General features: G+C 45.5%; 2 protein-coding genes and 2 long non-coding RNA genes across 15 annotated transcripts in view; 2 read left to right on the forward strand and 2 right to left on the reverse strand.

Moving 5' to 3' along the window:
• LOC147651128 (uncharacterized) overlaps positions 1-6,787 on the reverse strand; it is an 8,897-nt gene extending 2,110 nt beyond the window's left edge. Inside the window, exons 1-2 of the long non-coding RNA XR_015275097.1 lie at positions 4,998-6,787; positions 4,178-4,466 (exon numbers count right to left, since the gene is read on the reverse strand). This is a non-coding gene — a long non-coding RNA (uncharacterized LOC147651128). The remainder of the gene's footprint in view (positions 1-4,177; positions 4,467-4,997) is intronic.
• Positions 6,788-20,294: 13,507 nt separating this feature from the next.
• On the forward strand, positions 20,295-28,356 carry LOC147651129 (uncharacterized). The gene is made up of 9 exons (XM_086846601.1): positions 20,295-21,433; positions 22,944-23,015; positions 23,103-23,204; positions 23,619-23,726; positions 24,189-24,363; positions 25,242-25,343; positions 25,642-25,706; positions 26,036-26,610; positions 27,342-28,356. Exons 1-7 carry the CDS (start codon positions 21,394-21,396, stop codon positions 25,667-25,669), a joined length of 627 nt encoding a protein of 208 aa, XP_086702727.1. The 5' UTR covers positions 20,295-21,393; the 3' UTR covers positions 25,670-25,706; positions 26,036-26,610; positions 27,342-28,356.
• LOC111922312 (uncharacterized) lies at positions 25,517-41,494 on the reverse strand. 12 transcript variants are annotated; one of them, XR_015275089.1, is made up of 17 exons: positions 41,224-41,445; positions 40,795-40,866; positions 40,635-40,706; positions 40,482-40,547; positions 39,931-40,038; positions 38,845-39,161; positions 38,108-38,155; positions 37,343-37,414; positions 37,186-37,263; positions 37,000-37,098; positions 36,440-36,547; positions 35,390-35,470; positions 35,116-35,201; positions 34,194-34,359; positions 31,542-31,723; positions 27,541-28,781; positions 25,517-26,127 (listed from the first exon to the last, which is right to left on the reverse strand). XR_015275089.1 is itself a non-coding variant. In XM_086846592.1 (14 exons), exons 9-14 carry the CDS (start codon positions 37,034-37,036, stop codon positions 33,469-33,471), a joined length of 666 nt encoding a protein of 221 aa, XP_086702718.1. In that variant the 5' UTR covers positions 37,037-37,098; positions 37,186-37,263; positions 37,343-37,414; positions 38,108-38,155; positions 38,845-39,161; positions 39,931-40,038; positions 40,635-40,706; positions 40,795-40,866; positions 41,224-41,449; the 3' UTR covers positions 33,395-33,468. The 12 variants fall into 12 exon arrangements, 3 of the variants coding, with proteins under 3 accessions (XP_086702718.1, XP_086702717.1, XP_086702716.1); XR_015275091.1 differs by having other exon boundaries at positions 38,845-39,137; positions 41,224-41,443; XR_015275088.1 differs by having other exon boundaries at positions 28,637-28,781; positions 41,224-41,443.
• A 6,210-nt stretch (positions 41,495-47,704) lies between these two features.
• On the forward strand, positions 47,705-51,851 carry LOC147651130 (uncharacterized). The gene is made up of 2 exons (XR_015274970.1): positions 47,705-47,892; positions 49,389-51,851. It is a non-coding gene; the product is annotated as an uncharacterized LOC147651130 (long non-coding RNA).
• The last annotated feature ends 18,292 nt before the right edge of the window (positions 51,852-70,143 follow it).

Below are 70,143 nucleotides of genomic sequence, written 5' to 3' on the forward strand. Positions count from 1 at the left end.
CTTGTTGAATTTTCCATTCTTCAAAGCAGTAAATTGACAAATTCAAGCAGAAGCACTTGAAATAAGCTCCATTTGTCTCATTTTTTTCCTGGGTTATCTGCTCAGCATAAGAGATAACTTGTTTCCCATTCATGAAGCAACAATTCCATACCAAATACTAACCTGAAATGTTCTCTTCTCTACCTGTTTTACCCTAAAGTGGCTCATTCAAGCACAGGAGGCTTTTAAGCAGATAGTGGAGCTGCAGCCATGACTAAGTGACAATAATGAGACCAGACAGCTTAAAACCTTGATATTGTTTCTGCCTCATACCCAAGCTGACACCCCACTGAGATCCTTCTACATTTGCCTCCCTTTATGATACTGCAAAAGGCACAGCTCATCATCAACAACAACATTAATGAGATTTCTATTGGGCTTGCAATACATTTTTCTATTGGGACCATTTGGACACTACTATTTGCCTAATTATTCCTCTCCTAATTAATTCTGCTGGCAGTTGCAGATCTTCAGTTATGTAAATACTCTCCTGTGTTTGTTCAATTAAGTGGAAAGATTCCTGTAACCTAATATGTTAACATTAGGATAAAAACAGCTGCATAACCTCCACCCAATACAGAAAATCCTGGAGCTCTCTGAAGGAAAAGCCTCTCAAAGCTCCTTAGACCTCTTATTTTTTTCCCCTGTAGTTTCTCGTAATTTTCAAAAGCATATTCCAAATATTTTTTTTCCATCCTTCAGAGATGGTAAAAGGTATTAGACTACCAGTGAGTAAAAAATACTATTTCTTTAGACAGCTACACGACAAAGGGTTTTACTACAACTTTACTACACCAAATGACACCACTTAAATCTTTAATGGTTTAAGGAATAAGAGTTCAGCACTCTGCTACACTATCCAGCAGCCATACACAGAGCTGGGGATGACAACAAAAGTTCTGGTGTATTTTTTCTTCCCAGCTTCCTTTCCTGTGGGGATGGAGAGAGCTTATTTATCCACTTCTTTGGAGAAGCCAGTGTCAGTCTTGACTCAGCAAATGGGGCCAAAATCCACTAATAGACACACAGAAAAGAGGATTTTTCCCAGAAGAAAAATTAATTTAATTGTGCAAGAGGACAAAATCTCTACAAGTGCCCACGTGGCCCACATCAGTGTTCCCTGACTGTTCCACCTCCTGTGCTGACTTCCCATCCCAAGTTTTCCTACCCAGACCAGCCCTCCCACCTCCAACTTCAAGGTGCCTCAGACTTGCACCTTTTTAACAATTACCAGTAATATAGAAGAACATCTTCAGTGATCCCATGTCAGTGGTTTCCATGCTTTCCGCTGTGTGCACTACAGCCTGTTTGCTTTGGTTGATGATGAGTGATTTTCATGGAAAATTGTCTTTCAAGGCATGAATGACATGCCAGCAGGTAAACACTTAGCGCTACAGGTAGAATTAGCTATTAGGAAATGACAATCTCAAAATTAGGGACGTATTTAGGACAGCCAGAGTTACACAGACCGTCTCAGGAGGCCAGCTGGTGACTGTAATTCAGTTATACTATGGATTTAGTATCTAAATGTTCTTATCAAGAAAATCTGCCATTTCAACAAGGTAAAAGTAGAACAAGTGTTTTAATTCCAGTGGATTTTGACAGTTCTCATGATTACTGCACTTCTACTAAAACAAACACCTCAAGGCATGTGGATGGGCTGCTCATAATGTCTCCACTGCCACTCCCTTATCACAGACTTATTTAAGTTTCCAGTTGGAAGCCACCAGCTTGGAAAGAACTGCTTTAGGGGTATTTTAATGAGGTACTGACTTAGAACCCAGTTTTAATACTCAGAAGGAATAACAGCTAATAAGTACCAGCCTCCAAGGCTACATGACACACATTACTTTTTCAGACTATAAACAGGATTACTGAGTGTTACAAAACAGAATTAGACTTTTCATTCTCTGGGACTCTAAAATTATTTCACTGTGGATTAGCTCTACATTTTTCAAACGTTATCAACGTTATCAATTCTATTCAATGCAAGAACTTCCAGTAGTGTCAGTTAAGACAGCAATTAATAAAAAATCATTACAATTAACCAAAGAGCTTCACAAAATAAAGATGACACTAACTTCTTTCAAAAAGAACACATTCCAATTAATAAAAAAAATCCTGTTTAATTGTTCAGCAATAAAGTGCCTCCTGTGACTTGGCATTCCTGCTTATTTGGGCTTGTACAACAAGAACTATTTCACAGTAGGTTTGGCATGGATTTGACATTAGTAAATAATATACACTAAATATTAAATAGGGATGCAGCACATTATAGACACAACCAAAAAAATAAACCCTTGGATTTTTATCTCAATAGTTATGAAGCAGGAGAAAACTTTGACAGGAGAAGGATCAGAATCCTTACAACCAGCTGGCAGTGAAAATAGGGGGTTCGGAATGTCCTTTGTCCTTTGTCTTCACCACAAAGGTACAATCTTGGTTCCTAAATCCAGGTGTAGACATTTCTTTCCCCCACACCTAATCTAATTCCTGTATTCAGGACACCAAGAGAATTTCTCTGCCGAGTTCCTTTCCACCCCTTGTAACTTCTGCAACCACATTTTTCCTTTCAGTTCCATGTGTTTGGAACACAGCAGTTTTCCAAAGCAGTGCACAGCACAGGCCTGTTGCCCTACAAACAAACTTCAGCCTCCCTCCCAGAACACAAATCCCCTCTTGGACTATCGCATCTCACCGGAGCTTATCTGGCTCTATCACTTCAGCCTGCTCCAGGAGTGGGTCACATCCCAGGAGCAGGATGACCCGAGGTGTGACTAGAGCATTTGCTCTACAGCTTTTTGGCTGTCAGTCTGCACTCTGCAGAGACAAGGACGAGAGGGAGGTCTTTTGCATGGGATAACAGAGGATTTATTGCTCTGGGGAATCTTGGGGACAAAAGACAGAAAATGCGAGTATGCAACAGCTGAAATAGGGAGGTGGTTCAAAGGGAGGGTACAAAGCATCAGCTAATCAGAGATATCCTGGGGAGGGTAAAAGGCAGGGTTCACAAAATTATCATCCAGTGAGGGAAGTAGGGAGGGAGATTTGGGTCACATGGACTAATCAAGCGTTGAAGTTTAGGGGATTTCTGAAGAGGAATTCCAAGCATGCGGTGAGCCGAAAACAGGTTTGACAGGAGACTCAGGGTAGATTGACAAGATGGGGTGGGAGGGTCTCATTTGGACCAAACCATCAACTTTGGTAATAACAGAACACACCATTAACAAGAAACACACTGCAACATCTCCCCATTTTCTGTTTAAGAAGGAGAGTTTTGGCATTGAGGAATAGATTCTGATCGGGAGAACACATTTCTCCACCAGGACTGCTGTGTGGATACTTCTACATGATTGACTTCAACATGGTAAACATAAACTAAAAACATCTGACATATCATTGGGAAATAGAACAGTCAGGGATAATCTGACACAATCAATTAGGGGATCGGGTTTTCCAGTTCCTTGGCACCGGTGCCTCCAGAGGGAAGCCACAGTTACATCTTTGGTGGACTGGACTGATCGTGGTACGGGCTTGGGGATGTGCGGTTTGACCCACTTTTGAGGGACCCATCTCAACCCAGAGGGCGTGGATATGCAAGCATATCCCTGACCCCAAGTGATTAACCCAAATGGGCCCTGTACTTTTGCTGTCTCAGGACTCTTTATTAAAACTGGGGGGTGTTCTCTCAATTTCAGCTGTGTGTTACTGCTGAAATGCCTGACAACAGGCGGGTTCAGATGTTCAAATGAGCAGTTTAGAAAATTTATGGTAAATTTATTATTTAAATTTACTAAATTATTTAGTGCTTTACAGAGTTTAATCTGTGGTGGATCACTGGTGGTATTGCTCTGCTGCTGCTCTAGGACTCTCTTGAGTGACTGATGTGTTCGCTCAATGATGGCTTGACCTGTGGGGGAGTAAGGGATGCCTGTTTTGGTTTACTCCCCGTTTCTGCAGGAGCTCCTGGAAGGCCTTGGAGGTATATGTGGGACCATTATCTGTTTTAATCTCTTTAGGGATCCCCAACACAGAGAAGGCCTGCACTAGGTGTTTTTGTGCATCTGTGGTCTTCTCCCCTGTGTGGGCAGAAGCATAGACTGCTCCAGAGAAAGTATCCACTGAAACGTGAACATACCTCAGCCTGCCAAATTGCAGGATGTGAGTCACGTCCATCTGCCACACCTCACAGCTGTTGAGGCCTCTTGGATTTACACCAGCACTCAAGGTTGGTTCTGCATACCTTTGGCAACTGGGACATGTAGCTACAATGGCTTTGGCCTGGTCCCGCTTTAGATGGAATTGGCATACGAGGCCAGGCACATTTTGATGGAATTGTTGATGGCTCAGCTTTGCCTGCTGAAAGATGTCTGGCAGGTTGACCATCTCAGTCGGGGCAGCCAGGGCGTCTCCTCTTCTGTTTCCCTCTGCAATGAAACCTGGAAGGTCAGTGTGTGACCTGACATGCATCACATAGAAAGGTTGCTCTTGGTGGGAAACAAGATAAACTAATTTTGAGAGTAATTTAAACAGGCTAGAATTAGAGACCTCCTTTAAAACACAATTTTCTGCTCTAGATACTACTCCTGCAACATAGGCCGAATCAGTGACTAGATTAAAAGGTTCAGAAAACCTCTCAAAGGCTCTGACGACTGCATCTAACTCAATAATTTGAGGGGAGCCCTCAACTTCTTTTACATCTGTCTCCCATTTCTGAGTCTGAGGACTCTTCCAAGTTATCACTGACTTGTGGGATGCACCAGATCCATCTGTGAAAACTGTCACAGCATTGAGTGGCCTCAGACTTTGTTTTTCCTTGGGGACTAATTTAAATGCCGAATTAAATAATTTATGTCCAGGATTATGAATTGAAATTTGTCCTGGGTAGCTATCTAGAGCAAATTGAAGTGTCTCATTTTCCCTAAGTAACTGCTCCAGAAACACTTTTGTTAACTTACCTGATGTTAGGGTAAGTGGTAGATAGATGCATGCGAAGTCACACCCCGCCAGTTCTAGCATTCTTGCCCTGGCCTTCCGGATCAATTGAGCTATTAACTCTTGTGGCCTGGTGATACTTCTGGACTGCTGGTGACTGAGGAATACCCAGTCTATGATCAAGAGTGGATCCCTCTGACCTTGATCCCACTGGAAAATCAAGCCAGGGAGGTGTGGCAATCTTCCCAAAACAATAAACATAAATGGCAAGTCTGGCAGGCAGCGATGAGCTTGTTTTGTTGCCATCACCTCTTCAGCCTTCTCCAGAGCTAGCTTGGCCTCCTGGGTTAGGACGCTACGAGAACTCAACTCCTCTCCCCTTTCAATAAATAGAAAAGGGGGGCTAGGTCTTCTTCTCCCTAACCCTAACCCCTAACCCTAACCCTTAAACCCAGCCAGGGTCTTACCCAATTTAAGGACCCACATAGCTGGTGGAGATCAGCTAAAGTTTTAGGGTTGTTTCTGATCATCAGTTTTTGAGGAGTAATGGTCCTCTTGCTACTTTGGAGCCCCAGATACCTCCAAGGGGGCACCTGTTGAACTGTGTCCTTTTGGAGTTCAAATCCTGCAGCAATCAAAACATTGACAACCAGGTCAAGCGTGTGCTGTACTATATCATCATCGGGGGCACAAACCAGCACATCCTCCATATAGTGCAGGATGATAGTTTCTCTTGCTTTGGCATGCACTGGGGACAGCAATAAAGCAATGTACCACTGGCAGATACAGGGACTGTTGTTCATGCCTTGCGGCAAGGTTCGCCAATGGTAGCACTTCATTGGAGCTTCTCGATTGATGGAGGGAACTGAGAAGGCAAACCGTGGGGCATCAGCAGGGTCAAGGGGAATCTGGAAGAAACAGTCTTTCATATCAATAACGGCCAAATTCCAATTTTGGGGGAGCATCGACAGGGAGGGCATTCGTAGTTGAAGATACTCCATGTCTTCAATGACTTTGTTAATTTCTCTAAGGTCCTGGATGAGTCGCCACTTGTCCTTTCCCAGCTTTTTGATAACAAAGACCGGAGAATTCCAAGGGCTGGTGGTTGGCACAATGTTGCCTTTTGCTAACTGCTCTTCTACCGATTAATTCAATTTTTGTTTATTCAGCGACCACTGATCTACCCATACTGGGTGTTCTGTTTTCCAATTCAGCTTCTGGGCAGGGCGCTCATCAGCAGCTGCTATGAAAAATCCCGTAGAGTTTTTGGGATTTCAGTTTTCACTCCCCACTGGGACATGACATCTCTCCCCCACAGGGGAACTTTATAGTCTAAAACGAATGGGCGTAAACTGGCCCATTCTGGCCCTTCAATCTGGACGATGTTCTTAGATTGTTTGGAAAGTTGGGCACCCCCAATGCCCTGTACTTTACCTATCACGGGTTGCAATTCCCAATGTGACGGCCATCTGGTGGTTGGGATGATTGTCACATCTGCCCCTGTGTCCAACACTCCATCAAGGTGAAGGTAATCTTCACCTCGCCAGAGTCCACACCCCATCCAAGGCTTGTCTTCTCCAATGACTTCTGCCCAGTGGACACCTGGTGAAGAATCGTCCACTGGCATCTCATTTGGCATCGGAATCACCTGGGCGATGATTTGGCCCTGTGGCATAAAGAAGGGTGGGTGGACACAACGCACCATGAGAATGAGTGCCTCCGGCTCTGATGTTATGATTGCCAGAGAGATTTCCATCTCCTGGGGTGTGTGCTTGGTGTCCCCGATAATGACATACTTACAGTCCGGTCCAGCAAATAAGTCTTTGTCAAGTGGGTCAACTGACACAACCTGCCAGTTGTCTGTATTAAAGAACCTGTTTTGTGTCACAACTAGCTTAAAGGGAGTTTGTGGCTTCCAAACCTTCTCTGGGCCCCCATTCTGGCCTGCTTCATTTTTGTCTACACACGAAGCAGGCCTGCACTTCCTGTCTAGTTTTTTGGAAGCGGTTGTCCCCCTACCCCTGAGAACTTACTGGTTTATTTTGCAGAAGCTGCCTCTTTGGGCAAACCTTTGCTACGTGTCCCTCCTGACCACAGTTAAAACACAGAAAAGGCTGTTGGTGTATTTTTGGAGTAGCAGCAGCAGCTGTTTTCTCCATTCTGTCTCCTTTTCCTCGAGGCTCTGGGATGATGGCTCTCTTTGTGCAGACTTCGATGATCAAGTCGAGGGTCGGTGGTGGCTCAAAGGGCAGGCCCAGGATGATCTTCTTGCAGATGTCATTAGCATTTGCTTTGGCTACTTCCATTATTATCTGTTCCTGTAGTTGCCGACTCTCAATCTGCCTCTCCACCTTGACTCAGAGCCTTTCAGCAAAATCTGTAAAAGCCTCAAAGGGAAACTGTTTAATATTCACATAACTTTGCTTAGGTTCTTTTGTGGACATAAGGATAAAAGTCTTCTCTGCAGCTCTCTTTACCTGTTCCAACACAGGCTGTGGTATTTTTTCAGCCTTCATTCTAGCTTATAACCAATCCCCTTGACCACACAAGTGGTCCATTGAGATACTGTTGTTATCTGCATCAATGGCACAGTCAGGGCTTTGCAAGAGCTCAGGAAGGAGTTCCCGTAATAATCTCTTCCATGTTCTCTCCCACAACAAATATTCTGTTTGGGTTAGGAGACATGCAAACAAATCCCTGATATCATCAGGAACTAGTGTGTTTGAGGAAAAGGTGGCTTTTAAAAAACATTTAAAATATTCACTTTTTCTCCCAAACTCCTTCTGAGCCTTGCAAAGCTCCTTTTTATGCTGATAATCAAAAGGTTGCCACCTAGGGATTCCTCTTGCTTGGGTATAGGTATCAGGTGCAGCGAAGGGGATGATCTCCTGTTCCAGGTTCTGTTTTTTTGTCTCATGGCTTCCAGTGCCCATGCCACTGTGGGAAGTTGAAGCTGGAAGACGATGAAAGGTGCTAGAGAAGGAGGAGGGAACAGGGATGGGACAACAATTGGAATGGGAGTTGCTGTTCACAGGTGACATCATGAGAACAGCTGATGTCATGGGAATGGGAGGCAGAGCAGGTGGAAAGGAAGGGGGGGGGTCACCTGGGGAAAAGGTGGAGTTTGGGGAGAGGGGAGGAGAAGGAGGGGCATGGGTAGGGGTAGGGTCAGGGGATAGGAAGGGGTTGGAAGGAACGGGGTGAAAGGGATTGTGGGAAGAAGAAGCACAAGGTGAGGGCTGAGTCATGTGGCTTCCACCATCTTCTGTCTCTTGGGGATCATTCTGAGGGGCAGGGGAAAACTCAGGGAAAACCTGGGAATCTCCTTTAGGGGCATTCACTTGAACTGAAGGATTAACAACTGGGAAAGAGGGGTTTAGGAAAGGGTCCTTGACAGCATGGCCATCGCTCTCAAGGCGAGGGTACCGAGAGGTCTGTGGGAGGCCAGGGAGTATTTTTTTCTAATATCTGACCTAAAACTCCTCTCTCTCAGTTCGAAGCCATTTCCTCCTGTCCTGTAACTCCAAGCTCTTGTAAAAAATCTGTCTCCACCTTTCTAGTGGGTTCCCTTCAAGTACTGGAAGGCCACAGTTCAGTCATCCTGAAGCTTCTCTTCCCCAGGCTGAAGTACATTGATTTTGTTTAAAAGTGGAAAGGTTGGGGGAGGTGGATGTGAGAAGACATTGGTATGTTTCTCTAATTACATCAGCTGCTTTTTTCATTCTAAAGATATATCTCTATTTTTAGAAAATGTTGTCTCCCCAGCACATGCACTGGACATGTAGTCAGTGAATAAGTACCTGGACTTGCTTCATTCACTACTGAGGCAGAAGAGGCAAGGATCTTCCCTTGTGCTGTAAAACCTCAACCTGAAACCACAATTCAAGTACAGTTCTCCTTCCTTAAAGGGAAAAGAGGAAAAATCATTCATCTGATGATGACCTGGAAAGAGACCAGCAATCTGTGCTGGGCTAAAACTAGTAGAAAACAGTCAGATACATCCTGAATTGGAGCTCCTGCTGTCCCAATCATCAAAATGAAAACGTGCGTGTTCCCAGAAATGCAGTTCTTCTCCAGCCCCAAAAAAAGTCCTGTCCTACCCCATCTCCTCCAAAGAAAAGAGGACAATCAGTGGTTAAAACAAGCATTATTAAGAATGTAGTAGCACTGCTAGAAAACAAGCTTTAGCATGGTCTTGTGATAAATTTGCTGTAAAACAAGATGTAAGAATAGCCCTTGTCCTAAAAACACTGGAACAAGTAGATCTAAATCTTGTGCAAAGTAAAGCTGAATTAGAAAACAACATTAACCACCTGAATTTTCCACCTGCCTCTCGCCCAGGTCCTGCCACCTCCACCTCAGAGGCAACAGAAGAGCCCTATCTCATCACTCAAAGATTCATACAAGTTAGCTCAGATCTCAAATTTAAATCACAAAGCTGCTCTGCCTCACTTTTCCCAGAGCAGGATACTCACATCATCCCTGTGGATGCATTGCAACAAGCAGCAGTTACCAATGGGAGAGGATTTGGAGAAGCTGCAAGTCAGGGAAACAAACATACAATTCCAAATGAATATTTCCATAGCAACCGCTGACTCAATCAGCCCGATTTTGAGGGTTGAATTTTTATTTATTAAAGAAAAGACGTGTAAAATGTTAATTTGAGCCTGTTACAAAAGGGAAATATTCACCCTGTATCAAGAAACTGCTGGGCCAAAAATTAAGAACTAGAGCAGATTAAAGTGTTTGTTTTTGTGCATTTCTTTGGGGTTATATATTCATTCATTTCTGTGGGTAAGAAATGAAGATTGAATTTTGTGATCTGTTCAAATACCTCTGCACTAAAAAAATTTTAAAAGTTGAATTTTAACTAAAACCTGTAAGAATAATTCAAAAGTGACAGTAAATTATCTTTCAAAAAAGCCAAACCTGATCAAGTTTGCAAGCACATATTCTCACTCATTTTTCAAAGTTTGTTGTAATTCATCAGGAATGAATATGTTCCACAGAGTTTAAAAACATTGGGGGTTGGACTAGATGACTTCTAGTGGTCCCTTCCAAACATTTTCTCTATAGCTAAAGGAGAGAACTGACAGATTCCTATTTTGTCCAGCTATTTGTTAATTAAAATACATACTAATGACAACATATCAACCAACCTTCCATTGTCACATACTTCGGTATTCACCATTAAAACAAGTATCTTACACATTACATTTTAAAACACTTCTAGGTCATAGAATTTACTGGCAACCCAAGTATTACCAAACTTTACATTCCCAGAACTATAGAAGATGAGATGAGAGCAAAGCAAACTTTACAGATCAGATTCCATGCCCAGACAATCAGATGAAGGCAAGGAATCAAACTATCACAGCATGAGCAAGTCTTCAGCTGAGCTTCTGCTGTGTATATGCAGGTAAAGGAGCAAGTCAGAAAGGGCAGTGTGAAAAAAGATACAAATTAAGATTTCTGTAATTAGCTGTTAATTCAGCTGAAATGAGACACCACTAGCAACTATTAGGTGTTTAGTTTTGCTATCTTCCCTTTTATCTCTCTCTAAAATGTCCAGCTTTTTGTTGTTTTTCTTTTGCTTTGTTGCTTTGGTTTCTGCGGTTTCACTGAAGTTGCTGTTACTTGTTTCACCAGTGGTTGCCATGGCGACAGTGCTTCTGGCTGCCGTGTGTGTTTGTTTTGTTAAACCTGTCTGCACCAGGCTGGTTTTAAATCTGAGAAAAAACTTTAAAAACTGCAACTGCACAAACTCACAATCACTCAAAACACAAAATCAACTCTAAAAGGGTATATAAACACATCCCGAAAACTTAACAAACCACAACTCCGTAACAAGCTGGATACTTTCCTGGCCGTCCCCTCGGTTCTCGGAGAGAGAACGGGGGGGAGGGGGGCGAACCGCCCGGTCCGCTGCTGCCGCAGCTCCGCTCGCATCCTTCTTCACAGTTTTTACTGTTTTTTCTTCTGGGGACTTGGGCTCTGACCCTTCGCTGCTCGTAACTCGATCACAGTCAGAGCTCCACTGACTGGCCATTTCCTGTTTGCTGTGCATTTTTGCTGGGCTCCGGCCCCGCCTGCCAACCCTGTGGGCGGGCCGTTCCCTCCCTCCTGGTTCCACTCCGCCTCCACCCCGCCTCTCACTCCACCTTTCACTCCACCTTTCCCTCCGCTTTTTGCTCCCCCTCCTCTTTGCATTCCAATCTCTGTGCCTTTGTACCCATCCCCCGCGTCTTACCTCTTTCACTTCAGTTTCTTTTTCTTCTTCACATTCTTTTTCTTTCCCATCCCCCTGACCACGTTCCTCTTTCAATGCCAGTCTTTGCTCTTTGTTTTTACTTAAGATACTTTCTCGCTGTATGTCTTTTTGTTCAGCACCATTTTTAGACACCAGGGAAAATGTTTCTCTCTGGACTTTTCCCACGGCACTCCTGGCTTTTTCTGTTAACTTTTTCCAAAAGTCTCTTGCTTTCTGTTGTTTCTCCCAGAGCACACAAGAATTTCGGGACCAAGGGGACTCCCGACCCCCCTTCGGCTCTGCCGAGCTTCTTCCGTCTGGGGGCTGTAAAGCTCTGACCCTAAATTTCAGAGTAGCCAGCAAACAGTTCCTTGTTGTTCCCCAAGTTTGTTCGGCAAGGATTTTAGTACATCTGTCCCTCACCTTAGGGTGGATTAACTTTACAAGATCATTTACAACTTTAACAACCCAAAGTCTTGCAATAACAAGCAAATTAGGTTTACAACTTAATTGCAATCTGACCTTTATCAGTGATTCCATCTTCGTTCAAGATGCAGGGACGTCTCCCTCACCAGGATCACCAGCTCTCCTGGTCGCTGCTTCTGTTGGGTTTTTTTTGTTGGTTTTTTTTTTTAATTCAGGGATTCCTCACTTTCTGGGTTTTTTCCCGCTTTTTCTCCCGGGCTTCGGCACCAATTGTTGGTTTTTCAAGCAAGGCAAACACCCTAGTTCAGAAGCCAGCACGGTGGCCCCTCCTTGGCCACTCGGACCATTCTACCCACAAGACATCAGTGTGATGGATGGCGAAGCAATGGCAATTTATTGGAGGGAAACTTAACGTTTTATAGCCTGGGGTCACTGTGTTACTCCCATCTGCTTACATCACACTTAGGTGCTATTGGCTAATTGCAGGAGGTTTTACTATCCTAACAGAGAGGGGTCTACTAACTTTCCATTACATCCCGGTTTCTTCCGCATCGCCAGGCCTTAAACTACAACACACACAGAATCTAAGAAGCCTTTTGTCTCAGGTATTGTCTAATTTTTTTTTTTTTTTTTTTGTGTAAAATGCTGACACATTTGGTAGGTGTCAACAGGTTCAATAATCCAACAGGCAGCTCTCTTTTCACTACCTACCATTACCATCACAGCATTATGACTGGTTTTTGTCAAAATAAATAAGGCTATTCCATATGACATTTTCCTCAGTAACTCCAATAGCTGTAACCTGAAACAGGAAAGAAAAAAAAAATAAAGTTAATAACTGAGTTAACCCCAAAACCTTTTATTCATTTAGAATTTAAAACACTGATTGCACCACATAATCTTGGTTTTTATGCTTTGCTCTTCCTCCTCTTCTTGTCAGTACAAACCACATTCATACTTAGAACCTGGTATATTCCCAGTTAAATTGGAAAACATGGCAGCATTCAAGTATCCACAATTACCTGCACTGAGATGTACATGGATCATCACTTATCAGTCACTTTGCTTATGCAAAGTAGATATTGCAAACCACACAGATGATAAAAGGAGTGTGTGCAGAAGGTATCTAGGAGATTACAATCTATGTGGATCCAAGGCAGAAAACATGCTTTCAACCTAAAAGAAAAATCAAACTCCACAGCTGCCTTCGAGAAACTACAGCATGTCAAATTCAGCGTTGCTTTCACTTAGATCATTTCTCTTAAAAAGGCTGTAGATGTTGGGGGTTTATTTTCTTCAAATTTCAGCTTTTTCTAAAGCTGGGCTAGGAAAAAAAATAAGACTGCGAAACAGCTTCATGTGAGAAGCTTGTGAAGAAGATGTTCAAATCATGGCTTCCCTACTTCCTATGCCTTTTTTCCCCACCATGACTGCACTTCATTTACATGTATGAACAGCACAGATGAGAGCCAAGATAAGAAATTAAAAAAGCTGTGATGTTTTATGTCCCATTACCAAAGTGCCATGTGCAAACCCAAGCTAACAGCCCTCTGCTAGACAGAGGGGAACAGAAATAAGATCTGGCACACTAGATGCCAGGTAGGAGTGAACATATTTGTGAAAACTACTGTAGAACAGGTACTGTATCACAAGTGGCAAAAATTCCTTCCCAGGGAGATTCCAGCAGGGGCAAGGCTGCAGACAATTGAATTAGGTTTTCAGGTACTGTGCAGTCTGTAGCCATCTGACCCAAGGGCACAGCTCACACACACACACATATATATATATATATATATATACTTTGGAACATCTAAGCATGGGAAAGAGTACTCTGGCTTGCTAAAGAACTCAATGTTCAGCCACTTGCAGTGGGGCTGTTCTTAGGGGGCACTCAGAAATAAACCAAAATAAGGCTCTTTATGGCTTTGGGGGTTAGTGTTTCTTGGGGTTTGTTTTGTTCATTGAGGGGTGGATTTTTGAAGATGTGTAGAGAAATTCTAGGGGCAAGCACTTTACATTATTAGACCACGCTAGTTGTCTTACCACTGACCACAATGAAAAATAAATTACTTTTACCTGGAATTATTGGTGATTCAAGATGTGACAACACAAATATTGTAGCCTTACAAAAACAATGTGTATGGACATTCAGGTGAAAAAAAAAATGCACAAATATTATATTCATAAAAATGAATCAGTTCAACATTTGCACACTTGTTTGTACAAAATTAAATGGGCAACGGACTAACTTTCAACTGATACTCCACATTCTCAAACAGAAAAAGTTACCAAAGGACAAATGTAACACTGGCCATTAAACAAAGGAAAGGTTCCACCTTTCTTCAGATAAGAACTGGAAACAGCACACGGAATCAATGTCTCAGTGAGCTTATTCTTTAGAAAGGGGACTCCTCGTTCCCCAGGGGTGTCGTGGTCTGTTGTGTGCCCACAGGTCACTGTCCTCACCTGTCTCCCAGCCTGGCAGCTGAGCAACAGGGCTTCTGGCTTTGGCTAAGGCACCATTTGAGACCATTTGAGTCTCACAAATGAGACTGTAGGATTTGAAATAACATAAGGCTAAATTCAGGAACTTGTCAGACACAGCAGGTCAAGTTATTGAGCACCACAAAGGGTTCTGTGTTTAAGAACCTATCTTGAAAGAGACACCACGGGTGTCTTACCTGGAACTCAGCTGCTGGTACTGGACTCATCAAAGCAGACACTGCCTGCTACCACTCTGTCAAACAAACTTGAGGGTAGGGCTGGAGATGGAAGGAGAGGTGAACAATTAACAATTTGCCTAGAAAATGAGAATTGAATTTAAACAATTTTTTTGCCTTTTCCTCTGTTCCAAAACACAGAGTAATAGAAAGGAGAATAAGAGATTCCTTTCTTCCATCATGGTATTATCCAGTGCCCCCAGCTGTTTTAGATACCTGGAAGGTGGGGCCAGAGTTCAGGTCCTCAGCTTTTGTGACTTGCATTCACTCCTCAGCCTCTGCCCATTCCTTAGGGTGCCAGGCTGCTTGGCAGTATCCTCATTCCAAGCCCAGCATCCTCACTGACAGCAACCTTAGTTGCTTCTGATTGTGCAGACGCAGCTCAGTACCAGTTGATGCAGCTCTCCAGCTCTCCAGTCTCCCTCTACTCCAGCCTCATTAATCAAAATGGATGTTGGCAAACTGAAGTAAATGCCAATGAAATTTCTTCAGCATCTCCTAAGTTCTCTTGAAAACTGTTACACAGAAATTCAGATGTTTCACTTGGCTGCACTGCACTGCTGACACTGCAGCACACTTTTTCAGAAAAGCAAAGGAAAACAAAATACAGAACCTTCTCCTGGCACATACAGGTCGCAACTAAATGATTGAACAGAAGATGTTTGGTTTAACAAGTTCTACTGAACAAGCCAGAGTGAAAGCTTCAGGACATCACCTTTTGTGGGGGGGAGGGAAGAGCATATTAAAAATAAAGGCAGAGGAAGTGCCACAAATGCTTTCATTGCACTGAGCATCTCTGCGATTGGCCAGGGGAGCTGTTGCTCCATACACTCTGCCTGCTCCTGCCCCACGGAATAAGCCCTGCTCCCTGTTTGTTACAACAGACTGAAGCACAGCACAGCAAGCTGTCCCCAATTACTAACCCTGATGGGCATCCTCCCTCAAGAACAGTAACAAGTTTGCCCGAGATCCTAAACTCTCTCAAACTGAGCTGTGCGCAGGCAGAAAATTATAGTCCACAAACATTTCATGCTAAGCCTAGCAAACTTGTGTTCTGTAACTTCTGGTTTCCAAAGCAACAGAACACGGTCCAAATCCCTCCTTGGGTATTGTCAAATAAGAATCCCTTTCCAGTGTGTCATCATTGTAAGAAGGAAAGCAGGGAAACAAAGGTGAGACAATTTCAAAAGGTACTAAACTAAAAGCAGAAAATAAATTTAACACCCTCCTCAAAGAAAACAAGCCTTGGGTTTACAACTAAAATACAGGGGATTATTTTATATTTTTAAATTTAAAAAAACATTTTCCCTTTGTGTGGGACCCATGTATTAAAATCAGCACAGACAAAACTGTACCTGAGTGTATAAAAGTCTTGCCTGTCCCAGGAGTAACTCCGAATTGGAAATCAAAGGTGTGCCCTAGCCTGGGGGAAAGTGCTGAAAAAATACCTACTGCTTTAAGATATGAAATGGAAAAACTAACATATTCCTCTTCAGCTCCTACTCTAGTGCAAAGCAATATTAAATTTGGAACAAACGCCAGAAACTTAATAAAATTAACAACTTTAATGTCCTGACAACTGATATGCTGGAGCAAGCCCTGAAGGGCCCATGGGATTCAGTAATACACTTTGATCATAAAAAGAGGTATTAAAATGAATGATCCCAAATACTGGGCCGAGCTATTGAGAAAATTCCTTACATATAATTAAAAAGATTGAGTTAATAAGGATATTGCATTAATTTGGATTCATCAATAAAACAACTCTAACAGCTTTAGGTGTCATCTTGAAAACCAGCATTAATGTGGAAGTGTTCAGCAGAAAGTCAGACTTAAATAGCCAGCACTGAAACTCAATTTATTTGTGGGGAATAGGAAATTTCTTGTGCAATTGCAAAAAGTAGCTGGCCAAGAAGTCACAAGTCCTTCATCGCAGGAGTCACAAGTGGAAATTACAAGATATGTTTTTTGGGGGGGAATTGCAGCAATACATGAGAGCTATATAATAAATAATTGCATGTACAAACAGGTTACCAATAAAACTGAATTTTTTAGTTCTGGTTTGAAGAGTATTCTCACTCCTCAGTCTCATCACAGTTTTATTCCTATGCAAAGGCGCAGTAAAATGACTGTAGCTGCCAGGCTAGGACCAGATTTGACTGCTTCAAGTTTTAGAAGCTTTTTAGGAATCCCGGACACTTGCTCAGTTCGTGAACCCACTCCAAACTCTGTGTTTCTATTTGGGTACTGTTGTACTCAGTCCAGCTAGATTAAAGCTAACTAGAGATGCCTTCTCAACATAGCAAAGCCATAGCCTCAGGGTCCCTGGACCTGTAGGGAGCATGTCCTCACTCCCAAGCTGTACAAGCTATTTTTGGATTGCACAAAATGGATGTCAAGATGATATGAATGGGACTTACCCGAGATCCATGTTTTGCACCACCAGTTCAAAGTTGAAGGTGTTCCTTCTAACCCCTGTTCTAAGTTCTATGTTAAAAGTGTTCCTTGTAACCCCTGTTCTATTTCCGTTTCTGTCGGGTCACTGCCGGGGTTACCTGCTTCCCAACATGGTGACCAGAGTATATGCAAATCAGCTACCAAAGAACACCATCCTGGACAACAAACCCAACGCATGGAGTATCAATGCACAAAATAAAAGAATCAAGAGTGACACCCTAGAGTCGGGATCAAGAGGCACCATCCACCAGCTCCGCTCTCCTCACCGTGACAAACATGAGACTCGCCAGGAATGACACCCCTGGACCTTGGAGCCAGCGAGGACTCTGGGTATACCCACAAGGACGGAGATCCTGGTTCTGCCTACATTGCACTCCAGTGGGAAGAGCTGTATTCCTCCTCCTCTGAGTCGCTTCTGGGAAGCAGCGACAGTGTGCGCGTGACCCGTCAGGCCCCCACCCTAAGCTGATTCCAATAAAAGCATTAAGAAAGGAGAAGAAGGTCTCCTTGCCCTGTTTTTATCAAAGAGACCTGCTGTAATCAAACACTGGTTAAGAACAGAACCTGTCTTCAGCAAAGAGATGGCTCGTGATGGCTTCCACAGATGTTCCTAAAATGCTGTGCTGCTCTAATCAGTTTTTCAAAGGTCTATGCATCATGCTCTCTATGGAAGGGCAGAGTGTGCACATGCCATCAGGTGAGGAAGCAGAAGAAAATAGTATTACGTAACAGAGAGCTGGCTTTGAGTGTAGAAGCAACCGATGTCTCGTATGGCGTCTTTCTTTTGTCACCATCTTTCACACCCTCCCGCTTACACTCCAAGGTCTGCAAGCCTTGTCTGGAAGCACACGGTGCCAGCGTGACACACAGCCCAGTGCCAGTGCAAGGCTCCACATAGTGGCAGTGTGGCACACGACAGCGGTGTGACACTCAGGGCAGCACTAGGGTGACATACAAAACACTGCTGGTGTGACAGAGCTGGGACACGCAGGCAGGGTGGGAGGTCTCTGTGTGCCAGCTGAGGTGCAGAAAAACACAGCTGTCAATGTAAACACGTCAGTTCTTGATCCTGTGTGTAGGCAGACCTTGGACCCGCGCAGCTGGCTAAAAGGCAGGTACATTGCTTTACCCACAAAATGGTGTGGGCACGGTGCAGACATTTAAGACTGACTGCCTGGAATGCAGAGCTTGGGCACAGAAAATTAAAGCTCAATAAGCACAGGTCTGACGAAAAATGCCCGGAAAGGGCAGAACAAGGGGGCGATATAAAAAGCCGTGCTCGCTATGGCCACCCTGGCTTCCCCCATCCAGCCTGGGCCACGCAACAGAAACCACCATGTGCAGGAGCTGGGGCTGTCCTCAGGAAAACCCGCCATGGAGGGGGCAGGGGCTGCCGGCCCTCAGGAAAACCCGCCATGGAGGGGGCAGGGGCTGCCGGCCCTCAGGAAAACCCGCCATGGAGGGGGCAGGGTCTGCCAGCCCTCAGGGAAAGCCATCATGGGGTATGCCTGGGGCTGCCACCCCTCAAGGAAACCTGACATGGCAGCCACCTCCAGAGGCTTTGATGTACTTGTTTTTTGGTTTAGTGACCTTCAAAGATCAATTTAACATCTTTGCAAACATGCAAAGGGTACTTAAAAATTGAGTCTGATCTAATTATCAAAGATAAAGCCTGTTCCCTCTAAACTTACCTTTTCATGATTTCCAAACAACACATGAAAAAAATAGTTTTCTTATATTTGATTTAAAACATCCATAATGCAAAATTCACTCTGAAGGCAGGAGAAAACAATAAAAATAGGATGTAGGCAATCTTCAAAAGGCACAGAGAAGAAAACAAAAATTAAATAAGAGAAGCTTAGAAAAAATAGTTTTTCTCCTTCAAATAGCAAATACTAGAAGATGAACTTTTGTTGTCTTATTTATCCCTCACCAAACAAGGCACTTTACAACATTTTTTAGTCTCAGTGGTGTATTTCTCCAATCGCTGACTTGCCATTTAAGCTCCGGTTTATCAAAAATACACAACAAGGGATTCTCCATGGAGGAGGGTTGCAAAAGCCTCTGGATTCCTGACCATTCACCTGTGCCAATGCTCACAGTTATCTCCTAACACACCTGAGCTTCCTGTCTTTCTCTGAGGGAAGGATTCAGCTCAAGTCTAGGAAACGGGGCAGGGGAGACCAAAAGCTTCCCCTGAGACGCTTTCTGGAAGGCCTGCAAGGACCCTGTCTTTCTTCGGGACAGAGTGTGATCATCAGTGTCTTGCCCTAGATGCCCCCTCTGTTCCAGAAGGACTTTTGTCCACTTCATCGCTTGTCTGTCCCTCCACTTCCAGGGCCTCCAACCTGCTCTGTAAGGTACTAAATGTGTAAGTCGACTGTGAGGTTTCAGAATAAAGCAGTCAGCATGGCTCTAACTAGGTTTTTTTAGTCAGGCTTACAAATATTTTTTGAGAAGAAGGAGAGAAGGGGGAGATTCCACACCAGAATTCAGCACAGTCTGGCCAGCTTTCTCAGCTGGGTTCTTGAAGCACAATGCCCAGCGCTCGCACTGCGCCGTCTTTACCTGTGTTCTGGTGACCGGGACCATCCCATGGTCAGGCCCAGGATGATGTTGGTGCCAAAGCCCTGTTGCCTGCAAACATCACACTCTTTTTTTACCCAGCTGGAGCTGAGTTCAGCCTATTTGCTGAGTTGTCTTTATCCAAGTTTTCCTTATCTTGGCAGTTCTACCAGATATCTTTATGGCCCCTAAATCCTGCATCCTTTGTGTCCCCTGGCAGTGGGCATCCTTCTTCTCAAGCTTTGTCAGCCTCCCTCTGGGGCTGATATCTGTGAAACTGAGCCTTAAAAAGACAATTGTAGCAACAAGTCCTTTACTTTCCTAACACCTGGATATTGAGAATCCGCCAGCTATTCACCAGTCTTCACAGAAGTAAATGTGAATGCCGTTTATTTCTATTATTAACACACCTTTTACAGGGTTCTACAGGGTCCGCGGGCTAAGCAAGTTACTATTGGCTAATACAAACAGGTTTACATTCTTTCTCTTACACACAAGAATATTGTTTTGCTTTACTCTCTCTTCTGCAGGAAGGTTTCAAGGATTTTAGCCTTTAATATCACGACTTATTTCTAAGACTGGTTTGTGCAGACAGGCCTTTACTAATATATAAAATATATCAACACCTGGACATCACTTGGAGCTTGCAGACTGCTGTGTGTGTCACAGGTGAGATGTCTCTTCTTGTGGATCAGGCTTGAAAGTGTATAAAGCCCAAGCACGAAAGGCCATCCTTTCTTCAGGAAATGTGACCTAGGCCGCAGTTTGCAACAGCTCCGCGCCCGCCCCTTCCTGAGAGCCAGACCGCTGGCGGCGCCATTCCGGGGCTCAGGGCGCTCCCTGCTGGGCCAGAGCCGCCATGACAGCGCGGGCGCCGTGCGGCGGGGGCTGGAGGGCGGGAAGGGGAGGGCGGGCGCGAGGGCCGGGGCGGTTGGTGCCCAGAGCCGGGCTGGCGCTGCTCCCTCAGAGCGTTCCCGGCCCGCGCTCGGGAGCCGTGCGGCTCTTGCTCGGGCTCTGGGAGAAGCGTGCGGCCGCTGCTGGGCCCCGGCCCGCAGATCTCGCTACTGGCCGAGGCTGGCCGAGGCTGCAGTGCCAGAGCTGCCGTGCGGCGTGGCACTGCCAGGGCCTCCCGGCCGGGCCGGGCTGGAGGTGCCCACACCTGAGGGAAAGCCCGCCATGGCAGCGCCGGGGCCGCTCCTACCCCGGGGCCGCCGGCAGGAGCCACGGCTGGGACGTGCCGACAGACCGGCACTGCTTGCACGTCTTCAGTAGATGGAGACGGTGGCATCACAAGAGAGCAAACTACTAGAAACACCTGATACGAAACTCCAGAGGGAAACCATAGAATTGAAAGGAAAATGAAGGTGTGCCAAAAGATAAAGAGCAAGAGAAGGAAGACTGAAAACACGCCAAATCTTAATCTTCGTAGTAATTTTTACTATAACATGATGATGGAAAAACCTACTGAACGTTTTGACAATAAAAAAGGGCCAGTTTCATAATTTTACAAGCGTGTTAAACTCTTAAAATAAAGCAGTCACCATTCCTTTGTCTGGTCCTGCCAGTTTAATGATGCAGTTTGATACAGTTGTCCCTCAAATAGTTCAGGTAAAGTGAGCTGAGTATTTAGATTCCAAAGAATCCATGCATAGTTAGTAAAAGAAATCTGCCATTTTGTAGAAGTTCTGTAGTTACTTAGTAAAAAAAGTCATTGTTTTGCCAGTGGTGCTGATCCCTGACCATCAATGCAGGTCTCCTGGAAATGGGTTTTTTAGTAATGGACTGCTACAAAATAATGTGTTGTCTGCTGGTAAGCTGGTACAAACACATTCACTTTTATGGTAAAAACCCAAGTGACCCTAGCAGACTGCTCCTTCTTTTCCACATGTCGTAGATGTAAATTCATGCAGGTTAAAATATGACCACACCTTGGTGCTCTGTCCCCTGCAGCATGCATCTGTGTCACCCGTGTGAGTCTGAGTCAGGCACCTGCAGCGACAAATGGGAGAAATACGGGCTCTGTGCCCGAGTGCTCTGCCAGGTGAGTGGTTCCAGGCATTCCCTCCAGCATTACAATGGGCAATCCCTGCCACCTTGTCCTCATCAGCTCTTGCCCTTTTCTGCAGTATTTTGCCACTCTGCTTTTTCAGCAAGAAAATGAACATATTGGGCTCGTGGGGTTTCACTCTCTGCTGCACTTGCAGTCAAGATGTGCTGATACCTTATGCTGGATATGCACCACTGCAGGGTTCTTCCTGAAGAAAGAACTTCTGGATTCTTAGCTGCACTAGCACATGCAGTGCCTCAGTCATAAGAGCCTCAGAAATATTAGGAGCATGTTTTGTTCAGAAGGTGATCCCAAGAGTTCAGAGTTGGAGCCAGTTCTGTGGGCAGGCTGATGAATAGTCTGGGGCTCCTCTGCAGAGGCCCATTAATTCCTGGGCTGGTTTCTACTGGTTCTGCTCTACTGGCTTGAGTGAAACACATATACACTTAACAGCAGTTCAATTAATCTGGCACAAAAAGTGTGGAACAGGCAGAGCAGTGAAGGGCAGCATGGACCAATTGCTCTGGCACGCCTGACCAGCTCTGATTTAATACTAACACTGCACTCACAGAACTCTGCTCTACTCTGCTCCAATTCCACCTGTAGTAGATGACTGTTCCTCTTCACAATGTCTCTGGGCCTGAGCCCTACGGAGGCTTGAGCTGCCATCTCTGCTGCTTGGCAGTGCCTGCCCTTCAGGGATATTGCACAGTGGAAAGGGTGTTGAGAGTGACCAGGAGCAAGCCCAGAGATCCCCTGGCCTCTGCAGCTTTGGCCTTGTCCACTGACACCTGGCTCCCACGGCCTTACCCAGCCCCATTGCAGTGCGCAACTCCCTAAGGCTGAAGTTGATCCCAGCGCAACATGGAATGCTTCTGATCTCTGCTCCCTTCTAGACTGGGATCATGACATGGATTATCTGGAAGCCCTGGCACATGTCGGTTAGAGATCTATGAAGAATGCTGGAAGCAAGTTTTTAGTGTCTCTTTCTGCACAGAATAATCAGAGTCAATGTGGCAAGAGCTCAGTCTCGTGCCATTTCCCTTAAGAGTCTGAAGGTTGATGGATTGTGGAAACCTCACCCTGCTCCCTTCTGGAGCCCTGAGTGATCCCACAGCATCGCTGTCCGTGGGAAGAAGGAGCATTTTGCTGTCAATCTTCTTCCTGTGTGCAATGCCAGTGTCTCCTTCCGTGTGCTCTCTGCAGCCACGGAGAGGAGCAGAGAGGGAAGGGACCAGGCCCAGGGCTGTGCCTTGCACGGCTCCTTTCCTGGCCCCAGGGAGCCTGAGGATCTCCTACAGAACCATGGGAGCTCTTCTGTCCTGCCTTTGCAGCCAAGCCTATTCGTGAAGGTGGTCTGGCTTCCCAGCTCATGTCCAGGACTGAGCCTCTGGGAGATGCTGAGGGTAGATGAAGGCCTTTCCTCCAGGGAGAGCGGCCAGCTCAGAGCCCAAAAGTCCAGCTGGCAGAGATGACAGAAGCTTCTGTGTCTGTTGAGTTACAGGTGTGTCTGCAGGGAGGACTTTCCCAGCTCCTTTTCTGGATGCTTCACACAAGCCCAGCTCCCATCGCAAGGGTGAGTAGTGTGCCCCTGCTGATCCCCCAGGCTGAACACTGGTTTTGTAGGATCCATTCCTGGGAAATTGGAATATTTTTCTCTAAGGTCTTCAAACAGGAAAGAACACAGCTACAGGACACAAGAAACTCCATGAGCCATCCAGAATCATGCAGAAAATGCTGAAGGAAATGCAGCAGAGAGGACAAGGTGGGTCCGTGTCCCTCAGCTTTCCCCAGAGACTCAGGGCTTTCTCTGCACATCTGGACACGCCGTGCCTGGCACAACAGGAAGGGATCCATGGCAGCCTCACTGCCCTGCTGCTGCTTTCACGGCCTGCAGGGCTGTTTCCCATCCTGACCTGTCTGCAGCTTCTCCCCAGCCTCTGCAGGAAGGCATTTGGCATCAGCTGACAGGGAGCCCAAACTGCAGCACAGGCCATGCACACCCTGAGATCCCCTGCAATTTCTCAGTCGCTGGGTAGATCAGGAGGAGCTCCTCTTGGAGGGTTAGACTTCTCCTGATCTTTGTCTATGTCTTTGAAAAGTATTCCTTCCTGAAGAAGCCAACTCCCTGATGGGCAGCAGTTCCATCTGATCCAGCAGTGCTTCTTCCTTTCTCCAGAGATGGACCAAAAGTCTTTGCAGAAGGCAGAACTTCCTGCAGAATGCAATGGCTTCGTGCCAGATCCTGCTACACGAATGGAGGAGATACCTGACAGTGCCACAGAAGGTGATTGCTGTGCCAGACTCAGCCAGGCTGAGCGGTCCTGCTGGGGTCCCTCCGTGTGATACACATCCTGAAACCTGGGAGCAGCTGCAATGGGTGACCATGGTGGGGAAAGGGCAGAGAGGGAGGCCAGGGCTCCAGTGTGTCCTGACAGGGTCTGGCTCTGTCCCCTTGGGCTGGGGGAGCTGTCACAGAGCAGGGAGGGTCAGGGATGGCTGTGGCTGCTCAGGGATGGCTTTGGCCTGAGTCCCTGGAAGGAGCCACTGCCCAAGCAGGGGCGCCGTCCCTGGGCTCTGCTCCCAGCGCTCTGGGCTTTATTGGAGGGCACAGCCTGTGCCAAGGGGCAGCAAGGTGCCTGCAGGCCCCAGCTCTGGGGCAAACAGAGAACATCCTGGCCGTATCCAGCGTGCTGCCAGCTCAGCAGTGGAGCACAGCACGGGCTCACACTGCCCATTGCTTCTGTAGATGTTATCACTGAAACAGGAGTTTATGTCGAGTATGCAGTGCGCCTGCAAAGAACTGTCTGGCCCCAGGATGTCCACAGGTCCTGCATGATAGGCGCAGTAATGACAGTGTTCAATGTGCCCCTTGTCCTGATATGCTGCTGTTTTGGGATTCGGAAGCTCTATGAGATCAGACGGTAATTTGTTGATTTTTCTCCATAGTTTTCTTAAAACTCTGCTCATAGCACTGGTAGCCTGATTTGTAGTCATGCTGCTGTGCACTTGTGGGTAGTCCTTGGTTGCCCAAATAACTCTGCTGAGAGTTCTGCTGCTGCCCAGGCCTTTCTTTGGCCTCTTCACTGCGGGGCCTTGTCCTGGGGAGCCCGCTCGGGCTGCAGCCAGTGCTGGCTGCCACTGAGGCTGCCTGGCCCAGAGCAGCCCCAGGAACAGCGGGCAGAGACAAAGCAAGTTCACAATATTTGACAATCATTTCATGATAGGACAGAGGTTATTTAAGAGCTCATGTAAAGTTTCATGGTAACAGTGATGTTACTGGACAAGCAAATTTGCTACAATTCAGTGTTAAAACCAATCCAACCTGATGAAGGTTTGGCTTTGGCCTTGAGACTTTGCTCTTTGTGTGAGCCCTGCTCTGGATTAACTCCCAATCAGTCTTGGAGCCAGTTCTGGGTGAAGGCTCATCCGAGACCTGACCCTTGGCAGATTTGGGCTCCAAGGGGCAGCTGAGGCTGCACTGCACGTGACTAGGCTGCATGGCTCCAATATAAAGGGCTTTGAAAAGTGTAAATTACTATATTTTTACTACATGGCTTTTTTTATATAGAATTTAAAAGTCTAATAGAAAGACAATTAGAAGATAAAAATAAAGTAAAATATATAGATGTGGCCAGGTTTCTCTGCATTCAGCTAAGAGAGCACACTTTGCTAACAAAGGATTGTCCCTTAAAAGCAGAACCCTACTACATAGTCATAAATTCTCATACAGAATTCAGACATTCTTCTTAAGTTTTAGATGTTCTTTTGTTTAGTTTTTAACTTCCTCTCTTCTCAATAGATCAATCTTCTTGGTGCCACTGGGTTTTACCCTCTCCTATAACGGGTGCAATAAATTCCTCTCTTGGAGGGTTTGGAGGACTGCTGTCTTTATCTGGACAAGGTAATCTAAGAATGCAGGGGGGTCTCTGACTATCTTTTCAGTCTCTGGGTTATATAAACAAAAGTAGTTTGTGCTTAAATATCATGTTATAGCCTAACATATATATGTATTATACCATTATTTCTAAGTTTCATCAATAACAGAAATAAAAGAAACTATATTAATGCACAAAGTTTTCTAACCTTACACATATAACATTTATTTAATATTTGCGAAAAGCCAATAATATAATATGCACTTAGAACATGTAAGAAATTAACTCACATTTTTTAAACTTTTTTTTAAAAATCTTCTCCAGTTCTTTTTCCAGTTATTTGATACAGTGAATTACGCAGAATTATCCCATGGCAGAATTACAAGACTGTAAGTACTATAAAATGAAATAGCTTTTTACATTCTTCTGTCTTTCACAGACTGTTCAAACTTATGTTGGCTTGATGTGACCAGCAGAAGAGTTTTGCTCTGCTTTTAATTCAAAGAATGAGCAGAGCTGGAACCCGTTGAAAAGAATCTCTTCCCTTCCTAGCTTATGCAAACTGCCAGGGGTCTTTTTTTCCAGCTCTGGGCTGGAATTTAAAACTATCCCAGCAACAAACACTCCTGTAAATTAACTGATATAAATTAGGGATTTGGTGTGTGTGCTCACTAACCCCTGAGCCCCTCTGAGCTGCAGCTCCCTGTTCTCTTTGCAGACAGAGGCTGGCTATGGATGACAGTCGTGCATCTGGCCTGCTGCACAGCACATCCACACAGGAGCTAAGGGATCATCCTTGCACAGCCCATCCTGGAAGAAGAGAGTTCACTGATGAATCCGACACCGTTTTATGGCATGGCAGCAGAATAAAGGCTAGAATTGGTCCTGTTTCAAGCCCTTTACATTTTGCTGTGTGTAATGGAGACAGGAACTACAAGTTTCCTATTCATGCACAATTTGCTGTCTGAGAGCACACAGTTCTCAAGGTCACAGGGGCTTGCAGATCTGTGTCCAAGATGACTTTAATACAGAACCAACCTTTATGTGCAACACCTGTGCTTCAAAACTTTACAATACAAATCACAAGCTGATTCCAGCCGTTAAGTGGGAAAAAACCGAACCAAAGAACAAAACCAAAACTCTGATCCCACAAAAGAGACAAACAAAACAACCACCATGAAAAAAACAGAACCAACAGAAAAAGCCCCACAAATCCAGAAAAAGATAAAAATCAGGTGAAGGAGACAGAGATCCAAGACCAACAAATGGGCAGAGGAACTACAGAAAGGGCAGGTAATAAGAAGGGACAGATAAGAAGTGGCTATGGCACCAAACTAGCCAGGGCATCTGAGATACTCTTCTCACCCTTCTGAAAACAATATGACACAAAAATAAACAGAAAATTAATGATGATGTCTGTGATAATGGGGCTCTGCATGTTTAGCTGTAATCTGTCCACTGTGTGTAACTTCTGTTTCCTTGTTAAGTCACATTATGGATGCTAGCTTTGGAACAGGCTGCAGAGAGCTGCAGAGACTGCAGGCCTATGGCCTCTCAGTCCTGCCTGAGAAGCTAGCCTGGGAATTCAAAGGAGGATTTCAAAACAATCCTCAGAGACAGAAAACAACTGCCAGGTGCTGTTTGTCTGTCCTTTTGTTTACCTTGCAGGAGAGGGTCGAGGGGTAAAGTGCCCCTGACCAATGATGGTGATGTAGCACTTTGCTAGCCAATAAGAGTTTCTTCTCTGTACTTTCCACGTATCTGTCTATAAGACAGGCCTGAAGCAATAAACTAAGGAATTCTCGTGTTGTGACCCCCTTGAGGGTCCGTGTTGTTCTTTATCGCCGTTCCCAATCGGAACGACATCACATCATCTGGCAAGGCTGTTTTTCTGTCCAAAGAAAAGACACTGCACTGGAAAAGGAGGCCAGCTTGGAAAATATTAAAAGTGGGAGGTAAAAATATTATGTTGTTTGGTTGGTTTGCTGTTTGCTCACGGGTTTTTTGTCTGTCTTTGAAAGCAGCTCCTTGGATGTTAATGCAAGCAAGAAGTCCTTTGTAAAGGGCTGTCTTTGCAAAAAACCTGCCACTTCTGTGATGCAAGACAGAAACAGCTTCCCTTGGGCTACAGCTGGAAGGCTTGAAAATGTGTTCCAGAAACTCGTGATATGACAGAGTCTGATGAACACAATTTAATGTCATGAACTGCAAGATGTAAGTTACCTGATAAAATAATCCGAGTATTTCTATGGCAAGCAGCAGGAAAGGGCTGTGCATTGGAATGACAGGAAACAGCCCCAGAGCGCATGATGGACAAATTTCCCAGCCAGAGCAGACCAGAAGCACTGGAAGCACAAAGAGACACACCCAGAAGGCCCAGCAGCTCCTTGCTGAGGGCCCATTTCATGCAAGGACTGGCAGTCAGAATATTAAATCAATTAAAAATAAAAGGGTGGGGGCAGGCAGCAGTGAGGTGGCCTCAAAGGTTCAGCTCTGTACTCTGCTTTTATCACCAATATTCTCCTAGTTCCTGTGTTGGCTTTCCTAGAGCATTTGTAGCTAACAGAGCTTCCAGTCCCTTTGATCAAATCAGTCTTAAGAGCAGTTTGAGGCTGTGTCAGTCATTTAGATGTGAGCACTGACAGGGCTCCAGGCAACAAAAGAACATTAAGTGCAGGCCACCCCTACAGCTTTTCATATTAATGAGCACAAAGCCTTTATTTTTGCAAACGGAGGGATGTTGGGGGCATTTTTGCACCATCAGGTCTAGGTACAAGGCTGCGGATCTACACCGCACTGTGGTAAGGAGAGGAACACAGGTGGGGACAATCCAGGCTGTTAGCAGTGCCCCCACCCCTTTATTAGGGTCATCACAATTGCTTTTTGAGCTCCTAAAGCAGCTGGTGAACGGATCTTCTTCTTTTCTCGCCCCCTGCACACTGACAGGCAAGTTGAACAGAAAATCTGCCCCTCCCTCTATAATCTCTGAGCACCAAAGCAAAGAACTAACCAAAAAAAAAAACCAAACCAAAAAGAAAAGATCACTTTGTGCCCAGGCAGATGTTTTTAAGAGCTTTCTAAGATTGACTAAGCCAGTGCTAACACCATTAATCTCAACAAATATTTTTACTTCCAAAAGTATTGTGCTGAATGAAGTGTCACACACTGTGTGCCTTGCACAAAGCATGGGCCGGCTGCTGCCATGCACAGGTGGGTGCAGGGTCAGACCCTTTACCTTCAGAACGAGCCCTGCCTTCCTGAGGGACAGAAATTCATCTGTCAGAATCCCTTGGAGCTTCTGGAGCTGCTCTTGGCTCACCTGTGGATAATTGGGCTTCTGTGGAGAACTTTGAGCTTGGTTCCAGCACATGGGGTCTGCAGAATCTAAGCAGCATCTTTGTGGGGCTGAGAGGAATGACGCATTTGCCTTTACAAACAAGCTGTGGGTCTGCTGGTAGATGAAACTAGCATTGAGATATAAAAAAAACAGTGGAAAGGATTTTCAACTGATTATTGAATAGAGAAAAGATATTTGCCTTTACATACAAACTGTAGGTTTGCAGATTTATGAAACTGGATATTGAAAGATGAAAGAAACAATGAGAAAAACAAATAAATTCCATAAGAATTAAAAATTAGGAGGGTGGGTTATACATTAGAGTGGAATCTTAGGTATCAGGCACTCTGGGAAGTCTGTACCTCTCAAGTACCTCAGCTAATGGGGAAAGAGAGAAGTAGATGTGGCTGGGAAATTAGGATAAAAAGGAGGCTGTGCCCTCCAAAATCAAGAGACCCTAGGGAAATGGCCCTTGGCCTGTCCCTTTATTCAAATAAAGTGAAAGGTCTCCTCTGACTTTTTTTTGGACATAAACCTCTGATGTTTGTGGATTAATTTTGTTATAAATTTGTATTGTGATATTGGCTTTCACAGATGAATATTATATATTAAATACTTTTTAGCTATGTATGTACTTTTTTTCTTGCTAACAAGTCTTAAGTTTAAAAGAATTTCCTAGGTACAAGGCAAGGAAACCCCAGAGGGCAAGGACACTGGGGCCCAAGTTGTTATCAGGAGAACAATAGAGCTCAAACTGTTATCAGCAGAAGATATGAAGCCCAGCTGCCCTCGCGGGAAGGATGACGGTCCCGGATGGTTATCAGCAAGTGACCATTTGCAAAAGAAAGGAAACCAAACTTCAAATAATGCTGACCAGCAAGAATAATGATGACCAGCAGGGATAGCGCTGACCAGCAGAAAATAAAGATTGTGCAAAAGCATATTCTAGGAAGGTGGAACTAGGGAGGGGACATGTTTTTGAATATGCATAGAATCCTCACAGCAGGAGGGGATAAAGGGAGTGATCCCAAGATACCAGCTGTGTTCCCGGCAAGGCGCCAGGGCACCTGGCCGTTTTAACCCTTTGCTTTATTTCTTTTGTCTCCTAATTGTCTTTTGTTTATATTAAATTCTTTTTATAATTTATTAAGTGAATCTCGTTTTTAAGAATTTTTTCCTGAAAGGGCCAACAACAGACTGGAAAGGAAAAAAATCAGCGTCAGAAACCTGTGAGATGGAAAACTTTTGGCTGTTCAAGATAAAAAATGTCAACTAAAAATCTCTATGGCAAAGAACAACTTTTCTCACAGAATTACAGTAGAAAAAATGGTGCAGGTGTTACAATAACAGCCAGTGCCCACAGCAAAGAGAATTCCCTGTCCTGTGGGCTCCAAAAAACACACATGAATGTGGCACCCGTCCTGACTAGTCCCAAAGTATTTCTCTGTAAGAAGCACTGGAGAAGCGCATGGGGCAAAATTCTTCAAGTGCCAGGTTCTTGTGCAGCAGAAAAGTTGTAAAATCTAAAATAATTTAGCAACTACAATAAATCCATCATTTATGGCTTGTAAATATTTCAGTGAATCTCAGTTACTTCTGGCCAAAAACAAACACAAAGTGTGGTTTCATAACAAAATTCTAGTTTGTTCCTATTTGTGGCAGAAGATGAGATTACAAGCTGGCCAGCTCAAGAAGCCAAGGAGGATTGACCCTTCTCTGTCATATTTTCCTATTGTCACAGGAATTAAGACCAAGAATTTGGCTAAATGGAGGGGTAAAACCGAGGATGGATGAGGGTTTACATCCTAAGACTTCATTTGCTAGAGTACAAACAGCTTTGCTGTGCATGGACCTCCTTGCTAAACCTCTTTGCCTTCAAACTCCCTTCCTCCATGGCAGAACTGAACAAGCTCCTTATGTCAGAGCTTCAAGTTCCAAGCTGTGTACCGAGTTAATTGTAATGGATCCATTACCAGTCCATGGGGCTGCTGTCATGAGGAGCTCAGGTGGCTTCTTGAGATGAAAATCAATGTGCCGTTTGTCCCAGCTCCATGTGTCTTGCGTCAGCACTGGCTCCACAGGAACACACTGAGTGTTCCCATGCTATTTCTAAATGAAAACTGAACCTCCTAAAGAAGCCAGGCCAAATTCACCAGATAGCAGTCACAAAAAGTAATTTAGGCAGTTTGCTGAGCATTGATCTAACAGCTACCACCTTCCCAAAGTTCAAGCAACACAAAACAAGGCTCTTTCCTCTGTAAGCGGCTGTTTGCCATATTTGATACACATGGAGAAGAACAAAAAGCCACTTCCACTGTGGAAACATGAGCTGCAGCTATGAAGTAAATTGTGCTGTGCTCAGTAGCTCACCTGCTGATTTAGTTCTGAGGGGGTTTTAGAGAGAAGATACTAAAATAAAATTTCACAAGAAAACTCTCAAGTATCTAAAATATGCAGTATTATGTTATTTTCTACCTTCAATATTCCCAGCACACAGCTTAAGGAAGAAAGGAATTTATGGACCATCACAGAAGAAAAAAATTAAAATGAAAAAAGGACTTTTAAAGGTATAACAGCTATGGCCACCAGCCATTTTCCAGCTTTGCAGGATTTTAGTTCAAAGTCTGTCTAAACAAGCCAGCATATGTCTAGCAAGAAAGAAATCACAGTTCATGTGTGCTCCTAAACCCAGGCTTTGCTATATCAAAGATGGATGGTATTATTTTCCAGCTCTCAATAGATGTGTCATATTTACAAATAAATAAAATCTCATGCATAGAAATATTTCATAGATTAGTAATATAGATAGATAGGTAGGTAGGTAGATAGATAGATAGATAGATAGATAGATAGATAAAGTCAGATAGAGATATTTGAATGCACTTGCCTGTATAACTTTGTATAGAAAGAGATGAGGAAGTGAGAGGTTATACTTTCCCACAAGTGGAAAACAATCCTTTTTTCCAGTAGCATCAGCTTCCTTCTTCAATGGCCACAACACCAAACGTGGACAACATGAAAACCAAACCAAGAAGATCCTGTGATCCCATTGGCCTGTGCATGCAGCACCTTCAAGAAAGTAATGCCTGACTCTTAATACTACTGTGGTGTTAAAGAGATTTATTCCCAACTTTGGTGTCAAGATGAACAAACTGAAGCTGGTTACTGTAAAATGCCTGCACAATCCCTGTAAAATCCCTGCAAATCACAGCCAAAAGAAGGATGAGGCCAAGGCATCAACTACCAGGGCACAAGAGACCTCAGATCCTCCTTCAATCCTGGCTGCATTGCAGCCACCCAAGCACCAAGAAGAAAAGGCCCTTACTGAGAGCAAGCAAACTTAACCCTCTGCTAGGACACAAATTCAGAGGGAAAAAGAATTAAACAACCCCACAGCATTAGCCACACTTCCAGTGAGAAGGATTGGGACTTGCTGCCCCTCAACACTTCCCCAGCAGGTTCACAAAGGTAACTGGGATTGAAGCTGTGCCCTCGGAACCAAGAGAGCCAGCCTCCCTTCAGGTAAGAAACCACGGCCTCAGTTATACCCCTGGGTGCCTCCTGTGCCCCAGAGAATGGCCATAGCTGTAAATGTGTGTTTGGCTGCAGCACAGGGCCAGGCTGAAGCTTGGCAGCCTCATCAGACCTCACAGCTGCGGCCATTCCCTGCCAGGGCCCTCACCTGGCCCAGCCCGGCCTGAGCAGCCTGGACTGGCCTCAAGGGATGGGCTTTACCTGCCCACTGTGCCCACAGGCAAGGCCCAAGAGCTCGCAAGAGGATTCCTCCCAGCTTTGTAAAACCTCAGCCAAGAGTGCCCTTTGCTGTGCTGAGAAGGGTATAAAACCCTCTCAATTAAACCCTACTGCACACCTCATGTGGGAACACTGCACACCTTAGGAGAGAGTCCAAATTAGCCCTGTGTGCCTCATGAGGTGCAGGCCCAGGTGATGCTGATATGCAGATAGAAAAATTCTATAACTCGCAGAGTAGTTATGAATTTATTCAGCGTATGAGGTTCATGGGGGATATCTCCTCCAAAAAAATGCACACTTTTAAGATTTGGCTTTCTCTTTTTATCCTTTACAAACTAGGGTTGCACAATATGCCTAATACATATTCATTTCCCCTAACCCTGCTAGTCCTCGCTTCATATTAAAATTAGCTTCACGCCCCTTTGCGGCTTCATACTGCTCATTTTTTGTCAGTTCGGTGGTTGTCTGGGGGGGGTCTCTAGGATCAGGTCAGCAATTTTCTTCTGAGCTGAACTTTTCACTTTGTCTTCTCGCACATGCTCCTTTTAGTCCTTTGACCACCTTTTGGACTTCGATACCGTTCCTTTCGGCTGGGAGGTCCAAAGAATCCCCTTATCCTGTGGTGCCTTTGTCTTTGCATCGTGTTTGTGTATTCTAGCTCTGTATCTTATCTTGCAGTCTCGCTCTTTCCCTGCTCTTGTGGAGCAGGGTATGGTTTTGTGGTCAACCCCGCCATCTTCTGGTCAAGCATTTCTTTATGCTTAATTCCTAATTCTTAATTTCTCTGCTTCAATGCCACTGAAGGAAATGTGCCCTCAGCCCAGGGACGCTCAGCTTGGACTCCCCCAGCCCCTCGGGGCCCCGCTGCTGGTCACAGCAGCCCCTGCCTGGCTCCTGCCTGCCCACACCGTGGTCAGCCCCGGCAGCTCCTGGACACAGGGCTGGTGCCATGTGGGCTTTACTGGTGGTACCAGCCAGACACTGGGGTGACAGTTTCATTTCTTTATTTGAAAATAAAACATGGGCCAAGGCCTGCTCTGGTGGATAGGGGCTGCCCACCTTCAGTCCTGGCCAGGGTGCAGGGCCAAGGGGCTCAGGGGGAGAGGGTATGGCTTTGGAGGTGTGGATATTGTGATGCCCTCAAGACAGGGCTGCACCAGGACCACAGATAGGTTCAGAGGTAAAGAGCAAGAAAGACTGGTCAACTTCTCATTGACTAAAGTCTTTGGCTGGTCTTCTGAAGGTGCAGATGTGCTCCTGTTGAGAGAGGAGATGGCTGAGGCCCCCAGCTGCCACTGGCACAGAGAGACCCTCCTGCACAGCAGGGCCCAGAGCGGCCAAGGCTCCCCAGCACGGCTGCAGCTGCTGGCACAGCTTGGCCCAGCTGGAGAGCTGCCCCTCAAGGCCCCGGCGAGCAGGGGATGGCTCTGGGCAGGGTCCCTGGCCAGGAGCAGGCCCCAGAACGCCTCTGCCTTTCAAGGGCAATCTTGTCCCTGCTCTTTCCCCTGTCCACCTTGCTTTGCCTCTGCCTGCTGCTCCTGGGGCTGCTCTTGGCCAGGCAGCCTCAGTGGCAGCCAGCACTGGCTGCAGCCCGAGCAGGCTCCCAAGGACAAGGCCCAGGATTAAAAGGCCAATAAAAGGGCTGAGCAGCAGCAGAACCCTCAGCAGATTTCTTTGGGCAACCAAGGACTAGCCACAAGTCCACAGCAGCCTCACTGGGAATGTTTCCTGACTATGAGCAGACTTTCAAGAAGCTGTTTGAGGTAGAGATCAGCAAAACACTCACCCTTTTCTGTTCCAACAATACCAGATTCCAGCACAGCACATCATCAGGAAAAGGGCTCCAGCAACCAAAATGGCCATTAGCTTAATCAAACCATGTGTTCCCGGGCTGAAAATTCTTCTCATGCTTTCCCAGATATTCTGAGCATGAGTTGTGGTGCCGGCTGAATCTGTGGGAGCAATGGGCAGTGTGAGTCCATGCTGTGCTCTGCTGCTGAGCTGGCAGCACGGTGGATATGGCAGGACGTTCTCTATTTGCCCCAGAGCTCTGGCCTGCATGCACCTTGCCACCCCATTTCGCACAGGACATCTCAGTACCCAAACCCCTGAGCTTGCATGGTATAATTCCTCTGCGCTGTGCTGGTCTTCTTCAGAAAATGCTTGTCAAAGACATGGATAAAACCCAGAAAAATGCCCAGGCTTTTGGAGCTGCTCCGGGGCCCTCCTTCTTCTAAACACCCTATACACCTGATGTAGCCCGAGACCAGGAAATTTCAGGGTGTGCATGGCCCATGCTGCAGTTTGGACTCCCTGCCAGCTGATGCCAAATGCCTTCCTACAGAGGCTGGGGAGAAGCTGCAGCCAGGCCAGGCTGGGAAACAGCCCTGCAGGCCATGAAAGCAGCACTGGGGCAGCGAGGCTGCCATGGATCCCTTCCTGCTATGCCGGGCATGGCGTGTCCAGATGTGCAGAGAGAACCCCCGGCTGCTGAACCTCAGGAGATGTCTGAGGGAGATGGAACCACCATTTTGTCCATCCAGATCACTCAGGATTATTTCCAGATTTCTCCATTGCTACATTACTATGTCCTATAGGTTTGTTCTTGCTTCTCAGGGGATCTTAAGATAAAGTATTTTCATTTCCCAGGAATGCATCCCACAAAACCAGAGCTCAGCCTGTGGGGTCAGCAGGGGCACACCACTCACCCCTGCAGTGGGAGCTGGCCTTGCATGCAGCATCCATGTCAGGAGCTGGGAAAGTCCTCCCTGCAGACAGACCTGTAACTGAACAGCTACAGAAGCTTCTATCATCTCTGCTGATCTGCACAGGCAGCACTGAGCTGCAGGAGAGGTGAGGGGATCGCGCAGGCCGAGGGCACACACGTGCATGGCTCTGTTCTGGCACTTGCAGCAATGCTGCCCTGACCGAGCTCTGGGCTCTGAGCTGGCCGCTCTCCCTGGGGAAAAGGCCTGGACCTACCCTCATCAGCCTCCTCATCACCAGGCTCAGCAACTGATATGGGTTGGGAATCCAGATCATCATCATCATCATCAGGTTGATCTGCAAAGAAAGGCAGGACAGAAGAGCTCCCATGACTGTGCTGAGAATTCTCCTTCGGTCTGGAGTGGCAGGGAGTGCACCTGGGTGACTGCTGCCCTCCAAGGCACTCCCTCATCGCTGCCTTCCACTCAGGAGCAGGGGCAGGGGGACCATGTGCCTGCAGTAGCCCCACACTGGGATGGAAGGAGCCCCTTGCATGGCAGTCAGGGGAGAAAGGACACCCTGGAGCTGCCAGCAGCTCTGAACTGAGCCTCAGGCAGGGCCAGGGCTTGGTAGCAGCAGCAGGAGCAGCTCAGGCTCCCTGGGGCCAGCAAAGGAGCTGCATAAGGCACAGCCCCAGGGCACAGCCCTGGGCCTGGCTCCTTCCCTCTCTGCTCCTCTCCATGGCTGCACAGAGCACATGGAAGGAGAGACTGGCATTGCACATGACAACTGACATCTAAATTCTCCTTCCTCCCACTGACAGCGATGCTGTGGGATCACTCAGGGCTCCAGAAGGGAGCAGGGTGAGGTTTCCACAATCCATCAACCTTCAGACTCTTAAGGGAAATGGCATGTGAGTGAGCTCTTGCCACACTGACACTGATTATACTGTGCAGAAAGGAACATTGAGAACTTGCCTCCAGCCTCTGTCAAGGTCTTCAAACCACCATTTACCAGCATTTCCAGATATTCCATGTCACTATCCCAATCCAGAAGGGAGCAGAGATCAGAACCATACCATGGTGTGCTGGGATCCCCTTCTGTTTTAGGGAACTGGGCATTGCAAGGGGGTCAGGTAAGGCTGTGAGAGCCAGATGTCAGTGGACATGGCCAAAGCTGCAGAGGATCCTGGGGAGCTCTGGGCTGGTTCCTGATCACTCTCAAAACCCTTTCCATGCTCTATACAATATCCCTGAAGGGCAGGCACTGCCAAGTGTTGGCAGCTCAAGCCTCAGCAGGGCTCAGGCCCAGGGGTACAGCAATTACCTCCCGGGACTGTGCCTGGCATGGCCTCCTTTCCTGCGGTAAAGGCTGCCAATGAGCCACTGCTTCCTCCGGGAAACACCACCTTCAACAAAGCTTTTTTGTCCTTCTCTGGAAAAAGAAAATTGTACAACAGGATCAGATGGAACCATTTGCCATTGTGGAAGTGGCATCTTCAAGAGGCAATGCTTGTCAAAGTCATGGATAAGGATCAGGAGAAAGGCCAGGTTATTGGGGCTGCTCCTGGGCCCTCCCTCCCCGAAACAGCCCCTACACCTGATCTACCCAGAGATAAGGAAATTGCAGGGGATCTCAGGGTGTGCATGGCCTGTGCTGCAGTTTGGGCTCCCTGTCAGCTGATGCCAAATGCCTTCCTGCAGAGGCTGGGGAGAAGCTGCAGCCAGGTCAGGCTGGGAAACAGCCCTGCAGGCCGTGAAAGCAGCAGCAGGGCAGCGAGTCTGCCATGGATCCCTTCCTGCTGTGCCGGGCACGGCTTATCCAGAGGTGCAGAGAAAGCCCCCGGCTGCTGAGTCTCAGATGTAGGCTGAAGGACATGGACCCACCATGGCGTCTCTCCAGATCATTCAGCATCTTGTCCATGTGTTTGGATTTCTCCAAGGACTTACTATGTTCTGTAGGTTTGTTCCTCCCTCTAGGAGGACCTTAACAGAAAATATTTCCATTTCAGATGAATGCATCCCACCAAACCTGTGCTCAGCCTGTGGGGTCAGCAGGGGCACACTACTCACTCCTGTGATGGGAGCTGGGCTTGTGTGCAGCAACCAGGAAAGGAGATGGGAAATTCCTCCCAGCAGACACACCTGTAACTAAACAGCCACAGAAACTTCTGTCAACCTGCTTCTGCTGGGTTGTACAGGATTATTCCTTGTTTGTACAGTGATGTACCTGCAAAATGCTTCAGAGGCTGCAAATCTTCATGAAGCCAAACTGCTGGATAAGCCTTCCTCCTACCGTCATCTGGAAGGAAGTAAAGAACCATTCCATGGTGTGCTGGGATCCCTTCTAATCCTTCAGTTTAGGGAACTGGGCACTGCAAGGGGGTCGGGTAAGGATGTGGGAGCGAGATTTCAATGGACAAGGCAAAAGTTACAGAGGGTCCTGGGGATCTGTGGGCTGGCTCCTGATCACTCTCCACCCTCTTTCCATGCTCTGTGCAACATCCCTGGTGGGGTGACAGGACCAGCTTAAGGCATGGGGTCTCTCACTGCCACAGAGGAAACCCTCCCTAAAGCCCTGGCCAAATCTGCAGCTGGCAGTGGCAAAAATATCCCTACCTCCCTTCTGCCCTCCCTCTTTCCCTCCTTCAGCTGGGACAGCTCCTGCAGCCCAAGGGGACAGAGCCAGGCGCTCTCAGGACACAATGGAACTATACCCTCTCTCTCTGCCCTTTCCCCACCATGGGAACCCCTTGCAGCTGATAGTAAAAGGTTTTAAAATCTTAGAAAATTTGGGAACTTAGAAAGAAAGTTACGCTTGGCAAGCCTGGGAAAAGGCTTTAGCAAGCTTCTGCTTGCTAAAGATCATATGAAACTGCACCCGTGTAATCAGTATATGATAAATGACACAATTGTTAGATATGATTAGATATAATTATTGTGCAAAGAACATGAGTGTCGTGGTTTTAAACCACTAACTAAGAAAATTACTTACTTCTTGCTGTGAGATATGGATTAGAATAAGAGCAAAACAGGCATACAACTTAAAAGGGAAAAAAAAGAAAGTTTATTGACAAACCACAATAATAAGAACACCAGAATAAACTTCCAGAAAAACCTTTCCATCCCCTATCCACCCACTATTCTCTTGTTCACATGACAACAGAGACAAAAACTCTGGAACTCTGATGGTTAACACAGTCCCAATTCTTGCTAGTATGTTCACCAGTCTTTATAGAGAAACAGAAGTTTCTTCCTGTTAATTTATGGAGATTCTCACAAGAAAACTATTTTTGTTATAGTTTTCTATTGCCCTAATGTTAGCTGTCCAGAGCTGCTATTATTAGAGTTCACTCCTCCCATTCTCACATCACTCTGAAGTGTGTATGGGCCATGCGTCTAGAGATAGCATTTTTAAGGATAAGTTATTCAAAGGCAAAAAAAAGTCTTCTTCATCTGTTTCTGTGAGCTTCACCAGAAAACAGTTTTCTCATGGCCTCTCAGGGCTTCAAATCTCCCAACAGTTTTCTCATGGCCTCTCAAGGCTTTTAATCTCCCAGTACTTCACTATACTATAATTACTCTTTACTCAAATTTACACTTTGAACACTATTCCTCTCTAGATCTTATATCATGAATTAAAGGAGTTCTTTTCAGGACTTCATTGTCCATCTCCATAGTTTTAACAGGGAGATATTTCAGCTTAATTAAAACATCTTCTTAATTCTCTACCTTTCCTGAAGCTTCTTTTCTTTCCTGTCACTGGTAGTTTATAAAGTCTCTTTTCATGTTGATCTCTCTCTCTCTCTCTCTCTCTGGATAAAAAGATTAATCCGCAAGTCTCATCTGGGTAATGAAAGAGTTAACATCTTGCCCAGGCTTTTGTAGATGGTTCGAGGATCTCTGCCGAACAGGAGCTGGAGCCGTCTGTGATGGAAGGTTCCTCATGGCTGCTCTGGAGCGTGTGGTCGCTACTCCAACCCGCTGCAAGTCCAGAGCCTCTCTCTTTCTTCACTGGGCAGTTTCTAGTGAATTAGTTACAGCAAAACCTGCAGCCGAGCCAGAGATCAGCTCGGCCCGGCCTGGCCCGGGGAAAACCTTCCCCAGGCCCCCCCATCTCCCGGCCGGGAGACGGGGCAGGCCCGGCCCCATCCCCGCCCGGCCGCATGGCCTGGGCAGGGACGGGAGGCCTGGAGCTCCGCCACCCGTCACAGCCAGGAAACAAAGAGAACCCAGAGAGCTCTGCTTTTACATTTTAAGGTAGGGTTCACAAGTTGATCCCACTTTTCAATGGCCTAAACTGCTGTCAATTCCCAGCAATGACCGATAATTGGTCAGGAGAAAAGACTCCAAGCACTTCCCAGCAACTCCAACTCCCTTAAAGGTAAAGTAACTCCATGACAATGAGGAACAATGTTAGGGGGTTGAGGGGGATCACGAGAAATTCATGCTTGGATAAAAACAATGCATACAATAGAACAATATAAGTTTAATAATTAATATAACGATAGAGTATATATATGTTCAGCTCAAAACCAAGGTGGGTCAAATTAGGTTATGTGTACTCCTGACACCCAGAGCTCTTCAATAAAGCACCTTCATATAATCATTCCATGATTATGTGTTCCTGAACACTAACACAGCCACTGCCAAGTTTCAGGATGTGTCTCTCACAGAGGGACCCCAGAAGGACTCCTTAGTACCCAAGTGTCCTGAGTCTGCTCGAGATAATTCCTCTGAGCTGTGCCTGCACTGCAAAGCAGCAGAGATGGCAGCTCAAGCCTCAGCAGGGCTCAGGCCCAGAGGCACAGCAATTACCTCCTGTGACTGTGCCTGGCATGGCCTCCCTTCCTGCAGAAGAGACTGCCAATGAGCCACTGCTTCCTCCGGGAAACACTGCCTTCAGCACAGCTTTTTGGTCCTTCTCTGGAGAAAGGAAGATGGACACATGGATCGGGCTCCCCAACAGGAAGGTGGCATCTTCAGGAAGGAATACTTTTCAAAGTAATGGATAAGATTCAGAAAATCGTCTAAACTTTGGATCCAGGCCAGGGCCCTCCCTCCTCCAAAGAGATACCATTCCAAATCTAACCCAAGACCAGGAAATTGCAGGGGATCTCAGGGTGTGCATGGCCTGTGGTGCACTTGGGGCTCCCTGTAAGCTGATGCCAAATGCCTTCCTGCAGAGGCTGGGAAGAAGCTGCAGCCAGGCCAGGCTGGGAAACAGCCCTACAAGCCATGAAAGCAACAGCGGAGCAGTGAGGCTGCCATGGATCCCTTCCTGCTGTGCCAGGCATGGCGTGTCCAGATGTGCAGAGAAAGCCCCCGGCTGCTGAGTTTTAGGTGAAGGTTGAGGTAAATGGACCCACCACGGCATCTCTCCAGATCATTCAGCATCTTGTCTCCTGTAGGTTTGCTCCTCTCTCTAGGAGGACCTTAACAGAAAGTATTTCCATTTCCCAGTAATGCAGCCCACAAAAACAGTGCTCAGGCTGTGGGACCAGCAGGGACACACCACTTACCCCTGTGATAGGAGCCGGGCTCGCGTTCAACAACCAGGAAAGGAGATGGGAAATTCCTCTCTTCAGGCACACCTGTAACTCACCAGCCACAGAAACTTCTGTCACCTGGTTCCTGCTGGGTTGTCAATGATTATTCCTTTTTGGGACAATGAGAACATACCTGCAAAACGCTTCAGAGGCAGCAAATCTTCATGAAGCCAAGCCGCTGGAGAAGCCTTATTACCACTCACATCTAGAAAGGAGCCACAGATGAGAGCCATTCCATGGTGTTCTGGGATCCCCTTCTGCCTTAGGGAAGGGAGCACTGCAGGGAGGTTGGGGAAGGTTGTGGGAGCCAAATGTCAATGGACATGGCCAAAGCTGCAGAGGGGCCTGGGGAGATCTGGACTCGCTCTGGTCACTCTCCACCCTCTTTGCAGGCCATGTGCAACATCCCTGGGGGGGTGGCAGGACCAGCCCTTGGCCCCTAGGGACTCTCTCCCACCCACAGAGGAAGCCCTCCCTAAAGCCCTGAGGAAAACCATCCCAAACGCTTCCCAGGGAGAAGGAAGTGCTGTCCCAGGAAAGGGAAGCCAGGCTGCCTGCTCACCTGCTCCCTGTGCTCGCTGTGGAGAAGCCTGGGCAGCCCTGTCAGGCAGGGCCACTGCCAGGAGGAGCAGGAGGAAGAGGCGCAGAGCAAAGGCCATGGTGCCTTGCCCTCTGCCAGTCCTGCAGCTCTTGCTGCCACCACTGTCCTCACAAAGATATCCCGATGTCAGACCCGCTGCTGCCACCTCCGCTGCTGCTGCTGCAACAGTCGCAGTCAAGGACTGACTGCTTGGTCCGTGTGGTGCTGTGCAACCACGGGGCTCTGGGACCTCTGTGACCTCAGAGCCTGCTGTGACTTCAGCCAGCTGTCACCCCAGAGCCTGCTGTGACCTCATGGCCAGGGTGGAATTGTGTGGGGAGTGAGATCTGCCTCCTTCAGCAGGGAGCTCATCCTACCCAGCAGCTCTGTCCAAGGGCTATACACGGTCCCAGCCCAGCTGATCTCACAGGATGGGGATAAATGGATGGAGAACAGCCCTTCTGGGATGGACTTGTGGCTGCTGCTAGATGAGAGGCTGGACATGAGCCAACCATGTGCCTCCAAAGGAGGCTGCCCAGCAGCTTGAAGGAGGAGATTGGACCACCCTTCTCCTCTGGTGAAAGCCCAGCTGGGGTACTGCATCCACCTCTGGGTGCCCAGCACAGGAAGTACATGGTCCTGTTGGAGCTAGTCCAGAGGAGGTACAAAATGCTCTGAGGGCTGGAGCCTCTCTGCTTTGGAGACAGGCTGGGATAGCTGGAGGTGTTCAGCCTGGAAGAGAGAAGGCTTCATGGAGACCTGATTGCTACCTTTCAATACTTTAAGGGGGCTTGTAAAAATGATGGGACAGATCTTTTAGTAGGGCCTGTTGTGACAAGACTGAGGGGGAATGATTTTAATCTAAAAGATGGTAGATTCCAACTAAGAAAGCCATTTTTTACACTATGGGTTTTGAAAGCCTAGCACAGGTTGCTCAGAGAGGTGGGTATCCATCCCTGCTGATATTCAAGCTCATGCTCTCAGCAACCTGATCTAAAGGTGTCCCCGCTCACTGCAGGGCACTGGACTAGATGGCCTTTAAATGTCCCTTGCAAGCCAAGCCGTTCTGTGCTCCTGTGTACCAGCAAAGCAGTGCTGGAATAATGCTGGGGTGATGATGCTGGCACCTGTGTTTGGATAGTTGTGCCATTTAGCTATTGGCCAAGAGAGGATTGATGGGCTGCACAGTGAAGTCTGCAAAGAACAGTGCGCTCAAGGAGAAACAGGAGAGGAACTTTGCTTCCAGTTCAGAGAAATGCCCACATTTGGCTGCCCATTCCTTGTTAAGCAGTAAAGGAATGTTCTGAAGATCCCTTCAATGTGGGTGCACTATTGGCTGTATCAGTACTTGTGTTCTGTGAAACACCTAAGTTGTTACATCTTCTTGCCCAATTTATCACTGGATAAAACCCAAATACTGCATTTCTCCATGTCTACTTTCTTCCAAGTAAAGGCAGATTTTGTTCATTCTTCAGTGGGACATATTCATCTGTTGACAAGCAAATTCTTCTTGCCATTGAAACAATGTTGATTTGCTCTACCTGAATTGTAATTAAGACTTACGTCTCACTGTAATTAAGGCTGATGGGTTGTGAGGCAAAGTGTTGTGTAATTTTCCCTATATGAAGTTTTTCTCTAATTAAATGAAATTTAAAGACAGGTGAGTGTTTTGCTGATCTCTGCCTCAAACCAATTCTTGAAAGGCTGCACATAGTCGGGAAACATTCCCAGTGAGGCTGCTGTGGACTTGTGGCTAGTCCTTGGTTGCCCAAATAACTCTGCTGAGAGTTCTGCTGCTGCCCAGGCCTTTTATTGGCCTCTTAATTGCTGGGCCTTGTCCTGGGGAGCCCACTTGGGCTGCAGCCAGTGCTGGCTGCCACTGAGGCTGCCTGGCCAAGAGCAGCCCCAGGAGCAGCAGGCAGAGGCAAAGCAAGGTGGTATCTTGATTTCAAAGACAGGAGCCTCCCTTGGAATGAAAATGTAAACCCCCTCCATCCAAATTACTGTAATTTTGAAATCAAGGGGCTTTCAGGCAGAGATCTGGGAATAGAATAACAGTTCTTTACTACTGTGTATATACCAAGGCAAAGAAACAACAATAACTACTGTATTAGCAAGAAAACAGAACCAGGGGCCCCATGACAGCCTTTTCAGCCGAGACAGAAAAGGATGGAGGAGAGGCTTTGCTTCACAAACCCCTTGGGCAGTCAATCCTGTGGGAAGCTAGGGCCCAACGCTTGGAAGCTATTGGGATATAACGGAAAGATGGTCACCCCCCTCCTCCACAGTGTATGGTAATTAGCCAATAGCACCTAGCTGTGATGAAAGCAGATGGGAGTAACACTGTGAGTAACACTAGTATAACCTAGGTTATAAAGTGTCAAATTTTTCAGCAATAAATGCCATTTCTGCCATCCATCACATTGATGTTGTGTGCAGATGGACCGAGTGACCAGAGCGGGGTCATCGTGCTGCTCCTGAACCAGGGTGTCTGCCTCGCATAAGGCAGCAAGTGGTGCCGAAACCCGGGATTCAAATTCGAAAAGCAGGATCCAAATCCGGAGAGCGAGGATCGCCTGGGAAACGGGAGTAGCGACCAAGACGGCTGGACCGGTTCTGGCGTGAGAGACGTTCCTGGGCCCACAAGGAAGATGGAAGCACTGATAAAGGCTGTATTTCAATTACATAAACAATGTAGTAGAGATTGTAAACCTAAGGCTTTTACTCCTGCTATTGCAAGGCTTTTGTATATTGGGGTCATAAATCAGCTAGTAAAGATTATCCACCCTAAGGTGTGGGACAGATGTACTAAAACCCTTGCCGAAGAAACTTGGAGGGTGGCAAAAAACTGTTTGCTGGCCACCCCAAAATTTGGGGTCAAAGTGGCCACTCAGAAATTACAGCCCCCAGATGAGAGCGGCTTGGCTGAGCTGAAGGGGTCACAAGAGGGCGATACATCCCCTCAATCCCCAAATCCTTATCTGCTCACAGAGAGACAGCAAAGAGCAGAAGTTTTTTGGAGAAAGTTAACAGAGGAAGCCAAAGGTGCTGCAGAGAAAGCCTGGGAGGGACCACGGCCCTATAAATCCCAAGATAGCACTGAGCAAAAAGACAAAGAGCGAGGAGAAAATGTCCTTGGTGAGAACAGGGAACAAACACTGGTATTGATGAGCGAACATGGTCGGGGGGACGAGAATGATAAAGTATGTGAGAAAGAAAGAGAATATGAAATGAAAGAGATAAGATGTGGGGGAGGTATTCAGAAAAAGAGTGAAAGGAATAGCACCTAGCTGTGATGAAAGCAGGTGGGAGTAACACTGTGAACCTAGGTTATAAAGTGTCAAATTCTTCAACAATAAATGCCATTTCTGCCATCCATCACATTGATGTTGTGTGCAGATGGACCGAGTGACCAGAGCAGGGTCATCGTGCTGCTCCTGAACCGGGGTTTCTGCCTCGCGTAAGGCAGCACAATCCTGGTGCTCCTGCAGGGCTCCGAGGAACACTCAGCTGGAATGAGCTGAGATCCTGGGCCGGTGGCTGAGGTGTATCAGCAGCTCCATGGTGGTGCCTGGCACTGCCATGTCCCAGCAGGACAGGGGGTGTGAGGCCAGCAATGAAGAAGGAAGAAGAAGGAGCAGCAGCTCTGTCTGGGTGATGGCGAATTCCCTTCTCCCTGCCACAACAATTCCCAGAGTTCTGCTCTGAAGCTGAAGAAACCAGCCAGCCCCCAGCTGCCCCCGCCCTCCCTTTTTCCTGCTCCCCTTTTTCCTGCCCCCTTTCCCCCTGGGCCCAGCCAAACTCTTTGTGTTTATCAAGAACCCACTAAGTACAAGCAATCAACTCCACTGCCACTTTTTTCCTGCCACTGATGAGTAAAAATCCCGTAGGTGAGCCAGAATAAAAGGAAGGACACCTAACCCCTAACACAATGACAATTAACCTCTATAAAAACAGATTCCTGAAATAACAAATTTTAATGTCAGATTCAAAATATTCCGAAGTCTCTGGCCAGGGTTGGACAGTACAAAGTAGTAAGATCTATTATGCAAAGTTACTTTTTCATTTTGCCACGTAAACTGTTATTTTTATTTAGCAGTTATTTTTCTGGTGGAATGAGTTGTTAGAATGATTGAAATAATCTGACAGTATAGTTTGAGTTGTTCTAGAATTTGTATCAATAAAAGCCACTGCTGTGGGAGCAGTGGCACTGCTGAAAATCCAGCTCCTTGTATTCTTAAGTAGTGCTGGTGGGGGAAGTGAATGAAGTTTGTGATGAGTTTGTGATGATTCGCTCCTGTCAAAGTGAATAATGCAGACTGTGCCCTGCAGTTCGTAACTGCTTTTGTGTCATCTGCTTAAGCTTTGTGTTTTGCAGCACAGCTCTGCTGGCTGGTTCTTCTCCATTTGTGGAGTCAGGTTATTCTTATATCTTCAAAGAGATTTTGAAAGAAAGAGACGATTCACCATTAATACTTCATTCCTTTTTTCAATGAGATAAAATGTTCCATTTCTATCTCAGGACTACCTAGATGACAATTAAGAATAATCCCTCTTTTCAGGGTTATAGAACACCATTTTCTCTCCCTGACAGTTCCAACAGAGTGTGACAAACTCCATAGATTTGCAGAAGAAGACTTCTGTTTCTCTACAAAGACTGATTAAAATACTAGCAAGAATTGAGACTGTTTTAAACACCAAAGTTCCAAAGTTTTTTTTGTCTCTATGTTGTCATGTGAACAAAGAAATGGTTGGGTAGTGGGGGATAAAGGAGTTTTCTGGAAGTTTATTCTAAGGTTCTTATTCTTGTAGTTTTGTTAATAAACTTTCTTTATTCCTTTTAAGTTTTAAGCCTGTTTTGCTCTTGTTCTAATCCATATCTCACAGCAAGAAATAAGTAAGTTTTCTAGTAATTTTTTTAGTTACTGCTTTAAAACCATCACAGGACATCGCTTCATTTCCAAACTACATCCTGTACCTTAATTTTAATGTGTAACATCTGTAAAGGGGTGCATCTGCCTTGTAACACTGATTCTTTTGCATGCTTCTAATAATAACTTTCCAAATAGTTATAATTTAGTTAGCACAAATCAATTCCATTTATTACATAGATGGTCTCTTCTGCAGGGTTTAACAAGAGACAAACAAGCTGATGTATCCTGGGGTTTAACATCAGACAGGGTGCAGCTTTTAAAGCACAAATTAATCTTCCAAAATATAAAATCTAGAATGCATTTACAATGCACCTTATCTACTAGGTACATTACCAGTGTGCGCAGATGGATTTGTTTAATCAAGGAGAGATGGGAAGCCCTTTAAATTTAAGGATACACAATCTAAGCCACATAAGCATTTTTCCACCTGTCTTATAGCACTCACCCCAGACCTGGCACTTAATATATTCTATTCTGGGCCAGATCATGGGTTTACAGTTTCACTTCTAAAGCAATGGAAAACAGAAAGCATTTTTGTAAAGCTTGGCATGGCAGCATATGTCCCCAGGGTGCCGGGAGGACTTCTGTCTCTGAAAAAGTTGTTTCATTCTAAGCTTGGTTAAAATGCAAACCAAAATCCAAAAGCATTGGTTTGCTCACCTTCACCAAAAATAATAAACCCCTGCCAAGTGAACTTGTGAAGTCTCTGCATGTTGAGCTGATGGATGGTTCATAAATCTGCCTTTAAAAACAATGCAGGGCCTGGTTTTCTTTATGTACTTCAGCAGCTCTCCCAGCTCACATTCATCTTGCCCATTGTGAGCTGTTTCAACACAGAACTCCATTAAAACTAGTCATTTCAATGTTATTGGGAGCCTTTCTGCAGGCTGCAGGAGGAGACTCAAGGAGAAGGACACCCCTGGAGCACAGGTGACATCCACACCTGGCTGGTGGTGTTCTCCATGCAGGAGCCTCCCTGGCAGGATTAGGGCTGGAAAAGGGAGGGATTTCTGTGCCCCAGGAACTGGAGGAACCCACAGACGAGTGTTGGGGCGCATCTGTGCTCTTCATGCTGTGAATACTGTGTTCCCTTCTGTTGGGATGTTCTGCCACCCCCCAGCTCAGCTGCTTCGCCCCAAGCTGTAGCTCCTCAGTCGCCTGCCAATCCCTGTCCCAGCCCTGCCTCTTCACCCTGAAATGTTCCCTGTGCCTCCCCCCTGGGCTGTCAATCCTGCGTTATGCCTTTCCCCTTGAGTGCCAATCCACCCCGATTCCTGTCCCTTGTTCCAGCAGGTTCCCTGTCAATCCCCCCTTGTGCCAACCCCCGGCTTAGCCTCCCCTTTGGAATTCCCCCAAACCACGACGCCCCAGTGGATTGTTTCTCTGCTTGTCAGTCTGTGTCCCCTCCCTGTGTTTCGCCATTTGTTAGAGCATGGTAAACCCCACCTTCTGTACCTCCCCGGCTCTCCCTGATTTGCTGAGAAGTTGAAACCTCCCCCTAATCCTCCCCAGGATAAGAGTCCTCCCCCAGGCTCGGTCCCTGTTTTCTGTCCTTGTGTGTTTCGGGGAAGGGGCTGCTCCCTGGAGCCCAGCTAAAGATCTGCCTCCTCATTCCTGGCCTCCAGCCTTGGTGCTGACAGCTCTAGCGTGTCGTAGAGCATCGGCTGTGAGGCGGATCTGGGCTCGGGCTGCTCCCGAGGTGTGTCCCTGTCCCGAGGTGTGTCCCGCTCCCGGGGTGGTGCCGTGGTGCTGAGCTGGCCTGCCTGCCTGCCGCTGCCCATCCGCGCTCGCCGCCTTTCTCGTGTGCAGCTGCAGCCCGCCCCCGCCCGCTTTGATCTGAGCTGCCGTCCCCGGGCAGGAGGAGGCTGGCGAGGGAGGAGGGAGGAAAGGAAGCGATGCTTTGACAGCTCCTTTCTGACGGTAACAGGGCAGAGCTGCTCCTTCTCCCCGCTCTGCTCTCCACAGCCTTTAGAGACGGGCGGAATTCAGCTCTGCCTTGAGGGGCTGCCCAGACAAACTGGAAGGCTCAGGGTGTTCTGTAGGCTCTGCCCGTGAGGTAATGACTCTGTTTCAGGGTTATTTACTGTTTATTTCTTGGATATAATGACAGGTAAATGTGGATTAATAGAATTAAAGGTTTGGTTTGAGGACATGAGGTAGCAAAACATCAATTACTTTCTGGTGATTTTTGTTCTGTGAGTCATGCTCACTCAGGAAGCAGATCCATTTATTCAGCTGGTCCATGGGAACCTGTCACAGGCAAGTGCCCTCTGCTTGGAATGAGAAGGAATAAATGCTGCCTTTCCAGCATGAATAATACTAAAATTGACACCATTTGATAGAGAGGTAATTTGGATTATAAGCAAGGTATGCCTTAACTAGGAGGAAATACTCGCTGAATGCAAAATACTGCTGCTTGCCAAAATTGGGGCCTTTTCCTGGTAAGGCTGGAGAACTGCAATCTAAGCACAAATGGTTTTTAGTACTTGAAAGCAAGTGCCAAGCCTTATGGATTGACAGTTCCTCAATCTTATGAACTGTACAGGTCTAACCTCTAAGGGTTTCACGTCTGTAGTGATGGGGTTTTGATACAAAATCAAAGCTCAGATCATTGGTATCCTGCATAGTATTTACTACAAGAGCTTTATACTTACTTAATTTTCAAATTTCCTATTTTTAAAAGAATTTGAAGCATTCATTAGAAACTGTAAATCATGATGAACAAAAAGCCCCAAACCAAAGAGAGCAAAGCAGGCAGGGAACACGGGGAAGGGGAGGAAAGCAGCGAAGTGCAAGTTGAGAGCACAGGAATAAACCTGGTGCATAATTCTGCTATGGAGAGATTAATGACAGCTTTTCTGAGAGATCCCAACCCCTGGCTCCACTGAAAGGTCTTTTGTTCAAAGTCAGTGCATTTACTCAGCAATATCCCAGCCAGGGCTCCTGAAGAAGCAAGGTGGGCAGGAGAAAGAGCAGGGAAGAGATTGCCCTTGAAAGGCAGACTCACTCTGGGTGCTCACTCCTGGCCAGGGACCCTGCCCAGAGCCATCCCCTGCCCACTGGGGCCTTAAGGGGCAGCTCTCCAGCTGGGCCAAGCTGTGCCAGCAGCTGCAGCCGTGCTGGGGAGCCTTGGCCGCTCTGGGCCCTGCTGTGCAGGAGGGTCTCTGTGTGCCAGCGGCAGCTGAGGGCCTCAGGCACCTCCTCTCTCCACAGGAATGTGTCTGCTGCTCCAGCGTCCTGGCCAAGAATGAGCAACTCTGCCTCATCCCCAGGAAGCCCAGAGACCATGTGGTTTGGCAGCTGTCAGACATGGCCTCAAAAGCAGGAGTCACCCTGGAAAGCAGAGCACCAGCTCTCCCTGCCTCCCCTATGGTACCCTGGCCCAACTGTGATGTCGATTTCCCCCTGAGATCCTCCTCCCCTCCCGAGCCGGCCACCCTGGTTCAGCTAGGACTAAAAGTGGGCCATGGCAGGCCTTGGGCCAGCAACAGCTTTGGGCATCTGCTCTTGGCTAGAAATAACACCTGTTGCCTATGGGTAAGAACCAGAAGCAGTTTTCCAGCTGTTTTCCCTTCAACAGGAAGGCCTGAACATTGTTCCCATGCTCTGTCTCCTCCTTTGCTCTTTTGATTTTCATACAGCTGGGTGCTGGCTGAATATCTTCAAAGAACTTTATAACTCTGCATGTTTTACCCTACCAACTAGGCAAAAAAAAGTTCTTCAGTTTAGATTTCACTTTTAGTGTGGTTGTGACGTAAATGACGGGCTAGGAGACCTTCTGCTCCTGTTTCCAAGTCTTTATTAAAGAGGAAAGGGCCCAGAGGTGGGGGCTTGGGGTGCACGCCACCTCTGCTGCTCCCAATGGTTGACGTCCAGGAGGAGGATCACACAGACCTGTCGTCATTAGCCGTCGGCAGGACTGGAGTCTCTATCCTTGCAGGGGTTGTCTGGAGACCTCCGTTTTGGCTCGATAGTCCAGGGGAGTCTTCCTGCTCGAGTGCTCCTTAGGTCGTGGAGACCAGTTCATTGGGCTGAGACCGGCGTATCCAGCCTCCTCGGGTCCTTGCTGCCTCCACAGGGTGGTTTCTAGGTGTTCTCTGAGAGTGGATGTTCTCCAGGACGGTCTTTATTCGCAGGTTACCACCTGTGAATGATGATTTTAATACACGCACGTGCGCAAATCCTTACGGGGAATGCGGAAGTGTATTCTGGGGAGCAGCGACCAAACTACTGGACGAGTTGGAAGAGAACAAGAGGGGTACAAATGACAAATGAGTAAAAAAAAACTTTTAACAATGAACCTTTTGAGCTGACAACACCAAGCACCTCAACCAGGGACATAAACCGGGATTGGAACAGCAACATGGGTAAACAAACATTTAATTTGAACGTTGTTTTTTGTTTATAACAGTTGGGCCACTCAAATTTTGAGCATTTCCCTTTTCCTTCCTATCTACAAAATGTTCATCTGGACATGCAAATTAACTGAATTAATGAGATTCACCTCAAAGCCCAGAGGAGAATCTAGCACAAAATACTCTCCCTGTGTACTGCCCAACAAGAAACATCCAGAGGAAAATACAGTGGCAGCTGAGGCTCGTGGAACTCCCAGAATCCTGAGCCTGCAGAGGAGGCAAACACAGCCTGGCAGTGGCTGAGGGGAATTCTCCGCACAGACTCCTCGGAAAGAGTGTCACTTCAGGAGGGGAAAGCTTTTAAACCTTTCTTTTACTTTTCTTCTGTGCTAAAATGTAAGGCTTCTCCTTACATGTACAGAGAAGATACTGAGCTGCAAACAATTCTCCATTCCTCACCAAAGCTACTCAGGTGCTGGACTTGAAGAGCAAAACCAAATGTGGTCAGAAATTTCCCATCAAAGCCCATTTGCAGATAAACCTCACCACATGTCAGCAAATACTTATTAGCACCAGTTCACTCAAGGGGCTGCTCCTTTTTTGTCCCAGAGAGAATATTAGAACCATTTGTTCTTGACTCCTTGGATAGCCCCCAGAGCTGGCTCCTCACCACACCTTGCCTGGGCTGTTCTTGCAGCCTGGTAGCACCACCTGACTTTGCCACCCTGTCCAGACCTTGGGCACGGCTGGTGCCACAGTCCCCTCTGGTGCTATGGTCCCTTCTGGTGCCACGGTCCCCTCCTGGCTTGTGGCGTGTCCCTGCTGCTGGAGGAGCCCTGCTCGTGCTGCTGCCTGTGTTCAACAAGGCCGGGGTGCTACTCCCCAGGCAAAGAGACACTAAAGTCACTGCTTTGGGCAGCTCATTGGAAAGAATTTAACACTTCCTCATCTCTATCACAGACCTCTTAAAACCCACATAGCAGCAGCATAAAGTTACCTCATCTACAGAGGTGAGGAGGCCTGAGCAAACAGAAGATCGGCTTTCAAGCACACTGGGTTTTTAATTTAGTGGAATCACTCAGTCGTTCACAAGCCTTACTTGTCAAACTGGACTGTGCCATGCTCTTGTCTTGCTTGTGTTAGAGAGGAGCCAGGGAGAAATTAGTTAAGAAACCAGAAACACTGGGGGTGCTCAGGCTTGGCTGACAAATGGATCGATCAGGGTGGCACCTGCCCGCTTTGCCCGCATCCCTTTCCTGCCAGACAAAGGCGAACACGGCTCCGCTGTGGGCACCATGGAAAAATAAACGGTTCAGATCTGTGATCCCTTCTAGATTGGGAACAGAACATGGATTATCAGAAAGCCCTGGCACATGGCGGCTTGAGATCCATGGAGAAACCTGGAGGCAAGTTCTCAATGTCCCCTTCAGCACAGAATAATCAGAGTCAATGTGGGCAGAGCTCACTCTCATGCCATTTCCCTTAAGAGTCTGAAGGTTGATGGATTGTGGAAACCTCACCCTGCTCCCTTCTGAAGCCCTGAGTGATCCCACAGGATCGCTGTCCGTGGGAAGAAGGAGCATTTTGCTGTCAATCTTCTTCCTGTGTGCAATGCCAGTGTCTCCTTCCGTGTGCTCTGTGCAGCCACGGAGAGGAGCAGAGAGGGAAGGGGCCAGGCCCAGGGCTGTGCCTTGCTGGCCCCAGGGTGCCTGAGGATCTCCTACAGAGACATGGGAGCTCTTCTGTCCTGCCTCTTATGTAGCCAAGCTTCTTGGTGAAGGTGATCTGTCTTTCCAACTCATGTCCAGGACTGAACCTCTGGGAGATGGTGAGGGTAGATGAAGGCCTTTCCCCCAGGGAGAGCGGCCAGCTCAGAGCCCAAAAGTCCAGCCAGATTCTGGCAGAGATGACAGAAGCTTCTGTGTCTGTTGAGTTACAGGTGTGTCTGCAGGGAGGACTTTCCCAGCTCCTTTTCTGGATGCTGCACACAAGCCCAGCTCCCATTGCAGGGGTGAGTGGTGTGTCCCTGCTGATCTCCCAGGCTGAACACTGGTTTTGTGGGATCCACTCCTGGGAAATGGAAATATTTTTCTCTAATTTTCCCCAGTGAAAAAGAGAACAGCTACAGGACACAAGAAACCCCATGAACCATCCAATACCATGTAGCAAATGCTAAAGGAAATGCAGCAGGGAGGACAAGGTGGGTCCATGGCAGCCTCATTGCACCGCTGCTGCTTTCATGTCCTGCAGGGCTGTTTCCCAGCCTGGTCTGGCTGCAGCTTCTCCCTAGCCTCTGCAGGAAGGCATTCGGCGTCAGTGGGCAGGGAGCCCAATGTGCACCATAGGCCATGCACATCCTGAGATCCCCTGCAGTTTCCTAATCTCTGGGTAGGTCAAATTGGCTTTGAACACTTTCAAGGTTGGATCAACAACAGCTTCTCTGAGCAAACCCTTCCAGTGCTTCATCCCCTTCATTATAAAAACATTCCTACCAGTACCTAATCTGAATCTACCCTCTTCTAGTTTAAATTGCAGTGATGCTTCCCCTAAGAAACAAGAAAAACCCAGTATTGCTTTGCTTTTGTTTTCCTGTTTCAGAGGCTGGCTGGGGAAGTTACCAAATGAAAGTGCAGATAGCCTTGCGTGATGCCCTGGGGCTGAGTGCTGCCTCCTAAGGTCCCTGCTGCCACCCTGGGGGCAGCGCACACAGCACTGCAGTCAGAGCCCCTCAGCCAGGATTCAGTCAGGAACACTGCTGGCTCCTGGGGCTACAGCAGAAGCACTGGCTTGGGGCTTCAGCACAGCTCTACAGTGCCAGCTCCTCTGCAGGCTATGGCAGGAGGAGGATCTCTGGTGTTTCCATTAGAAGCAGTTGAATTTTGTTTTTCTCAGTTGCACCATGGCTGAGAAGCATTCTTTTGGACTCCCCTTCCCTGGAGGCTGCTCTCCAGGAGAGAGTCTGAAGCCCTAGTTAACTTTGCAAGACAAAATTCTCTACTCTGAAAGACTTTGGAGGTGAAGGTGGGAAGCTGATATTCTGTTACTGACTCAGTGAGGCCATGGGCAAGATTGTTCATGCCTCTGTATTTTTTGGGGGGGGAAGGGAATGAACTCTTCAAGCTTCCACTCAGATGCAATCAGAGCAGCCCCCCAGTCTGATTGCAGCACTGTGCAAAGGGCAAGCAAGTGGTCAAAAAGGACCACAGGTGTAGTCACCACTTATTTGCTTCTTCTTCATCCACAGTGTCAACTGTCTGTGCAGGCAGCTGCAAGGATGTTTCTGTTTGCCTCCTCTTGAGCTCTTTTTCCAACAGCTCCATTTTCTTCCGCTCAAAGTTCTTTTGAGCCAACTTGCACAATGCAGGACGGATCTAGTTGCAGTGGAGATACATCACAGATGTAAGCAGAGACCCAAACCAGACACAACAACTCATCAGGAGCACAGGGTCCATAGAGTGCCACAGCCTTTAATGCAGCTCCATATTCTTTCCAATAGTTTCACAAGCATGTCTCCTGTCCTCACCTTGGCAATTACACACAGGGAGGTGGAAGACTTTAGGGCCACAACCTTACACTGCTCCAACAGCAACCTATGACAGGAAGCCCTGCTTGAAGCACAAAAGTCATCAGAGTGCTCCAAGACAGATGAAGAGCTCACATGCCCAGTGAGCAGGCAGTTCAGTTCCTACAGGCCATGGCAGCAGAATATAAACCATGTGCAATATGCAGCAAGGAGGGGTAATTGCTGTTGCTTAACACTCATGGCCAGGAATGGCAGCTGTTTTTCACTTACTGACTTCGGAAGAACTCAGCTCTGAAGGACCCTGAAGGACCTCAAGCAAAGGACTCATGTGAAAACAATTTACAGAAGCATTGATATTAATGAGCAGAAATATTGAGAAAGAGTGTTGTCGTGGTTTTAAATCAGTAACTAAAAAATTACTAGAAAACTTACTTCTTGCTGTAAGATATGGATTAGAACAAGAGCAAAACAGGCTTAAAACTTAAAAGGAATAAAGAAAGTTTATTAACAAAACTACAAGAACAAGAACACCAGAATAAACTTACAGAAAACTCCTTTATCCCCCACTACCCACCACTCCCTTGTTCACATGACAATATAGAGACGAAAAATCTCTGGAACTTTGGTGGTTAAAACAGTCCCAATTCCTGTTAGAGTCTTTTCATCAGTCTTTGTAGAGAAACAGAAGTCTTCTTCTGCAAATCCATGGAGTTTCTCACGAGAAAACTATTTCTGTTATAGTTTTCTATTTCTCTGATGCCAGCTGCCCGGAAATCCTGTCATCAGTTCACTCCTCCCATTTCACATCACTCTGAGGTGTGTATGGGTCAATGAGTCTAGGGATGTCATTTTTAAGGATGAGTTATTCAAAGGCAAAGGTCTTCTTCATCTGTCTCTGTGAGCTTCGCTGGAAACAGAAGTTTTCTCTTTGCCCCTCAAGGCCCCAAATCTTCAACTATTACTTCTCCCCGCCCTGTTCCAGCACTTCACTGTATCACAATTACTCCACCTTTTGCTCAAAATCCACACTTTGAACACTCCATTCCTCCCAATATACTCTGTCATGAATTAAAGGAGTCTTTTTTAAACTACTATTGTCCATCTCCATAGCTTTAACAGAAAAATATTTCAGCTTATAAGGCTTATAAGCTTATTCTCTCTTCCCCATTTAAAACTTAACTCTTTTCTTCACTGTCTTTGACGGTTTTATGATGTCTTCTTCATGTTGATTGTCTCTCTGTCTCTCTGTAAAAAAGGAGTAATCTGTATGTTTTATCCAGATAGTAAAAGAATGAGTCTTGGAAAGCTGCAGATGTTCATGGTGTCAGGTTTCAGTTCAGCAGCAGAAACTGCAAACCCAGTCAGGCCGGCCGGCTCCGTTTCTCTTCCCCCCGCCCTCTGCAGCCTTGTCCGGCCTGGACGGGGGAGGGGGAGGAGGCCGAGACAGAGCCTGTTACCTCTTCAGAATCAGGAAACCAAAGAGAGCAAGAGAACCCTGGCTTTACATCTTAAGGTGGTGTTCACAGGTTGATCTCACTTTTCAATGGTCAAAACTGCTGTCAATTCTTAGAAATGACTGATAATTGGTCAGGAGAAAAGACTCCCATCAGTCACCAGCATGTTCAACTTCCTTAGCTCTCAAAACTATCTTAAAGGTAAAGTCACCCCATGACAAGAGTGCTGTGAGATCCAGCCAGAAAGGTTACTAGGAAAAATCAAACTCTCTCATTTTATTTTGCAGCCTTGCTTACGCTTAACATTACAATCTTTGCTTCTCTCCTTCCGAGGGTGCAATTTGCACACACTCACTGGTGTGCAGCTTGCTCTGCCATTCAGAGCTTCTTTAAGATGGCCTTGGCACCTAAAGAATGCTTCTGGCATGACCTTAGCACCATCTCCATATCAGTGACCTTTTCACCACTGGTAAAAGCCACGTAATTGCTCATGGTGAATCTGCCATAGGTGGCTTTGGGCTTGTGCTGTCAGAGGATGACAAACTCAGACCCTGCATAGGCTGCATCCATTTAGAAACCTCCTCCTCCTTAATTGGAAATTTCACAATGACTTTCCCTCAGAGGAGGTTTCCCTATTTCTCCCAGTACAGAACCGGGCAATGTCCATGAATCCCCTTCAGATCTCAAAGGGTTCAGCTCAGAAAGTGCCCCAAGGAAAGGTTGTCTCCTTCAAGGGCAGGACGAAGGAGTGGGAACATTTCTCATTTCATGCTCAATGCCTTCTTTTTCTCTACTAACTGTGACACTAGAAAGGCTTCAGGGAGATAAAGGGCAAGTCCAGGATGGAGAGGAATGTTTCCTTTTCTCTCACTGCATTTCCAGGGCTGCAAGGTACCACTCCAGCTCCACTCAACACTTCACACTGGAGGAATTTTCACTGCACCACCACAGCACACACCCAGTGACTGGGCTCTCCCAGAGTCCACTGGGCCCATCAAGGAAATGAAATCAATTTAAAGAAATTTTTTTAATAATTATTTTTAACCAAGCTTTCAAAATATCACCTCTGTGTCAAAGTTTTTAAGGTCGTTTGAGGACAGACATGCCCTGTACTTACCTCCTTCTTCAGAGTTGTCCTCTTTGCTTCTGCTGCTGGATCTGGGCCTTGAGAAAATGGAAGACAAAAGACCATATGAGGAGGAAGAAAGAGAAGGGAGGGAATGCGTGTAGCATGAAAGGAGGCAACCCTTCTTCTCATGGTCGCTCTGAGGAAGGAGGAAATGCAACACAGAAAGCCAACAAGATGCAAAGCTGATTCATTGTCCTTAAGCTCTCAGTTGCTGGAGTCAGACAGAGTTGGCCAAGCTCAGGCTGAAACACAGCAGTCATTCTTCAACTTGCATCATAACCTCCCAATTCTGCTGTCTGTCCTTTTGGAGCCAAGTGGCTCCTACAGCCTCTCTGAAGCAGCAAGAGCTGCTGAGCTGAGACACGAGTCTCTATGGAGGGCAGCTCCTTTTGTACTGCTGCCGAAGCTTGACTTTGCGTCTGCCTTACACCGGTGACAGTCTCGTGCTCCATGTGGTCAGAGCACTGCTGTCTCCTGAGAATGATATTACACCTCCTTGCTCTTTCAAGAAAAAAAAAGGCTGCTTCACACACAGCTGCTAGAGAAGGATATTCAAGATTGCACTTTAAAAGCCCTACAGAAGATTTTCAATGTGAATGATATTTCTGTGACTCCTTCTTTATTGTTATCACTCGGACAAGCTTGACAGCTACAATTTCTCACACTTCTTCAAGCCAATATCTTTCCATCACATACAGTGATATAACTCTTCTCTAGCACCTTGCTCTTGTTGATCTTAAGCCCAGACTGAAATATTAAATATCAGTTGGATTATGCATTTATACCCCATAACATCTCTGAGATCTCATTTCACAGTGGAGGTCCAGGCACAGAGAAATTGCACCTTAGGTTTACTTTGGGATCCCTTTTCTTCCAAACAGTTGGAACACACAATGCTCTCCAGAATTTGACAATTACATCTAGGAAGTAATTGCTGCCCAAAGCTAGTTTTCATTGCCCTTGTTTCTATAACTCCCTCACAGTTCTAGGTTGGTTTGGTAATTGTATTCCTTTTACAAATCAATTTTATTATTTTATAAGTGCTGGGACATGAATTATGACACCAGACTTTAAAAGTAAAATAATCAACACTGGAATTTGCAAACACCTTAACATTTGCCAATATTTGTCCAATCATATTCTTGTGGCTGCAGAAATTGATAATCAAGGATCACAGTATTCAAAGATCTGCAGGAACCAGACCCATGCAATACAGTTTCCAATGCTGCACATTTCTCTTCTGTTAGAAGACGGAGAGTTTTTCCAGCTGGGAGGCAACGGTGTGGAGGGAAGGAGCGTAGAAGGAGATAGCTGGAAATACTTGGAAAAAATGAACCTAGTCAGGCCTGCAAAGAAGAAACAAAAAATGTAACTGAGGCGGCAAAGCAAATCTAAAGTATCAGAAGTTCCATATTTTGTGGGAGAGACTCCCTGCAAACTTCTTAATAGCTGCACAAGTTGACAGTTCCAAGCATGTAGCCCATTGAAGCAGGCCAGAGGGAAAGCCCTGCCCCGTTTCAACAGAGCTACCACAGGAACCCCCTGGCCTCTGGGCTGGCCTGGGACAGCAGGGAGACCAGAGCCCTGGGCTTTGCAGCCATGGCTCAGCTGCACATGCAGCCTCCTGCTCCTGTCCCTGCCCCACAGCTGAGCAGCCCTACAGCTACACAGGGCACTGGCAGCAGCACAGCTCATTGCAGGGGACACATGCAGGGCAGAACTGTTCCCTGGGGATGAGCACAGGCTCTCTGGGCTGGCACAACACCCTTTCTCCTGCCAGAGAGTGGCCCAGATCCCACCTTACCTCATGGCTGAGGCATGCACAAAAGGGAAGGAGTGAGTTAGGTTAAATCCCACCTTTACAATCAATCCATCTAATGGATGAGCTGTACAGGGGGTTTTTGAATTATACAGAAGATTGCTTTGTTTGATATTTTTCATGAAAATAGCATCACTAGAATTCCTCTGAACTGTATGGAGCTGGCAAACCAGGAGACAGAGCTTCTACTGTTTTACTTATGTGTAAGTAAACTTTACTTAAGTTTACTTAAGTTTACATAAGTTTACTTATGCTCATTGCCCATCCACTACTTTGGGACTTCTTTCCTTCCTCCAAAGAGTTGGCAGGCACAGTGGTCTCCAGAATTTGACAATTACACCTTGGAAGTAATTGCTTTCCAGACCTGGTTTTCATGGCTTTTGTTTCTGTAACTCCCACTCAGTTCAAGGTGGGGTTTTGTTGGTTGCTTTTATTTCTCTACATAGCAAAGGAAGTGCAGGCACATGAACAATGGCACCCAATGTTAGAAGTGAATGAACCTTTGTACTCCCCTTCACATGTCCCCAGTGTTCAAGGAGCCCAAATGTGTAGGGAACAAATTGGTTTTCCAACATTGCAATTTGCTCACATCCCTTCCTGCTGTGCTGGGCATGGTGTGTCTGGATGTGCAGAGAAAGCCCCCGGCTGCTGAGTCTCAGGAAAGGCTGAGGGAAATGCACCCACCTTGTGCTTCCTGCTGCATTTCCTTCAGCATTTGCTATTTGAGTTCAGATCGCTCCAGGGATTTCTTGGCTGCTGTATCTTGGATTTTCTGTCTCGGAGGACCTTAACAGAAGATAGTTCCATTTCCCAGGAATGGATCCCACAAAATCAGTGCTCAGCTTATGGGGTCAGGAGGGACACACCACTTACCCCTGCAATGGGAGCTGGGCTTGTGTGCAGTAACCATCCCAGGAGCTGGCAAAGTCCTCCCTGCAGACACACCTGTAACTAAACAGCCACAGAAGCTTCTCTCATCTCTGCTGATCTGCACAGGCAGCTCTGAGCTGCAGGAGCGGTGGGGGGATTGCACAGGCCGAGGGCACACACGTGCACGGCTCTGTCCTGGCACCTGCAGCGATGCCACCCTGGCCGAGCTCTGGGCTCTGAGCTGGCCGTTCTCCCTGAGGGGGAAAAATATTGACCTACCCTCACCATCTCCCACAGCTTCAGTCCTGGGTATGGGTTGTGAACCTGCATCACCTTCACCAAGAGGCTTGGCTGCAAAGAGAGGCAGGACAGAACAGCTCCTGTGGATCTGTAGGAGATCCTCAGGCTCCCTGGGGCCAGCAAAGGAGCCGTGCCAGGCATAGCCCTGGGCCACAGCCCTGAGCCTGGCGCCTTCCCTCTCTGCTCTTCTCCGTGGCTGCACAGAGCACATGGAAAGAGACGCTGGCATTGCACATGGGATCAAGATTGACAGCTAAATGCTCCTTCCTCCCCCTGACAGCGATCCTGTGGGATCACTCAGGGCTCCAGTGGGACAAAGTTTCCAGAATCCATCACCCCTGAGATTATGTTAAAGGAAATGGCACATGGCTGAGCTCTTGCCACCTTGACTCTGGTTATTATGTCAGGAATGATGTATTGAGAACTTGCCTCCAACATCCTCCAAGAATTTCAAGCCGTCAATCATCAAGACTTCCATATAATTCATGTCGTGATTCCCATCTAGAACAGAGCGCAGATCAGGATCATGTCCATGGTGCATTCTGGGATCCCCTTGTGCTTTAGGGGACTGGGCACTGCAAGGGGTTTCGGTAAGGCTGTGGCAGCCAGATGTCAATGGACATGGCCAAAGCTGCAGAGGGACCTGGGGAGCTGTGAGCTGGCTCCTGGTCACTCTCCACCCCCTCTGCAGACCCTGTGCAACATTCCTGGAGGGGTGGCTCGACCAGTCCTGGAACCCTGGGGACTCTCTCCCTCCCACAGAGGAAGCCCTCCCCAAAGCCCTGGGGAAAACCATCCCCAATGCTTCCCAGAGAGAAGGAAGTGCTGTCCTGAGAAAGGGGAACCAGGCCGCCTGCTCACCTGCTCCCTGTGCTCGCCAGGGAGCAGCCTGGGCAGCCCTGTCAGGCAGGGCCACTGCCAGGAGGAGCAGGAGGAAGAGGCGCAGAGCAAAGGCCATGGTGCCTTGCCCTCTGCCAGTCCTGCAGCTCTTGCTGCCACCACTGTCCTCACAACGCTGTCCCAGTGTCAGCACTGCTGCTGTCACCGCAACAGTCGTGGTCAAGTGTCTTGATAAGGACTTGTGGGTTTGGGTTCTTTTTCGCTTTGAATTGAAGATTGACAAGGATTGGGGGAGGTAGTTTTCTCTTGTTCTGTCTCAGTTGTTTATTCTTTTCTTATCAGCGTTACAAGATACGAGGAGCTATGTGCACTATGATAGAAAGGGGTAAAATAGCTAACAAAGATTCTTTTCAAGGTCTTTTATATGTCCATTTACCCAATTGACAGATGCCAACTAAATTATTTTTCTTAGTGACCCAATGACCCAACAGCTGTGTGTTACACTGTGGCATTTTTTATCCAATCACTTACTACTACCCAAAAACCCCTAGGAAAAGAACATGAAGAAGAAAGAAGGACAAGAGACAACACCCTAAATCCTCCATCTTGTCTTTTTCTCTCTATACATTCTTTTTCACCCAGTGATTTAAGAAACTTTCTAATCTTCACACTTACACTTTTTCTATCCAACTTTAACATTTGTTCTCATGTATCACCATTAAAACATGCTCCTGAATTTCAAGTTACATGAAATTCAGAGTTTCTTTGGATCTTAGAACTGAGTATTAGAAACAAGGGCACACACTCTGTATCTCAGACTCCAACATCTGCCCCTCTCTTTTAAAAAAAAAAATAAAAAAAATCAACCCAAATCGTTTCTTGGATTACTTTTCAAGAAGAGTTATTTTTCTTTCACTCACGTTTAACAAATGAGGCTTTACAATATTAATTTTCCCACTCTTTCGCTTGAAACCCAAAGTCTATTGCTTTTGCATGTGGGATCCAAGCTGTTCAGCTGTCAACTGTGGTCTTGATACAGTTCACATGTGCGTGCTCGCTCTTCTGCTCTTTGGGCTGTCTGCTTCTCTCTGCAGCTGATGAGTTTCCATGTTCTTCGCTAGGAAGTTACTTCTGGTTTGAACCTACACTTTCTTCCAAATTATTAATTGAAATGAATTTTTAATCTGTCCTGCTTCTGAACTTTTAACCAGAACTAGCTAAGTCAAATTGACTTGAATAATGTTTTGACGCAGAAAACTTCTGGGTTTATTAGTAAATTCTCTATCTAGGTAAAGTCAAGGTTTGGTCAGGGCTTAGGCTTTAAACTGGAAAGATGCCTCTTAACTCATTTTTAAAACAAGGTTCTCAATAGTAGAAGCTATGAGATACTTACAGCACAGCAAACTGTTAAAATGCATTTGTACAAAGCAAATGATCAGAAGCCTCAGGTACCAGACCAATTCAACCATTCAGCAGTTGGTTTAATCTGAAGCCTCTCCCATGGCAGCTGACTCTCAGCAATGGTACATTTTCTTGGAATTCTGGAAACACTGAGAAATAAGAAAGCTATAACAAACAAAAACTGCAGCAATTGCAACAACCAATAGAACTCCCAATGAAATCAAGGGTGTCACAGACTGCATTCACCTCTATCCACAAGCAGGTTCATCAGTGTTCTATCACAGCTGTTTTAGTTGTAGTTATCTTCATCTCTCTAGGAAAATAACTATGCAGTTTAAACAAACGTCTTCAATAAAACATGAAGCAATTTAAACTTGTTAAAAATTAATTATGATAAAAGGAATAACAAACCTTAAGGTCAAAAAAATACCAGTTATAAGTTAAAAACACTCACACTTAAACATAGTGAAATTTAACTTTGCTTAGTTCTATTAACACTTAATCTATATTAGTTGAAAGCACAACTTACTCTATTATAAAAAAGGCAACTAAAAGTTTGGTATATACTTTTTGAATACAATATAAGAGGAATATTGATTCACTGTAGAGATTATAAGGATGCAACAAAAATACTAAAATTCCGTGTTATTTGGCTTTGAGAATAACTCATAATAACTGCAGATGTTATTAAAAATACCTATTCGTAACAAGAATTTGCTTGGCATATGCTTAAATTTGTTAGGATTTTTAAAGTGTACTTTTGCTAGAGAAAAAATATACAATGCAGATTTGGCAAGCTGCTATTCCGCTTTTGTAGTTGTCGTGGTTTTAAAGCAGTAACTAAAAAATTACTTACTTTTTGCTGTGAGATATGGATTAGAACAAGAGCAAAACAGGCTTAAAACTTAAAAGGAATAAAGAAAGTTTATTAACAAAACTACAAGAATAAAAACACCAGAATAAACTTCCAGAATACTCTTTTATCCCCCACTACTTGACTATTCTTTTGTACACATGACAACATAGAGACATAAAAACTTAAGAACTTTGGTGGTTAAAACAGTCCCAGTTCTTGCTAGAGTCTTTTCATCAGTTTTTGTAGAGAAACAGAAGTCTCTTTCTGCAAATCTATAGAGTTTCTCACAAGAAAGCTATTTCTGTTATAGTTTCCTATTTCCTTGATGCCAGCTGCCCGGAAATCTTGTCATCAGAGTTCACTCCTCCCATTTCACATCACTCTGAGGTGTGTATGGGTCATGAGTCTAGGGATGTCATTTTTAAGGATGAGTTATTCAAAGGCAAAAGTTTTCTTCATCTGTCTCTGTGAGCTTGTCTGGAAACAGAAGTTTTCTCATTGCCTCAAGCGGCCTCAAATCTTCACTCAACTCTGTTCCAGCACTTCACTGTATCACAATTATTCTCTCTCTTTTGCTCAAAATCCACACTTTGAACACTCCATTCCTCCCAATATACTCTGTCATGAATTAAAGGAGTCTTTTTTAAACTACTATTGTCCATCTCGATACCTTTAACAGAAAAGTATTTCAGCTTATAAAGCATCTCCTTATTCTCTCTTCCCCATTTAAAACTTAACTCTTTTCCTCACTGTTTTTGGTAGTTTTCTTCTTTATATTGATTGTTTCTGTCTCTCTGGGAAAAAAGGAGTAATCTGTACGTTTTATCCCGGTAATAAAAGAATTAAAGCCTTAGAAAAGCTGCAAGAGTTCATGGAGTCAGGTTTCAGTCTAGCAGCAGAAACTGAAAACTAAGCCCGGCTGGCCGGATCCGTTTCCTTTCCTTCCCCCCCCCCCCTCCTTCGTCCTCTGCAGCCTTGTACGGCCTGGAGGGCGGGGGAGGAGGAGGCCAACACAGAGCCTCGTTACCTTCTCAGAAGCCGGAAACCAAAAAGAGCAAGAGAGCTCTGACTGTAGATCTTAAGGGGCTGTTCACAGGTTGAATTCACTTTTTAATGGTCAAAACTGCTGTCAATTCTTAGAAATGACTGATAATTGGTCAGGAGGAAAGACTCCCATCAGCCACCAGCAACTTCAACTTCCTTAGCTCCCAAAACCACATTAAAGGTAAAGCCACCCCATGACAGTAGTACTTTTCAGAAACATTAAGTCTAACTTTTTAACTAAAATCTAAAATCTAAATTGGTATATATGCTGTTATACATGTCATTTTGATGACAAAAGGACTCACATTAAAATTTCTTTCTTAAAATTGTAAAAAAACCTCAAGTAAATGGGTAATATATGGTTAACATAATTTTGAGATTACTGAAAACTGTATTGAACTAAATTTACAATGCACTTATTTAAATGAAAGGTTAAAAATGAAAAAAACCTTGTCATTCAATCTTTTTTCTGTAGGGTTAATCATATGATCTTTCAATTCAATTTTAAAGAAGTGTATTTTGCAGAAACTGACTAACTACAGTAATAATACCTGATTATCACTGTATCATACAATATTGAATTATCAGTAGATGTACAGAGAAGATAACATTTTCAAAACTTTCATGTATTGGGAATACTGAAACAGAACAAAAATCTTTTAAATTTTTTGGGATGCATAAATATCATTATTTTCCATGCTATTTTGTAAAAACAAAACTAGCAGATATCATTAGAAATACAACATCTATATATATTCTATTATGCAACATATTTTAACTTTTTGATCCATTTTTGAAGGCACTTCAATAGTGGCTTCTTTTTGAAGCTTAACTGACTGCAATAATTTGCAGATTACCCAGTAATGCATCTTACAATGCTTTTGATTTTTGCCTTTTGTCTATTTTTCTGAAACTATTCCAGAGATGCTAGACTTTATATTAACATGTTCCGTAACCCCGAGTCCATGTCCGTGGGAGGATTTGTAGACTGAAAGAACTGTGTGTTGATATATTTTATATATTAGTAAAGGCCTGTATGCACAAACCAGCCTTTGAAATAAGTTGTGATATTAAAGGCTAAAGTCCTTGAAACCTTCATGCAGAAGAGAGAGTAAAGCAAAACAATATCCTTGTGTGTAGGAGAAAAAATGTAAACCTGTGTGTGTTAGCCAATAGTATCTTGCTCTGCCCGTGGACCCTGTAGAACCCTATAAAAGGTGTGCTAAAGATAGAAATAAATGGCGTTCACTTTTCCTTCTGTGAAGGGTGGTGAATAAGCTTGCAGTCTTTCAAGATCTGGCGCTCCGACCAGGGACCTCCTGCGGGCAGGGGGGCTTTGGAGTCAGCGGAGCGGATCTGGGCGTGGGAAGCCGTGGGCTTGGATCGGCACCGGATAGGCAGCCTGAGGCGCGGTGAGACACGGAGCGCTTGGACGTGGAAATTCAGGTTGCTGGGGGAGACCGAGAGGCGAGAGCGTAGTAGAAGGGTCGCAACCTTCCCTCTCGCGGTTTGCCGCTAGCATGGAAGCAGAATTTGCGGCGGCAAAAAAACTGCTTCTTAGCATTCTCGTTAAACGAGGCGAAGCAGCCCGAGAAAAAGACTTGGATATGCTCATTATATGGGCTAATTGTCATGGGCATTTAGTGCCACCACTGCCCTTCGAAGTGAATGAACAGACGGATTTAAGGGCTCTGATATGGGAAACGGCAATCACGGAAAAGAGCAAAGGCACTCTGTCTCTCGGTCGAACTTGGCAGATTGTAATTAATACCTTAAAAAACAGAAAAGCAAGATATGCTGAGGCTGTGAGCCCCATAATTCTACCTGCGTCACAGTGGCAGATGCCTTTACCTCCCACTGCTGGGCAAGCACTCCTATCTATGCTGCCCTTGGTGAGAGGGAGGGAGGGTCAGAGAGAAGGAAATAATGAGAAAAAAGTTCCACAGCGAACACTGAAACAACGAACAGAATCTGTTCAGTTATGGCAGGATGTGATACATCCAGAAATATTTGCTTCATTTTTGGAGTAACTTTTAACACTACAGTCTTATTTATGTTCCATCTTTACCACCCTGGAAGAAAAGAAGCCAAATTTAGATTGGTTTCCACCCGAACCAGGGGGACATGGGGGAGCACTGAGGTGGGCGCAGGGAACAAAGGCACCCTCGGGGTAGAAGCAGCGCAAGAAAAGTTCCAAGGCTACGCTGATAAGCTGCAATGATCGCCATTGTTAGCACCTGGCCGTGAGAGACTTTTCGTGTAACGTCTCGTGCTTTTGTAAAATCGTGCCCTTTTTCCTCTATCTGCAAACAGTGAGAGAGAAATTGAGAGAAAAAACTGTATGTGTTAAAGTTAACTTTGTGAGGTTTTTTATTTCTCTCCGTTTTTCCTCTCTGCGAGAGTATGTGGGGGATGACAAGGAAAGATAACAGCAGAGCTGCAGCAGCAGAAGCGGGCAGTCCACCCCCCCGCTCCCTCTCTAAGAAAAAGCACCGGGATAATACCCAGTTTGTTAAAAAGTCATGATTTACTGGGTTTTCAAAATGTTTTTATATACCCTTTTAGAGTTAGTTTTGTGTTTTAAGTAATTGTGAGTTTATGCAATTGCAGTTTTTAGAGTTTTACTGGAGAAATTATTGTGATTCTTTGAAGGAAAAAAAAAAAAAGAAAAAAGAAAAGAGAAAAGAAAAAAAAAACTGTTTAAGGTGAATATTAACAGAAGTTGCCTTGCAATAATTGGTTTTAGAACCTAAGGTTAAAACATGGTATGATTTATATCTACTAAGAAAACCTTCCAATTAATGTTATCTACAGAAGAGATTTGTAGTTTAAAAAATAATTAGTTAAGAGAACTTTATTGTACAAGACAGTTAAGTTAGAGCATATATTATCTATTTGCTTGTTTTTTCCACAATTTTAATACGGTAATTTTAATGTGAGTTCTTTTGTTATATAAAACACATATAACTGCATATATACCAGTTTGGATTTTGGATTTTAGTTTAAAAATTGGACTTAATGTTTCTGAAAAGTGCTACAAAAGCTGAATGGCAACTTGCCAAATCCTGTGTTGCTGTGGTTTTTCTCTAGAAAAACTGCACTTTCAAATCCTAACCAATTTAAGCATATACTAGGTAAATTCCTGTTATGAATAAGTATTTTTAGTAACATCTGCAGTTATTGTGGGTTATTTTCAAAACTAGATGACAGAATTGTGATGTATTTGTTACATTTTTATAATCTTTATAGTGAATCCATGTTATTGTTATATTGTGTTTAAAAGGTATATATCAAACTTTTAGTTCCTTTTTTGTAGTAACAGAATAAGATTAAGTTATGTTTTTATTTAATAGAGATTAAGTGTTAATAGAATTAAGGATAGTCAAGTTTTATTATGTTTAGGCTTGAATGTTTTTAAGTTAAGTTGTATAACTTAGATATTCTTTTAAGTTTTGTTATTTCCTTTTGTTATAAATAATTATTGTTAGGTTTAAATATTGTTTAATTTAAATTGTTTTATGTTTTATTGGAGACACTTGTTTAAACTGCAAAGTATAGTTATTTTCCTAGAGAGATGAAGACAGCCACAACTGAAACAGTTGTGATAGAACACTGATGAACCTGCTTGTGGATAGAAGTGAATTGCAGTCTGTGACACCCTTGATTTCATCGGGAGTTCTATTGGTTGTTGCAATCTCTGCAGTTTTTGTTTGTTATAGCTTTCTTATTTCTCAATGTTTCCAGAATTTTAAGAAAATGTACCATTGCTGAGAGTCAGCTGCCATGGGAGAGCTTCAGATTAAACCAACTGCTGAATGGTTGAATTGGTCTGGTACCTGAGGCTTCTGATCATTTGCTTTGTACAAATGCATTTTAACAGTTTGCTGTGCTGTAAGTATCTCATAGCTGATACTATTGAGAACCTTGTTTTAGAAATGAGTTAAGAGGCATCTTTCCAGTTTAAAGTCTAAGGCCCCGGCCAAGCCTTGACTTTATCTGGACAGAATGTTTGTCAGCAGATCCAGATGTTTTCTGTACCAAAAGAGTATTTGAGTCACTTTTTCACTCAACAATTTGACCCTGTTAATATGACAGCTGGATCAATTTTGAAGGGAGCTTGGAGATTCATTTCCGGAGGTGATTATCCAATCCTTCACTGATTTTTTTTGTTTCTGTTTGTTTGCTAGCTATGGGATGCTGGTGCAGTGTTTTAGTAATTAATAGTAGTTTTATATTACATATGTTATTAATAATGTTTGATTTAATTGATTTTTAACTGGTATAAGTTCTTATTAATTGTGTATATGATTTTGTGTTGATGTTGATGTTTATAACAGGAGTACATCTCATTTTTATTTTTTTTTTAAAGAAAACGGGGGAGATTGATGCCCTAAAAGCATTTAATTAGTGTAATTTATTAACTTCAAGGAGAGAAGTGTCTTGTTTTGTTGGCAGGTTCAAAAAGGTCACCTGTCCATCTGACCAGACTGTCTGCCTTTGAACACATGAGATCCAGTAAACACAGACGTCACCACCCAACCTTGGTACTCCAAACAGGATCAGAAGTGGAGCTGTCAGGACACAGTTATGTCTGAACACTACACAGACAGTTTGCCAACAGAAATTTTATGTTGTTATTATGATGTTGTGTCTTTACCAAATTTCCTCAGATATTCTGTGTTTTTAGATTTAAAAGGATCTGAAGAACAACCTGAACATTGGTGCCCTCAATCAGTCACCGATCAGCTGCCAGTTGATGTCACCGGAGCAGCAGATGTTCCGAGACTGAATCACATTAAATCAGCCTGTTTGCAAGAAGAATTTTGTAGAAGATCTAAAAGAGTATAGAGACTCCATCTAACTGTATATAAAAGCAAATTGTAATTGTATTTTACCCTTTAAGCAAAGGCAAATTGCTTTCATGCCTTGATTGCATAAATACCAGAGCACATGTGTTAAAAGTAGTTAGATAATAGTTTAAGATAAAGAGTGTAGCTTGTGTGATAATTGTTATTTGTAGGTTATTGATAACTTTAGAAAAGATATTAGTATGAAGTATAAGTATTCCCCCTTCAAGAGTGAATGTGAGCATAGTCGAAAGTTCATTTAACTTTAAAGCCTTAGCTGTGATTCTGCAAGCATGGTGTCATTTACATGGAACAAACTGCTTATGGTAATTGTGCTGTGTATAATCCTGAACAACTGTCTGCTAACTAACATCCAAAAGTGACAGAACACATGGGTCACTCTGGCACACTGAACTGGCCAAAAATCAATGTGTCTAAGCCTAGCCACACCTGGAGATCCCTTTCACACCTGTCTCATAGGAGTCCCTGAATGGGATCCTCAAGCATTTAAAAGTTTAGTTTGCAATGAGACTCAACTGAATCAATTTGTCATGTTACGAGAGTGTAATTGCACTGTTGGCTTCATACTAAGACAACTTGAATCCAGCTAGCAAGCAAAAATTATCAAAATTCTCAGTATTACCATAGAGCCCCCAGAAAAATTAGACTTGTTAGGTTCCACCTATACCTCAGGTGGATGAATAATGTTTGAGCCCCCAACAAAAAGCCACTCCAACAACAGGATGCAACACTGAACTACAGTTAGCCCTATAGTTGACCTCACTACTAACACAGAAAGTAAAGCTTTTTATTCATGGTGCAATCTCACAGGGCAATCACCAAGGCGATTACCTAGTTCAATATTTTTAATTTATGGAGATAGAGCATGGAATGGAATTCCTGCTAATCCACATGGAGGACCCTGTTACCTTGGGAAACTTACTTTGTTCCATCCAAACTTACACTAATTGCTGAATATAGCTGGTAAAGTAAACAACATCAAACAGTCAAAGCAAAGCCTGAATGAATTACAATGTGATGTTAGAGACCCAGACTTCTGGGGTTGTGGTATAATATGGCTAGTCTCCTTCTTTACTCCAGGAGCAGCTACTGCTAAAGGCCTGTCAACTCTAAAAAGGCTCACTTGTTAGACCAAAAAGAACTGAACTTAACATCAACAATGTTTCGTGAGCTTTCAGCTGATGTGAATAGTGTACATCATGCAGTATTGCAAAATCAAGCTGCAGTTGATCTCTTGCTCTTAGCACAAGGACATGGTTGTGAGGAGTTTGAAGGCATGTGCTGTTTGAACCTTACTGATCATTCAGTTTCAATCCACAAACAACTAAGACAGCTACAGAATGGGTTACATGCCCTGAAAGAAGATAGTGACCCCATTGGAAGTTGGTTAGCCAACTGGGGCATCACTGGATGGTTGAATTCTCTTGTGCTGAAAGGGGAATGAATTTTACTTATGGTACTAATAGAGATAGTTATTTTAAGTTGTATGTTATCTTGTTTTTATAAAAG

This window comes from Cyanistes caeruleus, chromosome 11 (assembly GCF_971803275.1).
Source record: "Cyanistes caeruleus chromosome 11, bCyaCae1.hap1.1, whole genome shotgun sequence".
In the NCBI taxonomy this organism is placed as follows: domain Eukaryota; kingdom Metazoa; phylum Chordata; class Aves; order Passeriformes; family Paridae; genus Cyanistes; species Cyanistes caeruleus.

Coding starts and splice junctions, on each gene's coding strand:
- LOC147651129 (XM_086846601.1), top strand. CDS start 21,394: ATGGGAGAAATACGGGCTCTGTGCCCGAGTGCTCTGCCAG. Junction 24,364..25,241: donor AAGCTCTATGAGATCAGACG/GTAATTTGTTGA, acceptor TCTTCTCAATAG/ATCAATCTTCTTGGTGCCAC. Junction 25,344..25,641: donor GCTGTCTTTATCTGGACAAG/GTAATCTAAGAA, acceptor AATCTTCTCCAG/TTCTTTTTCCAGTTATTTGA.
- LOC111922312 (XM_086846590.1), bottom strand. CDS start 37,036: ATGGACAAGATGCTGAATGATCTGGAGAGACGCCATG. Junction 36,548..36,999: donor TGATCTGGAGAGACGCCATG/GTGGGTCCATGT, acceptor TTCTTTTTCCAG/AGAAGGACAAAAAAGCTTTG. Junction 34,360..35,115: donor GGCCAGCTCCCACTGCAGGG/GTGAGTGGTGTG, acceptor TTGCTCCCACAG/ATTCAGCCGGCACCACAACT.